The sequence below is a fragment of the Rhinichthys klamathensis genome, unplaced genomic scaffold, assembly GCF_029890125.1.
Source record: "Rhinichthys klamathensis goyatoka isolate OS25496 unplaced genomic scaffold, OSU_Roscu_1.1 h1tg000571l_1, whole genome shotgun sequence".
NCBI lineage: Eukaryota > Metazoa > Chordata > Actinopteri > Cypriniformes > Leuciscidae > Rhinichthys > Rhinichthys klamathensis.
The window spans coordinates 2,510,393-2,573,887 of record NW_026607037.1 but is presented as its reverse complement, the minus strand read 5'-3'; the positions used below and the strand labels follow the sequence as shown (position 1 = coordinate 2,573,887).

General features: G+C 38.3%; 4 protein-coding genes across 7 annotated transcripts; 3 read left to right on the top strand and 1 right to left on the bottom strand.

The window, feature by feature from the left end:
* Nucleotides 1-13,794: 13,794 nt before the first annotated feature.
* Nucleotides 13,795-27,399, top strand: eps8l1a (eps8 like 1a). Of its 4 annotated transcripts, XM_056239895.1 has the most exons (16): nt 13,795-13,950; nt 14,279-14,326; nt 15,704-15,791; nt 15,914-15,966; nt 16,572-16,713; nt 16,802-16,890; nt 17,047-17,121; nt 17,292-17,437; nt 17,759-17,903; nt 18,230-18,273; nt 18,356-18,464; nt 19,519-19,656; nt 19,748-19,874; nt 20,911-21,076; nt 21,176-21,308; nt 27,067-27,399. In XM_056239895.1, exons 3-16 carry the CDS (start codon nt 15,704-15,706, stop codon nt 27,151-27,153), a joined length of 1,542 nt encoding a protein of 513 aa, XP_056095870.1. In that variant the 5' UTR covers nt 13,795-13,950; nt 14,279-14,326; the 3' UTR covers nt 27,154-27,399. The 4 variants fall into 4 exon arrangements, with proteins under 4 accessions (XP_056095870.1, XP_056095871.1, XP_056095869.1 ...); XM_056239896.1 differs by lacking the exon at nt 13,795-13,950 and having other exon boundaries at nt 14,175-14,326; nt 18,242-18,273; XM_056239894.1 differs by lacking the exon at nt 13,795-13,950 and having other exon boundaries at nt 14,175-14,326.
* Nucleotides 27,400-28,407: 1,008 nt separating this feature from the next.
* LOC130075289 (myosin phosphatase Rho-interacting protein-like) lies at nt 28,408-30,652 on the top strand. The gene is made up of 4 exons (XM_056239874.1): nt 28,408-28,537; nt 28,649-28,726; nt 28,840-28,905; nt 30,384-30,652. Exons 1-4 carry the CDS (start codon nt 28,415-28,417, stop codon nt 30,543-30,545), a joined length of 429 nt encoding a protein of 142 aa, XP_056095849.1. The 5' UTR covers nt 28,408-28,414; the 3' UTR covers nt 30,546-30,652.
* A 269-nt stretch (nt 30,653-30,921) lies between these two features.
* Nucleotides 30,922-44,573, top strand: LOC130075264 (cingulin). The gene is made up of 22 exons (XM_056239841.1): nt 30,922-31,029; nt 31,142-31,226; nt 32,649-33,069; nt 33,625-33,854; nt 33,888-34,006; nt 34,626-34,746; nt 36,295-36,399; nt 36,569-36,625; nt 36,744-36,812; nt 36,904-36,993; nt 37,074-37,183; nt 37,355-37,378; nt 37,491-37,998; nt 38,793-41,204; nt 41,286-41,433; nt 42,544-42,649; nt 42,820-42,979; nt 43,060-43,167; nt 43,443-43,529; nt 43,819-43,924; nt 44,021-44,094; nt 44,176-44,573. Exons 1-22 carry the CDS (start codon nt 31,013-31,015, stop codon nt 44,245-44,247), a joined length of 5,229 nt encoding a protein of 1,742 aa, XP_056095816.1. The 5' UTR covers nt 30,922-31,012; the 3' UTR covers nt 44,248-44,573.
* Nucleotides 44,574-51,734: 7,161 nt separating this feature from the next.
* kcnj12b (potassium inwardly rectifying channel subfamily J member 12b) lies at nt 51,735-59,964 on the bottom strand. Its single transcript, XM_056239881.1, has 2 exons — nt 59,499-59,964; nt 51,735-53,517 (listed from the first exon to the last, which is right to left on the bottom strand). Exon 2 carries the CDS (start codon nt 53,441-53,443, stop codon nt 52,175-52,177), a length of 1,269 nt encoding a protein of 422 aa, XP_056095856.1. The 5' UTR covers nt 53,444-53,517; nt 59,499-59,964; the 3' UTR covers nt 51,735-52,174.
* Between the last annotated feature and the right edge of the window lie 3,531 nt (nt 59,965-63,495).

Here is a 63,495-nt window from a genome sequence, read left to right as displayed (position 1 = left end):
TTACATAACTAATAATTGCACAAAAAAAAAGAAATACAACCTTACAGGTCCGAGGTTCACCACGGAGAAGTGATCACAAAGCTAGTTAGTCAAAAGCACACTTGCACACACACACCACCGTGCACTCAGATCACGCAACCAAAACACTTCAAAAGTGTTGCACGGCAACCGTAGGAGGAGCACCACCACCACAAGAGACGCTTCACCCGTGGGACCCCGGCGACTGAAAGAAAACAAACTTAGAATAAACTTCAAAACAGTTACAATAAATCACAATTTGATTACATCACTGTATGATCAAAAGAACAGGCAGTGATAAAGTCATATCAAATCACAAATAATATACAATTTTTAGTACAATAGAAAAAGAAAAGAAACAAATTAACTCAATTCAAATAATAGGGTAGACAGGCTGGAAGGAATCAACCGCGGGGTGATTCCTTCCGTATTTCACAAATAGTGCACGTCAACCCCAAAATACACTAAACTGTAATATAACGAAACCAAACAGCGACAATCCCCCTGAACAGCTGGACGATACGGCGTTCTCGCAGTATGACAGCAGAGAAGCGAACGGGACTTCAACTATGGCAGAAACAAATTGCCCACGAGCGAGAGAGAGAATCCTGAGACAAATACACAGGAAACAATTACTCAAATGCATACATCAGCTGCTAAAATTCTCAGCATATAACTACGTGCATGACAACACTTACCGAAAAATGGAGATAAGCTCTATTATCCCTTTACAGGCACGGGTATATGGAATTCATATGACTGCCGTTCAGCGGAGACACAGGAAATACTGCACACAACGCGAAACATCAACTAATCCCCAAACCTCACAAGGCTAACCAATCTGCTTTCCATAAAATAGCTTGCACATACCTGAGAGGTTAGCGGTCTTAACATCCACTTAAAACAAGCCGAGGGAACCAGGGAGGAGAAAAGACAGGCTAGGATACACCATGAATCATTACTGCCATGCACACAGCAAACAACAGAACTTGCTACATGCTAATGAAACATACCTGTGTCCACTGTCAACAACAGAGAACGGGGAGGAGCCGGACGTGACGCATCCCAGGCCATAACCAGCCAGCTCTTAAATAGTGGATACTCCCTGCTGATTGGTGCTCACAACCGTCAATCAACACCACTCATCTCATTCATTCGGTTACACTAGGTTCGGTCAACTTAGTGAAGTTTATGTTAAATTGTGCTTTACTAATTTTAGCTGTGTTAGCGTTATTGTCTTAAACTAGCCTACTTAAACCTGTTGTGGGGGAGGGAGTGAATCTCCACTTGCTAGCGTTAGCTAGACATTGGCCATAGTTAGCCTACTTTTGAAAACAAGTAGCAGCTAACATCATTCCGCTACATGTTTTGTACATTTGCTGGGGTTTTATTTTGGCCGTCGTTGGTTGCCCAATGATCTGGCCATGATTGCACTTTAAAAATCCCACATTCCAAGGCCACTATGGCTTGGTTCTCTGTATGGCAATACTTTAAACTGACTAATGCCGTGTTTTTTGTGGTCTGCCACTGCCTTTGTCATAAAGAAAACTAAAATATGATAACATAACAATAACATAACAGAATGTTTGCAAACCCTTGCTTGCAACTGTTTTATGCCAGTGACCCACTAACATCACAAAACATAATGTTGGTCATAAAAATGCAAACTGTATAGGTACAACTCAAGGCTAAAATAAACACTAGTCATGCAGCACTATTTAATGTTCTAACAATCAACCTAAAAGTAAACATGTGGGCAACGAGAACCACCTGTCAGTCACATGTTCCCATACAAGGGGTAATATATGTTGTTTAACAGATCAAGATGTACTGTAAATACCAGGAATTGAAAGCTGGCATTCTGATCTTTAGTCTCACATTCGTATTTTTATATCTTAAACCCAAATGTCTTCAATGTACAACAAAAATAAAGAAATTTGCCTTGTTGTTCCCATAACTTTGGAGATGACTGATTGTGATCTTCACCAGAAAAAAGTCCTAGACATACTCGCTGACATAAGAACTTGCTTAAAGCAAAGCCAACCTGCCAGTTCACCAGTAAACATCGAAAAGATGGAGACTAGGACTTTGACCGTGAAGAGGAATGTCTCCACTCTCCATGATGCGGAGGCCTAGGATGCTTTGGTAGTTGTATAAGTATGGAAGTAAAAGATAGCTTTATACAATACTTTGCACTCACTCATTGTTAGTTTATTTTGGGGAGGGCCAGTCAACCTTACTGACTAATGAAGTTATTCTAACAGGTGCTGCAAATATCAAAAGTTGGTGAAAAGACCACCAAGGACTGTGTCCACAAAGCCCTTGACAGGTACGTTAATACATACAGTATGGATTTTGTGTAATGTCCAGGTGCTTTGTTTTTTTCAATGTCTGAATCACAATCAGTTTCATTGGCCATCCATGCATTGATGCATGCATTGATGGAGCACCTTATAGGCTACCGAGACAGATGATAGGAAATTACTTTTGACCCCGGAATTAAGCCCACAAATATCCATCATGGTGGCGGCCAATTTCAGCCCGTTTAGGCTGAGTTTGCTAGAAATGCATAGAAATGGATGGAGGGGGAGGAGCTTCTCACTGTCTCCAGTTATATTAATACCTCCATGGCGTAAACCCCCCTGACTGACATGACTGTGTGTATACAGAATATTATTTGTGTATGTGTTTGTGGCCACAGAACATACTTTCTTCTATTGATTTCTAAATGTAAATTATTTTCCTTTAGACTCTTCTCTAATGCCGTAATGGCATCTTTTAATATGAAGGGGAGGGGGCAAAACGGCAAGAGGCCTTTCGGAAACACAAAAATATACAGAGCACTACAAGGTAAGGCCAGATAAAAAAGAATGAGGGACTTGATGTATGACTGCAGAGTGCCTTTGATAGTAATTATGTGTGTTTTTGTACTTGTGCAGATGGAGTTATGAAGTTCGACCAAACTGCTACAGAGGACTCCATTAGAACTTTCACCTCAGAACACCTTAAACACGCACCACAAAGAAGTGGAAAGTTCACTACTCCACATAGTCACTGATCATGTACACACGCGCATATATATATATATATATATATATATATATATATATATATATATATATATATATATGAAGACAAGAACCATTTGAAATTTTCTTGTAGAATGATAATTTTTATCAAGCTTGTATATTTTCAGTAATTGTATATTTTCAGTATTATCAAGTTCAGTAATTTCACTTAAATGGCAATGAAGATTACCTTGTCATTTAAGTAAAATTACTGAACTTAAATATAAAAGCTTGATCAAAATTATCATTCTAGAAGAACATTTCAAATGGCACTTAGAGGCTTTTGCATCTGAACTCTTGTCTTCATATATACACACACACATATATATATATATATATATAATGACACACACACACACACAAACACACACACAGCAGTCAGTAACTCAGTCACGCAACATTTGCGTCTTGTTTAGCAGTTGTGTGATAGTTGTGTTTAACTGAAATTGTACAGATCATACAGTGATTTACAAAAAAATAAAAAATAAAAATGAGTGGGGATTGAATTGATTTCTTAAACCTCTGTGCACAACTGTATGCCTATCCCTTTCCAGAGGGTGGAGGGCCTGTTTTCTGTACCAGTTAATTTTCCTGTAGCATTTGGCTCAGAGGCAGGTTTGAACTGGAAATGGATGGATTATGCTACATTGGAATGTGTTTCCAGTTATGTGGTGGAAAGGAAAGCAATCAAATGAAGCTACAGAAAAATGAGCTGGAACAGTTAAAATTAGACAAATGTTATGAACAGTGCAGTATAAAAGCACTGTCTGCACCTCCTGAGGTCCTCTGGACGTTAATACAGGACGTTTGTTGGACGACTAAATAAGACGTTGTTTGGCGTCACAGTCTACACCTTTAAGGTATAAAAATGTGACGTCCACAATGACCACATTTGGAGTATAATTAGCCCTTATACAGAAATTCTATGGACGTTAATACAGGACGTTTGTTGGACGACTAAATAAGACGTCGTTTGGCGTCAGTCTTCACCTTTAAGGTATCAAAATGTGACGTCCAAAATGACCACATTTGGAGTATAATTAGCCCTTATAAATTCTACGGACGTTAATACAGGACGTTTGTTGGACGACTAAATAAGACATCATTTGGCGTCACAGTGTTCACCTTTAAAGTATCAACATGGGACGTCCACAATGACCACATTTGGAGTACAATTAGCCCTTACACAGAGGTCCTCTGGTCGTTAATAAGGACGATCATTAGACGACAAAAAAAGACGTTGTCTGGCATTACAGTCTGCACCCAGGGGACCAAAATGAGACGTCCACAACGACCATATCTGGACTACATTTAGCCCTTAAACAGAAGTCCTGTGGAAGTCCATACAGGAAGTTCGGTAGACGTCGGAAAAATACGTTGATTGGCGTCACAGTCTGCACCCTCCTGATACCGACATAGGACGGACAAGCACACCGTTGAAACTACGTCATGTGGAGGTAACTTTGCGCAGTGGGAAGGTTGTGCGTGTTGTGGCTTCACAAATGCTTTGCTGCATACCTCGGTTGTAACGAGTGGTTATTTCAGTCAAAGTTGCTCTTCTATCAGCTTGAATCAGTCGGCCCATTCTCCTCTGACCTCTAGCATCAACAAGGCTTTTTCGCCATCAGGACTGCCGCATACTGGGTGTTTTTCCCTTTTCACACCATTCTTTGTAAACCCTAGAAATGGTTGTGCGTGAAAATCCCAGTAACTGAGCAGATTGTGAAATACTCAGACCGGCCTGTCTGGCACCAACAACCATGCCATGCTTAAAATTGCTTAAATCTCCTTTCTTTCCCATTCTGACATTCAGGCTACGTTTACACATAGCCGGGTATTTAGAGAAACGAATATTTTCCCCCTCTCCGTTTTCAAAAATAACATCGTGCACACACCCGCATAAATACACCGTTGAGCGCCATCATAACTATGCCAAACCTATGGGCGGCAGTGTAGGGAGAAGGATAAAGCCATGCAAGCCAATCAAAATCCTCAGAATCGACAAGAGAGAACCTAAAACCCCGTTTCTCCCAGTTTACACGGCTACACATAACTGGCGTTTTCAGAAATCTCCACTTTGCCCGGAGTTTTTAGAAATAATCGTTTTCTGTGATAAAAACGGCGTTTTCGTGTAAATGAGAGGGCAAAACGCAGAGAAATATCTGCGTTTTCCCATCGTGTAAACGGGGCCTCAGTTTGGAGTTCGGGAGATTGTCTTGACCAGGACCACACCCCTAAATGCATTGAAGCAACTGCCATGTGATTGGTTGATTAGATAATTGCATTAATGAGAAATTGAACAGGTGTTCCTAATAATCCTTTAGGTGAGTGTATATATACAAAAACATTGTCTTGCCAAATTAATTAACAAAATTGTACATTAAACGTCAATAAATAATATTAAGTTATAATCCAAATTAAATACTCTCTATAACCACTCTGATAGTGAACAAAATTTGTTACCTGAATAAAATGTTGGAAGCAAAACTGGATGAGAGATTTATCAATGAAAGTGTCAACAAAGTGTCCGTCTTATTTTAGTTGTTCAAAATGATCCATCCAAAACTGTACGCACTGGCTTCTCAAAGTGGACAACCAACATATCTGGTGCATCCACCGACAGCCATGTTGCCGTCCCGATTGTCCTATATTTTGTATAGCTATGCTATACCCGTACCTGGGTGACGTTATGTTCAGTTCAGTTCAGTAAAACAATGGAGACCCTACTGTGAAAGTCACCTCGTGTCTGTTTCGTCTTATTCTTCACTTACAGTACATAACATGGTGTCAGAAGATGGATAAAAAAATATATAAAAAAACAAGAAAGAAAAGAACAACTGAACAGATGTCGCTACTGCAGCCACCATCAGCTTTGTCTCTTCATGGCAATCTGGCGGAGAATTGGAAGGTATGGCTTCAGAAATTCGAGTTGTACCTCATTGCGAGTGGCGTGGCAGAGAAATCAGAGAAATCAAAGTGTGCTACCTTTCTTCATATTGTGGGTGAAGAAGCCATTAAAGTGTTCAACACATTCCAGTTCGTGGAGGGAGAGGTGAATAAAATAAATGAATTAAAAAGGAAATTCAAAGAATATTGTGAGCCCAGAAAGAATCTGCCATACATTCGCCATATGTTTTCTACGAGATCGCAAAGTTCTGAAGAAACAATTGATGCATACGTCACAGATCTTAAACACAAGGCGAAAGACTGTGAATTTGGCGATCTGACTGATTCACTTGTCAGGGATAGAATCGTATGTGGGATAAGAGACGACAATGTGCGTGCAAGATTGTTGCGTGAGGCAGACCTCACGTTGGAAAAAGCGATCGACACCTGCCGGGCCAACAAGCTAACGTCAAATCAAATGAAAATGCTAGCTGAAGAAATAGACGTGAATAAAATAAGCAGTGTAAAAAACAAAGAAAAAAGGAGAAAAAACTGTGCAAAGTGAACAGAGAAGTAAACAACATGCAATGGAAAGTCACCACAAAGCAAACGTGAAATGTTTAAGATGTGGTTACCAACATGAATACAAAAAATGCCCAGCTTATAGACAAATTTGCAAAGCATGCAACAAAAGAAACCACTTTGCGAAAATGTGCAGAATGCAAGTCTTCACTAGAAAAATACAGACTGTAGAACAAGGTGAACAAAGTGATGAGCAAGATGATTCCTTTGTTGGAACCATTGATGTGCAAACAACACAAACAATGAAAAATGTGCACACAGTTACCACTGAAACACAAAATGAAAAAGACAAATGGACTGAAAGCCTGAAAATAAACAACAATAACCTTACATTTAAATTAGACACAGGGGCTGCATGTAATTTAATACCCAACAATGTGCTCAAGTCACTGGAAACTCAAAGAAAACTACAAAAATCCACCTGTCACCTAATTACAAATTCTGGCCACAAGATGTCACCTGTGGGACAAGTTCAACTTACCTTCACCTACAGAAACCAAAAGCATAATATTCAATTTCAAGTGGTCGATGGAAACGCACCTGCACTTCTTGGACGCACAACCTGTAAAAAGTTAGGAATGGTGAGAAGAATATATGAAGTAAAGATCAAAGATGACCCTTTGAAAAACTTTGACGACCTGTTTTCTGGCCTTGGGTGTTTACCAATTGAGCATCACATCAAAACAGACCCCAATGTCTCACCAGTGATTCATCCACCAAGAAAGGTTCCTGTAGCACTCAAGGACAAGATAGTTGAAGAGCTACACAAGATGGAAAGCATGGGAGTAATTGAAAAGCAAACCGAACCGACTGAGTGGGTGACTAGCATGGTTACAGTGGTGAAACCAAACAAGATACGCATATGCATAGATCCACAAGACCTTAATAAAGCGATAAAACGTGAACATTACCCTCTACTGACAGTGGATGATGTTAGAAGGTCTTGAAGGTGTGGTCAACGTCATTGATGACATCCTAGTATGGGGAGAGACAACACAAGAACATGATCAAAGACTCATCAAGCTGCTGGAAAGAGCAAGAGAATGGAATCTAAAACTAAACAAAAGCAAGTGCCAGATAAGAACATCAAAAATAAATATCTTGGACACATCATCTCAGAAGAAGGTCTTAAGCCAGATGATGAAAAGGTGAGAGCCATCGTGCAAATGCCACCTCCTGAAAACAATCAAGCACTCATGAGATTCATGGGTATTTTCAAGAAATCACTGCACCAAGCTCCATCCAGATTACAGCGCATGCTTCTCAGACTTCAGAGGTACAGCCTAAAGGTAGCCTACAAACCAGGTAAAGAAATGCACATTGCTGATGCACTAAGTCGTGCATATCTGAATGAGCATACAGAAGACTTGCTTGGTCAAGAGCTAGAGCTTTGCTGGGTAACAACATATCTGCATGTGTCTGAAGAAAAACTAAGGGTGCTTTCACACCTGGATCGATTGGAGACGTTGTTCCGAAACAAAGGGGCGTTTCCCTTTTGGCCCGGTTCGTTTGGTCATATGTGAACATAACAATCGCACTCTGAATCGGAACAAAACAACCGAGCCGAGACCTCCTAGAAGAGGTGGTCTCGGCTCGATTCCATACGAACCCTGGAGCGGTTCGTTTGTAGTGAGAACACAACCGACCCACGAACCGGAACAAATCAATAGGCAAGGTGGTCTCGTACCTTTAACGTTATGTAACGTTACTGCTGTCGGAGTTTTTTTCGCCTTTGCGCGGCACTGCTCGACGGACCGTTCATAACCCCTCTCTTTCATTTTATAGCTGATCTTCTTGTACACTTCGGTGTTCTTGTGTGTAGTGTCCAACATCCGGGAGATATGTTCTTCCGACCAATTATCTATATGAGGCATTTCACCTCTTCGGTAGCACCAAGTCAACCCGCGATTCATTTTGTGTTAGGCTACTGTTGTCATGGTGATGTCCCACAAAGGAATGCGCGGCCTGCACGCATGAGGTAGTGACGTAATGGCGTAAGGAAAGCCCTGGAAGGGTGCGCGATTTGGACCGCTTTACAACAGTGTGGTGTGAACAGAGTGACGTATTAAATTGATTCGGAACAAAGTATTCTGTTTCGGATCTGTTCCGGAACAAAACAAATCGATCCAGGTGTGAAAGCACCCTAAGTGTTTTCCGCACTACAACGGCTGCTGATCAAGAAATGCAACTACTGCGCAAACTGACCATGGATGGATGGCCCAAGGAAAGAAGTGATGTTCCGGAACTGATTCAAGCGTATTGGACATTCAAAGAAGAAATAAGCTTCACATCAGGACTTCTTTTTAAATCTGCAAACCTCATAGTTCCAAACAAAATTAGACAAGAAATGCTGAAGAAAATTAACGAATCACACCTTGGAGTTGTAAAACGCAAAGAAAGAGCCAGGGATGTTCTGTATTGGCGGAACATGTCAACGCAGATTGAAGAGTTTGTCTCCCAATGTCCAGTGTGCAACACACACAAGAACAGTAATCTAAGAGAACCATTGATATCACATCCAATACCAGGAAGACCTTGGTCAAAAATGGGCACAGATCTATTCCATTACAATGGTTCAGATTACTTACTGTCTGTTGATTACTACTCTAAATTCCCAGAAATCAGCAAACTGTCTGACACAACAGCTCAGAGTGTAATCGTGGCCATGAAATCGATGTTCGCGAGGCATGGTATACCAGTGTACTGTAGTCTCGGACAATGGTCCACAGCAGGGACGGATTATAACTAGTAAAGGCCCTGCATGGGGCCATGTATCTCCAAATCCCTCCCAGTGCGATTATAAAATCTCGCAAGGGCTGCAATTTTTTTTCGGTTTTTAATAAATATAATCCACAGTGTTGACGCTGCCAAATCTGTGCATGTGACATCCAGCCCAGGACACGCACAGTCGAATGGACAAGCTGAACGAGCAGTTCAAACCATAAAAAGCTGGTTAAAGAAAGCTCAGAGTGGCAAAAGTGACCCCTACATTGCTCTGTTGGAATACAGAAACACGCCATTGGATGGTATTGGGTACTCACCAGTACAGTTACTAATGGGACGTCGGTTGAAATCCAAAATACTTACCTCAGTCACCTTGTTGTCACCCGAGAGCAACATACAGATCCAAGACAACCTGAAACTAAGATAAGACAAGCAAAAAGCCTATTTTGACAGACAAACGAGACTGCTTCCAGATGTCCACGAGAAAGAGTGAGAGTGCAACGAGGAGATGTCTGGAAACCTGCAGTAATCATAAAAAGACATGAGCAACCAATATCCTTCATCATACAAACTCCATATGGGAAAACATACAGGAGAAACAGAAAACATCTTCTAAAGACTGGAGAAAAAAGTCTCACAACAACAGCAACAAACACAGTCAACGACACTTATAGTGATATGGACAGGTCACTGACACTCAGTCATCTACAATTGACAAGGACACACAAAACACAGAATTGCCTGAGTCTCAGCCACATGAATACATTACCAGGTCTGGTAGACAAGTGAAAATACCCTCAAGGTACAAGGACTGAACAGTGGTTTGTACTATACAAATACGCTGCAGTAACCTGAGTTTTGTTTTTGTTTGAATAACTTGTGCAGTTAAAGAATGAGTTCAAATGTTCATAAGATTGCTCATAAACAAAGATATTATATTTTGGTTGTATAACTGTTTAATTCAGATATGTAATAATGGTTACAAGCTGAATAGTTCTAAACTTAAAAAGGGGGATGTCATGTATTTTTTTTGTATAGCTATGCTACCTGTACCTGGGTGACGTTATGTTCAGTTCAGTTCAGTAAAACAATGGAGACCCTACTGTGAAAGTCACCTCGTGTCTGTGTCGTCTTATTCTTCACTTTAAGTACATAACACCGATGTCTGAAGCTGCTGGTGTATTAAAATTGTGCCACTTCAGCTTCGTCCGTTTTATTGCGTCTCCGCCACAACACTGATTCCTGCATAACGTTCTCTCAAGAGTCCGGAGACTAAGCTTAATGTTGTGTGATTCCTCCAATAAAATCAAGATTTCTCTATTTGTGAAACCGAGCCGAAAATAATCCTCTATAATCTTTTCCATTCTAAATGCTATAAAATGCAATCCAAGTTCCAACCATCCGTTGACACGTCTTTGACCAGAGTGGTGATGGCAATGACAGGGAATGCGAGCAAAGTCAGAATTACGAGTTTATATCTCACAATTCTGACTTTTTATCTCACAATTCTGACTTTTTATCTCACAATTCTGACTTTTTATCTCATAATTCTGACTTTTTTTCTCACAATTCTGAATTCATATCTCGCAATTGTGAGAAAACAAGTCAGAATTGCGAGATGTAAACTCGCAATTGTGAGGAAAAAAATCAGAATTGTGAGATAAAAAGTCAGAATTGTGAGATAAAAAGTCGCAATTCTGTCTTTTTTTCTCGCAATTGCGACTTTATTTCTCATAATTGCGACTTTATATCTCAGAATTGCGACTTTATATCTCGCAATTGCGACTTTATTTCTCAGAATTGCGACTTTATATCTCGCAATTGCGCCTTTATTTCTCACAATTCTGACTTCATATCTCGCAATTGTGAGATAAAAAGTCGCAATTATTATTATTATTATTTTATTCAGTGGCGGAAACAAGCTTCCATAATAGACAGAATCCTTATCAAAATAACACAATCACTGCAAGTGAGAAGTTATAAGTGTGGGAAGTGTATGAAATTCTTCCCAACTAATGATTGCTGTTTCCTGATTATGTTTAACTGAAATAATAAATTGATAGTTTTGCACAATTTACAACAACTGAACAAGCTATATTTACAGAATTTCAGAACAAATATTTCATAAAAAAGAAAGTTTCTTTTTTTGAAAAGCAAAACAACAACACCATTACATTAGTAATACAAACTGTGCAACAAGTACTTTGTTGTAAGATATTATCACTAATTGTATTGGGTGATGACAGCACACACTGCATAAACTGATAAAGACAGACAAAAGTATATGGCAAACACTGAGGTAACAGCATTTTTACCAGAAAAACTCGGAAGGCGAGATGATATCACAATGACATTTATTAATTACAGTTTTTTACAATCACTTTGCTACTATTTTCAGAACCTTGATGTCATTTTTCAAAACTCTAGACACAAAACTCAAAACGATAATCACTTGTAACACAGGCTGTCTAATGTTCAAAACATTGAAATTGTGCATTCACATCTTTAAAGAAATCTTGCACTTGCACAATCATTGGTTCAAAAAACAAATTAACTGTGAAATACCATTGAAACATAACTATAGATCACCCACACACAAGCAACCGATAGTTTCACTGTGTCATTGTTCGTACAATCATTAAATATTGTAGAGCAAAATAGGTGATACAGGTTTCATTATGGTACTACATGTACAGTAAATACATCTCTGTAAAAGTACTGCAGTAGTAGAGAGAATATTACAGACACAGTGGAATCATTGTGAACAAAGTTTGTAATATATTGATGCAAAACACTACAGTACAATCACAACATGGTTTTTTGAATCAAAGCAAAAATAATTAGCTATGAAATAGAAAAGAAAAGACAGTACTGTAAAACATCAAATGCAGTGTTCCTCAACTTGCTGTAAGAAACTAAACAGGAGTGATTACTGTACTTCTACACTGTCATCAACTCTGTGTTGTGGATTTGGCCACAGGTTCTCATCTACATCACAATGGATGTTGGAAAATGACATCTTGGAAAAAACCTTTGGCATGGCGAGTCCAGGCCTGACACTGCTCTGCTGTGATTGGCAGAATTGGACACGCAGTTACAAGGGCCTGCATCTATACAGTACTGTACTGTCAATACTGTACATAGTCTGAAAAGGTGGTACAGTATTTGGCACCATAGACACAGTGTCTGATGAAGCATTACAGTATGATAAAATATTAGGCTACATCCATGGATATTGTAGTCTTATTGGTTCATGCCATGCTAATTGGTGACAATGAATCTCATTATCTTGAAACTTTCATGATTTACTGTAAACATGGAAGATTGTGTGTCTGTTTCCATACAACTATGCATTAAGAGTAATGCAACAGTTACTTATCATTTTGAGCAGTTGTATCAATTGATAGTTAGATCATTGTAAGGAAATGAATAGACACTCATTTGAAATGTAATGTGTGAATTGCCTTTTGAAATAGTAGTACTTTGATGTTAAGTTGTGTCATATTGAACAGGTGATCTTTGTTGAATGAACAAATGATCTAAGTTTTATGTGTATTGTATCCAAGCAATTGAGAAAAGGGTTAGAGTTTTGAAAAATGTGCTTTTTGATCATTGGTTGTGAGTTTTGTGTCTAGAGTTGTGAAAAATGACATCAAGGTTCTGAAAATAGTAACAAAGTGATTGTAAAAAACTGCAAAATATTAGGCTACATCCATGGATATTGTAGTCTAATTGGTTCATGCTCCACGCCAATTGGTGACAATGAATCTCGTTATCTTGAAACTTTCATGATTTACTGTAAACATGGAAGATTGTGTGTCTGTTTCCATACAACTATGCATTAAGAGTAATGCAACAGTTACTTATCATTTTGAGCAGTTGTATCAATTGATAGTTAGATCATTGTAAGGAAATGAATAGACACTCATTTGAAATGTAATGTGTGAATTGCCTTTTGAAATAGTAGTACTTTGATGTTAAGTTGTGTCATATTGAGCAGGTGATTTTTGTTGAATGAACAAATGATCTAAGTTTTATGTGTATTGTATCCAAGCAATTGAGAAAAGGGTTAGAGTTTTGAAAAATGTGCATTTTGATCATTGGTTGTGAGTTTTGTGTCTAGAGTTGTGAAAAATGACATCAAGGTTCTGAAAATAGTAACAAAGTGATTGTAAAAAACTGTAATAGAGCAGAAAATGAAAATATTGGATGGTAAAGTTCTTTGGCGCAGGCCCCGTCCGTAGTTCACATTCGGAGGGTAGCGGACTCTGCATATCGTGCCTGAAGATGAAGGCAGGGGCGCAGCCGACCCCCGGGAGGTATGGACAGGGACCATCCTGGTGGGGGTGGGGAGGATGGAGGTGAATGTTTGCAACATCATCTGCAAACTCAAACATGTGTAAGTAACAATCTTTTATACTCCAAGTATTAGAAAGTGATTGGATAGGCCAGAAAGTAAAGAGTGACGTAACATTGAGTCTTCCTGGCAGAACTTACACTAAAGCTTTCATTTATTAACACCTGTAAGTGACAGAGGAACAGTGGACTAAAAAAATAAAGAGATAGGGAGGGTGAGAGGAGAATGACAGATCTAGACAAACAAGCCTAGCCTGAACACTCTGAACTGAAGCAGCAACAACGCAGTTCTTCACCAAAGACAGTTTGTGGCACTGTGAGTATTAACTAATATTTTTCACTTGTCTTTATGTGTGAATACATGTGTTACTTTTAATAATTTCCTATTTTATAATCTATTTTGGGCCCATCAAAGTTTCTTATTAAACTCTCATAAAAATCTATCTGAAGATCTATTGCGTTTACTGCCTCTCAGAGGAATGCAGTCACCGGAATGTACTAACACACTTCCACCTAGGTTTCTATGCTCTTCATATCCTGAAACTCAGGCGAGAGAAAGAGCGAAAGAGAGAGAGAGGAAGTCCAGGTTTTCTTCAAGTTAAACAGATCAACTAGTTTTTCTTGTTCTTGCATTTCTCTATTAGGTGTAAACAGAATATGTGACAGAAGGAGGTGTACACATCTAACACACGGTAAGACTATTTTAAACCAAACATTTAAAGAAATTGAGAATTTACATTAATAATAGCAATTAGGCAACTGATATATTGCTTTTATTGTCACATGCAGAGGCTAATCGTGATGCACATTTGTAATAAATCAATGCTTTCCCTCAAGGATTAAAAATGATTCGCTGAACTACAGCAATGTTCAGTGCGCTGTAATCTCCTATCTTCTCGTATTTTGTGTCTGGTTCCTATTATTTGGCGAAACAATGACATGACAGTGTGAATGCAAAAAAATCGTTGAATAGATCTCTGCTAACAATAGCAGCTGTGTTAGAAATCCTGAGCATAGATGCTGCCACACCTCTAAACAGCAGAAGAGTGCTCAGTCAATGCAGTGATTTTAAAAGTGATTGTGTTGGGCTTTTAATTTGATTTCTTCCCAATCATCATACATTTTTCAAACTGCTGTCCTAGGGCTGCGGGGATGCTGAAGGAAACAGCAAAATACACAAGACAACAACATTTTTACGAGTGGCCTCAGACATTCGAATCCAGCTGTAAAATTTATAATGAAAAACGTTTTGGAAATCGTTCCTTGTAAACTGTGATAATGTATTTTTTAACAGTTTCCTCAAAAAAGAACATATGTTTTACTTTATTACATTACTTGCAGGACTAAACATGATATTTTATCCTAAAAAGAAATGTCCAGTGACTCTGTAACAGCCCACGACCAAGAAGCTCATTGATCACAAAGATCTGACAATCTTTTATGGCTTTGTTAGTCAGAGGCCACAGATGTGATTGTGTTGATTATGTGTGGAATGTCAACCCTCTTTATCCCAGAGTCTTAAACAATGAATGAGTGAAATCAAGCAATCTTGCCAAGACTAGATTTACAAAAAAACATTCATTCTGTTTGTTAGGCAAAAAAAGAAAAAAAATCTGAACAGACATGTCTTAATTATAGGTAGTTGTGGTAGTCCAAGTCTTGAGGATTATTTTATTAAACCATATAATGAGATTCTCTCAAGTTTCTTGGCACTTCTTCTCACTTTTTGTCTACTTGCCAGCTCAACTGAATGAAATTCTGTCTACAGCGTCTATTGTTTTCTTCCCAATAGTCCATTGCCTAAAAATCCTCTTTGATATGGGCTGTGGTAGCCTAATGCTGTTTAACTAAAAGGTTGAAAGTTTTGTCTCACATAAAATGGTGACCAAAGAACTGGAGATATCCTTTAATTAGATACAAAAATAATTTGTTCTCATTCGTGTGAGCAGGTGACTAGACAAAGTTTTGAATTGGATGACATACAGTACTTTAAATACTTTATATATAAACTTCGTTTATCTTTTTCTTGTTTTGTTTTTTTTACGTTTCCCATTCTTTCAATCTCTAAGATGGCTGCTCCTCAAGTTATTCCCAGGAGATTGTCAAAGTCGATCAAAGTACCTCCAAACGACGCAGCTTCTAACCCCGGTCCCACAGGTATATATGCTGGTGTGTATATGTTTATGCATTTCTGTATTTCTGTTTGATTAAAAATATACAGCAATATATACTTTTGACAATATATGTACATTTTATATATATTTCATTGCTCATCTTAGTAAATGGAGGAGTGAAAACGGATATACATCTGATCCACGCACAGAGAGAAGTTGTAAGTTTGACTGTTACATAAAACATTGCCTGTTTGATAGAATACAGACCCCAAAAATCCATCAGTATTTTAGTTTTGTTTAGCAGAGACCGTAGTTGTCACACTTTTTACTGAATATTTCTAAGGATTATTTATTTATTCATTCAGTCATTTATTTAAAAAGAGTTTCTGTATAAACTCAAGTAATTTGCAATTATTTTCACCATTATTGCCCAGAAAAAAGTACAGTTCATTTGTTACAAGTGAACGCACGTTGTAACAAACCCCGTTATTTTTGGTAGATGGGGTAAGCATAAAAAAACATAAAAAGATAAGACAATTCAGGAAAATATGTAAAAGATATCATACAAAAATGTGATACTATTTTGAACAGCAAAATTATGGTTAATAAACTGTATGAAATCACAATCTGTAAAACACATGACAACTTCCCTCAATAAAAATTGTGACAAGTTGCCCCCTGAAAAATATGATGTTACTTGGATTTTAGTTTTAGAATGAAGAGTAATGAAAGTGCTTAAAAGCAACATGGAAAGCCACTGCATTTGTGTATTTATCGCTTAAAACCTTACAGCTTACTCCTTTTTTATATCTCCCTCTGTTAGGAGTTGGTGAATCACTGTTTTGCTGATGTGGAGCGTTTCATGGCCCGTCTGCAGGTGACAGCAGTGGCTAAGAATGATCTGGAGCAACGGAGCATGAAAAAGAGTCGCAAAAAGAACAGCAAGAAGAATAAAAAGCAGGATGGTGAGAGAGATGACCTCATAATTCACAAGCCTTATCAAGACCTTCAGAAACATCATAAATCGTAAATTTTAAACATCCATGTTTTTAGATGGCCTTCTCACGCAAACAGCGACACCGCCATCAGAACAGGAGTTTGTGGATATTTTTCAGAAGATTAAATATTCTTTCTGTCTATTGGTAAGATAACATATTGATAAATCGTTTTAAATCCTGCATTTTTTGTGTGTGTGTGCAATGTGGGGTGGTTCGGCTTGTTGTGCAGAAATCACAGCTTTAAGAACTTCATAAAACTGCTATGCTTGCCTAATGCGTATGTCTGTGTGTTTGTTGTAGGACCGCCTAAAGACGAAAATCTCAGAGCCAAACTCAGAAGAACTCTTGCACCACGTCTTCATCCCTTTGCACTTGGTAATAGAATTACACACACAGACATAGAGACACACCTAACCACTAAAATTCACATGCTTAATTCAAAAACTACAGCTAACATATGAAGTTTTTCCACAAAATAAGGAAAGGATTTGTAATCGCCATATTATATGGTATTAGTATATGGTTTGTTGTTATATGTTCACCAGATGGTGAAGACCACAGGTGGTCCAATGGCAGCAAAGGTCTCCAGCCCCGCTCTGACCAGTGGAGCGATCTCTCTACTACAGCAGAATCTAAATGAGCAAGAGAAACAACTGTGGATGTCTCTCGGGCCAAACTGGACCCTGCCATTGTCAGTAACAAAATTGTTGTATATAATACTACTAGAATATCTGCTTTGAGTTTGAACCCCGCTTAAATGGATAGTTCACCCCAAAATGTTAATTCTTTCATTATTTACTCACCCTCATGTTGTTCCACCTGTATAACTTTCTTTCTTCTGTGGAACATAAAAGAACAAAAAATAAGTGCTAGTTGCTACATTGAAGATATTACATTCAATGAATGGGGATGGTAGTGTTTGAGCTTCAAAAAAGGCACAAAAGCACATCATAAAAGGGTAAATTCTCCCTTAGTTAAGATTGGTTGACCATCTCCAATGTGTGTTTGTCAGCTCTCAACTCAGTGAGACTGTGTCTCCATACAAACCTGTCTTTCTGGATGGTTGGCAGCCTATGGTCATAGACGCGCATGGACAACCAATTGAGGACCCCATAGAGTCCCAGCACAAACATGAAGCTCTTATACAGACTCAGCAGGTATGAGACCTTACACTCACTGATATAAGCACAACCACAATAAAACCTGAACTGTATATCATATCAGAACTGCCCCAACTTGATGTCTACTCTTTCCACCTATTTTACAGCTTGTGTTTTATTGTTTAAAAAAAGTCAAAGTCAAAGTCATACATGTTTCTTCTCTCTTTCTTGTACAGCACTTTGGTCAACTCCGGTTGTTTTTTAATTAAATAAACATTGTATTGTATTGTATTGTATTGTATTGTATTGTATTCTATTGTATTCTATTGTATTCTATTGTATTGTATAAACCACATTCATCACCTTCCTTTCTCTTTCCACAGGTACTTAATCAGGCACGTCTAACTGTACACCAGGAACATGATGGGTTAGTATGGACCAGTCAGCTGTGTGTGTGCGGTGTCTTTGTGATGGCACTTTGTCTTATTGTGTGTGTGATTATGGTCTAGGATGGAAGACTCTCTGCCTCCTAATGAAGAAAGGATGTATCGCTGCAGTTATGACTTTGTGGCACGAAACAGTAGTGAACTCTCAGTCTTACAGGGAGATACTCTGGAGGTACGTTGCATAGCAACAGAAATACTTACAACTTCCATTTCCATTTATATTTTTTGACAATTTATATTCCTATATATTGCACTACCGTTCAAAAGTTTGGGGTCAGTACGATTTTCTTTTAAAGAAATTAATGCTTTTATTAAGCAAGGATGCATTAAATTGATCAAAAGTGACAGTAAAGACTTTTACAAAAAAAGATGTCTATTTCAAATAAATGCTGTTCTTTCGAACTTTCTGTTCATCAAAGAATCCTGAAAAAAAACCATGTAACGGTTTCACAACTATTTTCAGCAGCACAACTATTTTCAACATTGGTAATGTAAGGAATGTTTTTTGAACAGCAAATCATCATAATGATTTCTAAAGGATCATGTGACACCAAAGACTGGTAGCCTGGATGCCAGTCGAATTTAGCCCCGCCCACAAAATTTGAGGTCAGGAAGATTCTGACTAGAATCTGAGTATGACGACATCAGGCTAAAAGACTGGAGTAATGGTGCTGAAATTTCAGCTTCACCAATTAAAGAATGAATTACATTTAGAAATAGAAAACAAAATAATCTTACCCAAACTTTGGGTAAAAACTGTATTTTTTTTATTACATATATCTTATAACATAAAATTATTATTATTATATATTATATAAAATATAACAGTTAAAGTATATCATATATAAAAAGAAAAGTTTCAAACAACATGATGGTGGGGTTTTATCCACCTAACATATTATTTTATTATATACAATTTTGTATATAGGCTATATGTAAAATATCAATTTATCTCTTGCATATCGTTTCCCTACTTGCATTCAAAAGTTCTGAGTTTGGTTAATTATTTCCAATAATATATTGGCTATATTGCTGACCAAAAATATTATTATTATTATTATTATTTTAAAAGAGTTCTTAGCACACATTATACTGTAGTCTAGATGATCTGTAGTAATCTGTGCTTCCTCTTGAAAAATACCACTGACACATGCTCCCAGTTCACTCCATTTCCCCTCATTTTCAATCACTTTGTCTCTCTGTCTCTCTTATCTTCTCTGTCTCAGGTGTTAGAGTCATCAAAGCGATGGTGGAAATGTAAGAATGATTACGGTCAGATTGGCTTTGTTCCACACAATATCCTTGAACCGATCAATCACGCAGAAGTTGACACTTCCAACATAGTAATGCGCAACCAGTCCATGGTAAAGGAATCATGCACGCACACATGCAATCAGCAACACATAACACCCTCACATGCTCAGTCACAAACTAATTCCTATCATATTTTTATAGAAAGCTCCTATCTCTCCACCGAGAGCAATGTCTTTTTATGCTGCACCCAATTCCTCAGGCGAAAAAGCAGTCCGCCCTGATCCACGCCCCCAAAGTATGCCACCAATTGGTGGCGAAGGAGAGAAAGGTAATGTCTCTTACCGCAGTACTTGTAAATTAGTCACTTCTAACCACTCACTTCAGTCTCACGAATGCCTTTTTCTCAAAGTATGGTTAAAAAGTGAAATACTTTGAGGTTATAGAGGATGTCATTATTTCTCAGTATTGCATACAAGAAAATGAACAAACCTGCTTTGTGTCATTCAGAATTCATTTTATTCATAAAATTATACACAACTCTCAGGAATACTAAGATTCTGATAAGTCAGTCGTTACATTCTTCAATCAAATGTTTGTGGCCGCTATAAACTGTTTGGTCATTTTCTTTGGCAGCAGTGTTTAAACACTGTCCTTGTTTTATGTAGCATTCTGGGGTTTCTTTTTTCCTCACATAATAATAATAATTCAATTCAAATCAGTGTTGATTATATTAATTATTATATTATAATCATTTATTTGGTTAGTTGTTTAACAAGCTGGATAAGTAGAGTAAAATGGTCAGTATCACAAAATAAACCCCCTTTAGAATAATACCAGTGTTATTTTAGTATAATTTATATTTAGTTGTTAGTTATATCTTAAATTATCTTTTATTTGAATACTATTAGTATTAATAATATTATTACATTTTAGTTTCATCTAATTTTATATTTAATTTTATGTACTTCTGTTATTTGTATTAGTTTTTTTTAAGTATTTATATAGGCCTATCTTTAATTCTTTTTTTATTTCAGTTAGTCATTTTAGTACTTCAACATTAACTTATTTATTTCAGTTAGGTAACTTTATAAAATCAAGTTTAAGTTTCATCTAATAAATGATTTATTTATTTCAGCTTTATCTCAATTAATTTATTTTTAATAGCTTTAGTTTTAGTTAACAATAACAACACACTGAATGATACAAGGTTTCTCCTGATTGTACTCTCTGCGATTTCTTTATATTGACCGACTGACTTTACATTGTCCCTTACGTTATGTTCATCAGAGAATTATCATAAATCTCCAAATATCACAAATGTATATTTTATTTTATTTCTTACTGTAATATTTATGTGTTAACAGCTATGTTGATGAATGATGAGCTCTTGCAGCGACTGGCCAATGGTAGAGCAGCATCAGTACGGCCAGTGGTAATTAATAAAGCGAATGACACAACGGCACCGCTGGACTATCACTCTCCCACAGCTGAGGTTCAGGAGTGGCTCAAGGCCAAAGGCTTCAAAGATTAGTGAGTAAAACACACACATCTGGACATGATGATCTGGAGCTAACACTGATCTAAGACCTCTGAAATTTGCTCATGTTGTGATCTCTATCTCTGTCTCAGCACTGTACGGAGTCTGGGTGTCCTAACGGGAGCTCAGCTCTTCTCTCTGAATAAGGAGGAGCTGCGTCACGTTTGTCCAGAAGAGGGCATCAGAGTCTACAGCCAGATCATGGTGCAGAAAGCACTGCTGGAGGTAGGCCTACATCGCTCACTCCCAGAAGCATTCTCACAGAATACCTCTCATACCTTATAATGTTTCCCTTTGACAGTTTAAAAAAAAAAAAAACACTTCCCATCCCTCTTACAACAACTTCTTTTTTCTGAAGATGTGTTGTTCATTCGTGCAAGAGCAAGACAACTTGTCACCTACATGAGATCACCAGAGGTGTCAAAAGTATTCACATTTAGCCGCGTTTCCACCGCAGGAACTTTACCCAGGAACTAGGAACTTTGGCCTGGTACTCGGTGTGTTTACACCGCAGGAACCAGGGTCTAAATGAAGTTCCGGGTAGATATTTCCCCCTCCGAAAGTCCCTGCTCGCGAGGTAGTACTTTTTCAAAGTTCAGGAACTTTCGCGGGTGGGGCTTGTGCGCTGAACATGCTGATTGGTTGTGTTCACGCCGCATTATGATTGGATAACTCCGCGCAGCATTTTATTTTAACCGGAATTTTTAGAATCTATTGCAGTTCGTGGCTTCATGCAGTAATGAAGTTCCATGCAGTAAGAGTTGTCTGTCTGCAAATATGGAATTTAATAAAAATAAAAAAGGCAGCTGGACCGACGACGAGATTCAGGCTTTATTAAGCGTATTTGCGGAAGAGAAATTTTCTGCGCGTTCGTCCCAGCCTTCTCACGGTCAATGTCCGCAATAGCTGATAACATACGCTGTCTAATTTTAGATCTAACGTTAGCATTACGAGCTTTCTGAACACGCTTTAGTATCAGTGCTCGTCTCTTTTCTGCCGTTTTGTTAATTACCTGGTTAGTAAACCAATACATCTCAAACAACTGCAGCACAGTGTGAATCTCTTCCATATTTATTATAAATGTGGCGCTCAAAACTGATTACTGTCTTTTACAGTCTACTGTCCGTCACAAGCAAGCAATGAGCAGTCGCGCGCAGTTTACCCGGTACTTTAGACCGCGATGTAAACGCAGAAAGCTACCGGTCTGGGGCAAAAAAAGTTCCTGGGAAAAAAGTTCCTGGGACAAATTGTTCCGGGCAATTGCGGTGGAAACGCGGCTTTTGTTACTCAAGTAGAAGTATAGATACTAGGGTTTAAATAGACTTCTGTAGAAGTTGAAGTATCAACTCAAACTTTTTACTCAAGTAAAAGTGTAAAAGTAACTGGTTTCAAAACTACTTAAAGTATAAAAGTAAAAGTAATGCAAGAAAAAAATGCCATTAAGGACAAAAGCTTAGGCCGCGCCACAGGGGCCTATAGTGCACTACCACCTCCTTAAAAAACATTTTTCTAAAGGCCATCACTATAACGTTATATTAAAATGTTAATGTTGAAAAATTTGGGATGCCCTGCCTGTTTCAGCCGCATATATGCCCATAGAAAATGAATTTCAATCCAATTTCCGTTTTAGTAAAATGCAAATACATTAAAGAACCATATGTGTGTACTACTGAGCATTAACATGTGTTTCATGGAGCGTAAGATATGATGACTAGTTGCCTATAAGTATTGTAATGGTGCAAAAAGTCAAACTTCAGAGGCATGTTATCTCGGAATGGTATATGTTTATACTTCTCTTTAAAGGCGTAGGTTTGATTTTGAGATTGGTGGGGACTGAGGACATTCACAGAAGCGGAGGAATCAGGAAATTAATAGGATAATGTATTAAGGTTTTTAGTCTATTTTGACCTTAACAATACGTTAATTCATTAATTCTGTAATGTTACACGTAACTAATAAAGACAAGGAGGCGGTTTAACAGAGACTTAACCTTACTCCGTTCATAGTGCAATGCAATAGTGCAATACTGTCTTGTTCCTTGCTTTTTGAAGAAGCCAAACACGTCTGCATCTTTCATTAAAAGGATATACACTCACCTAAAGGATTATTAGGAACACCATACTAATACTGTGTTTGACCCCCTTTCGCCTTCAGAACTGCTTTAATTCTACGTGGCATTGATTCAACAAGGTGCTGAAAGCATTCTTTAGAAATGTTGGCCCATATTGACAGGATAGCATCTTGCAGTTGATGGAGATTGGTGGGATGCACATCCAGGGCACGAATCTCCCGTTTCACCACATCCCAAAGATGCTCTATTGGGTTGAGATCTGGTGACTGTGGGGGCCATTTTAGTACAGTGAACTCATTGTCATGTTCAAGAAACTGATTTGAAATGATTCGAGCTTTGTGACATGGTGCATTATCCTGCTGGAAGTAGCCATCAGAGGATGGGTACATGGTGGCCATAAAGGGATGGACATGGTCAGAAACAATGCTCAGGTAGGCCGTGGCATTTAAACGATGCCCAATTGGCACTAAGGGGCCTAAAGTGTGCCAAGAAAACATCCCCCACACCATTACACCGCCACCACCATCCTGCACAGTGGTAACAAGGCATGATGGATCCATGTTCTCATTCTGTTTATGCCAAAGTCTGACTCTACCATCTGAATGTCTCAACAGAAATCGAGACTCATCAGACCAGGCAACATTTTTCCAGTCTTCAACTGTCCAATTTTGGTGAGCTCTTGCAAATTGTAGCCTATTTTTCCTATTTGTAGTGGAGATGAGTGGTACCCGGTGGGGTCTTCTGCTGTTGTAGCCCATCCGCCTCAAGGTTGTGCGTGTTGTGGCTTCACAAATGCTTTGCTGCATACCTCGGTTGTAACGAGTGGGTATTTCAGTCAAAGTTGCTCTTCTATCAGCTTGAATCAGTCGGCCCATTCTCCTCTGACCTCTAGCACCAACAAGACATATTCGCCCACAGGACTGCCGCATACTGGATGTTTTTCCCTTTTCACACCATTCTTTGTAAACCCTAGAAATGGTTGTGCGTGAAAATCCCAGTAACTGAGCAGAATACTCAGTGAAATACTCAGACCGGCCCGTCTGGCACCAACAACCATGCCACGCTCAAAATTGCTTAAATCACCTTTCTTTCGCATTCTGACATTCAGTTTGGAGTTCAGGAGATTGTCTTGACCAGGACCACACCCCTAAATGCATTGAAGCAACTGCCATGTGATTGGTTGATTAGATAATTGCATTAATGAGAAATTGAACAGGTGTTCCTAATAATCCTTTAGGTGAGTGTAGTTCACCCAAAAACGAAAATCATTTAAATCAAACCAGTTTCTTTCTTCTGCTGAACACAAAAGATGATATTTTGAAGAATGTCGATAACCAAACAGCTGATTGTAGCCATTGACTTCCATTGTAGGAAAAAAAAAAAATACTATGGAAGTCAATGGCTTCCATCAACTGTTTGGTTATCGACATTCTTCAAAATATCTTCTTTTGTGTTCAGCAGAAGAAAGAAATTGGTTTGAAACAACTTGAGAGTGAGTAAATGATGACAGAATTTTCATTTTTAAATAAGTGAATGAACTATCCCTTTAACAGAAATTAACTGTTGGCATATATGTTTTGCATCAAAACTGTCAAGTTTGGACACAACACACAGCAATACTGTCAAGTGTCACTTGTGGCCATTGCTCTGAGACATGTTTTCAGGGTCCTAAGTGCTGAAATTTCTTTCAGTCCAGCTGATGAGACTGGGATGACACGGTTTCAACTTGATCAAACAGACCTCTCATTTCAACAGACCAAGCAATGTTATTTTTTTCATGTTTTATGGGGACTTTCCATAGACACAATGATTTTTATACTGTACAAACTGTGTATTCTACCCCCCTACACTAACCCTATCACAGATAACTCTCTGCATTTTCAAAAAACATCACTTAGTCTGATTTATAAGCTGTTTTAATATATATATATATATATATATATATATATATATATATATATATATATATATATATATATATATATCCCAACAAGGATTTCGGATATTGCCATCTTTATGGGGATATTTTGATCCTATAATGTAGGGTTACACACACACACACACACACACACACACTCTCTCTCGCTCTCTCTCTCACACACACACACACACACACACACACACAGACACACTCTCTCTCTCTCTCTCTCTCTCTCTCTCTCTCTCTCTCTCTCTCTCTCTCTCTCTCTCTCTCTCTCTCTCTCTCTCTCTCTTTTACACACACACACACTCTCGATTATGTTTGCCACTTATCCCGCGATTATCTTACAGTAGGCCCACTATATTGTAAAAACGGCTGTCCCCAATTCAATATTTGACGCGATTTGCCCCGTATTCTTGAGCAGAAAACTGTTGATTTCTCCCTCACTTACCGCATCTAGCTTTCCTAATTCCTTCGGATGAGTTTTGCCGCTTCGCACAACCAAAACAGCCTCTCACAAGTTAGAAAGAAAACACAAAGCCAATCAGTTTAGCGATGTTCAGGAGGCGGGACTCAGATCTATTAAACGTTTGTGTAATTGGTCATTTTTTGAAGGATGACAAGCCGAAATGAAGTAGGAGTAACGAGGCTATTTTTAAAATCTAAGGAGTAGAAAGTACAGATAATTGCGTGAAAATGTAAGGAGTAGAAGTAAAAAGTCGGCTGAAAAATAATTACTCAAGTAAAGTATAGATACCCAAAATTTGTACTTAAGTAATGTAACGAAATATTTGTACTTCGTTACTTGACACCTCTGGAGATCACAGCAATAGCAAATTACAACCATCCAATTCTTTCCAGATGGACAAAATCAAGTCCCACCCTACACTCCTGGGCAAAATAAAATGGGCCAAGCCCAAAAGGGCCAAACACTAAGCTTTTAATTGACTTAACCACAAATGAATGATCTGGAAATTAGCCAAATTTAAGCAAAGGCACTACTTAAAAAGCCATCGCTGTCTCAGAAAAACATAAGAGACAGAATGAAGTTTTTGGCAGAATATGGGAAGTTGTGTGGGGAGTGATGAATCACAATGAAACACCAGTTGCACGGTGATGCTCTAGAGCGGTGTCTTCAAAAATCTGTTGAGAAATATAATGAAAACTGCATCTCGACCTCAGTGAAGTATGGAGGAAGAGACTGTGTCATTGTGTGGGGAGCCTTTTTAGCTGCTGGTATTGGTGAGCTACTTCACTGTGAAAAGTAATTTAATGCTTTGGAGTACAGGAGAATATCGGCTTGCTTCCCACCAATGAAAAGTTGTTATCTAAAGAGGAATGATCAGATGGTATTTTTCAACAAGACAATGCTCGAACGAACTGGGAGACATTTTTCAACTATGAACTGTTCCATCAACATTGAGTGGAACAACTATTCTTCCTGTAAAAAGCTTTCTGCAAGTTTAAAGAAAACAAAGGGGAAGGCTATTTCGTGCTGAGTTACTTTTTTCTACAGTAATTTCCTGACCAGAGATTTGTGATTAAAATGGTTAAGATCATTAAAAGACCACTAAATATTGTGCCATTTTTGGCTTGGCCCATTTTTTTGCCCAGGAGTGTGCACTTCTTCTTGTTCGAGAAGCTGTTTCACTCGGATATGTCACAATAGGGGAGATAGACTATCACAACTTTCGTTTCATGCTGACTTTAAACAAAAAAACATTAAACAAAGTAAAAAAAATATTCAATTTAAATTAAATATTTAACTGGGTAATTCGACCAAAAGCAAAATGTAGTGAAATAGCATTTTCACTTACAGTATAAAAGTTGAATAGTCTTTAGTATAAAGTAATTTGTCAGAACTTCTCAAACTTGATTTCTCTCAGTGAATGATTAAAGTGTCTGGAAATAAACAGAACAAACCGAAAAAGAGAGAGAATTGATAAGAATTGAAAGATGATTATCTTCATATCTGTATCACTCGTTTGCAGGATGTGCGGAAGGCCACTGAGTTGGAGGCCATAATGAAGAAACAGAAGATGAAAGTTGATCTGAAAGCAGAGGGTGGAGAATTTTAATGGATATCACTTTCACTCATACATTCAGACAAGTATTTATACCAATGCTTTAACAGACAAATGTGGCATGAATCAAGATCTAGGCTATTTAATAATGATATCTGTTGTTTTTATGTTATTGATAATATATATATATATATATATATATTCACCATTACCACTTAACTCAACATATATAAATTCAACCCTATATATTCCTTTAAATATTGTATTTTAATGATAAATAAAATGAATGAAAAAAAGAAAGTATTCTTCTTCTTTTCTTTTTTCTTTTCTTTTTTAAATCATTTTTGACAACAATGTGCAGTATACAACCAGAGCACACTGCACTGGGTATGTATGCCAGAATGCAATGTACCCAACTTGACCTTTCCATCTCTAGTTTAATGAATTGAAAGATATGTACAATTATTTTAATTTGAAAAAAGATAGCTTTTCACATAGATGTCACTTGCTGGATTAAATATAAAATGTAGTGACGTCATGTGCACACATAGCAGCAGTATTCTACACTGTAAAATTTTAAACTTTAAACTATTAAAAACTTTCCCCTAAATCTGGCTTGAACCAAGCTAAAAAAAATAAGTAGGCCATAAGTAGGCCTATATTATTTTGACATAAAAGTATGTGTTTCTTATAGCCTACACACAATTTAGAATTACAGTTTTTACAATCTGCAGACATGGTCAGTATGGGGCTTCCATAGGTCCGTGAATGAATGTAAATGAATCTTTCTGGTGAACGAAGTCAACAGATTCGAATCATTGGGATGAATCAAAATACCCGACTCTGAATCTTAAGAAAAAAGCTGCGTTCACACACACACACTACAACCGACTGTCGCTGCATGTTGCTGTCTCGGTCGCGAGCGACATTATCAGCAACCCGTCCTTGTGTTGTGGTTTGTTTGAGCTTCTAATGTAAGTTCTGTGGATCAAAACGTTTCTAGAAGAGTTGAACTCTGCACCCAATGTTTTGCGTTTACATCGGTGTATCACTCAGGTATTAATCCACAAATTATCAGTTAAGTCACAAGTGACTGAAAGGCCTTTTGCTCGCGGGGTAGGAACTGTCTATGGGTAGGAAGATAAAACATTAACGACACCGACACCATTAATAAATGAAGACAACGTGAACCCCTTACTTGTTTTAAAGAAACTAAAATCCACTATCGTCACTTATTTAATAACCTCATTAGGATTTTTCCCGCTGTGATTTTACTTTTATAAAAAGTACATTTTATGGTCACTTGCAAAACGCGATGTTTTCCTCACGCGAGAATCGGTGTCATCGCTTTCAGGCCAACATCTTTAATAAAAGTAAATGTCAAAACTGCTTTAAAACCGTGGATTCACACAAACGCAGCGAAGCAGATCTGTATCAGGTGAGTATATACTTTCTTTACTTTTTTTTTTAAATGCTGGAGAAATGAAACTATCCTTTTTATGTTATATTATTCAAAGAATAAATAATAGAGTCTCTCTCTGTGTCCCAGACTAAGCCTGTTCATGTGGGGTGGCTCCTCTTGGCCCCAGAGGACACTGACTTCAGCAGTTCTGGCCACAGGAAACAGGTGATGGCACTGGCAGTTCTAGAGATGATTTCCATCAGATACAGGGCCTTTATATTTATACATCGTTATGTTGTAAGTGTAGCATTGATCTTTCTTGCCCGTTTCTGTTATAGAAATGGCAGAGGAGATATTTTGTGCTTTACGAGCATGGGCTTCTATGCTACTCTCTGGATGAGATGGTGAGGTTTAACTTGTTTTTCATCCAGTGTTTTCAAACTGTTTGTCTTATTTTCCCACTATATCAAGCTTATGAAACCCCATCACTGCTACTAGACCAGAAATGTTCATTTTGATGTTATACATACTGAATGCCATTTAGCATTATCTTTAATAGAGAACGGTGATGTATTTTTGTAGGCCAACCTGGAAGTTAGCATCACCCTGGTTCCCTCGACAAAAACCCAACAGGCTTTTTTCCTCTGGCTTTTGGCTTATTGCAGAAAATAGGTTCTGACTCTGCCCTCAACATATGGTGGGGTGTAACAATATATCGTGTCACAATATATCGCAATACAAAAATGCAACAATATCGTGGATAGTGACAGTATATATTGTGTATAGTTCACCCAAAATGAAAATAACTGTGAGAGAAAAAGTTTACAGAGTTTTAGTGTCAGTACTACATTAAACTACTATAGATAATGTTGAATATAATGGATAATAATGCAATGGGGGGAATATTTGTGGGTCCTTCTGATAATGCCAAATGTCTTATGTTACCAGTAAAAAGTGGCCTATATTATTTTAAATATATCTAGTCAGTGACAGAGTGCAAGGATATTAGTTTAAAATAATTCTGTATTTTAAGCTTGAGTATCATGAATATATTTTATTATGGTGTCACCATTGTCCGGTGCATTGGGTTACGAGCACAAAGTCCAAGCCCATTCATTTATTACACCCCCAATGTAATATCATATTTAGCATTTTAATCAACAGTACATTTTTTGTTAACCTTTTACCATGTCTTGGATGGAGTATCGCAATAATATCGTATCGTGAGTTCAGTATCGTGATATATATCGAATCGGGACTTGAGGGTATCGTTACACCCCTAACTTTTATGAATTTTGAAGCCTAAATGCAATCACCAGAAGTAAAAAGCTATTTATCACATTAGTATAAATAAAAGCTCAACATTTATGAAAATCACCTTCTAGCAAATAACACAGTCATTGTCTTTAACAAGAAGGTAAGGCTTACAATTATCCCCCCAAAAAAATGTTTTAAATTAGCATGAAACTGATGAAGCGATAGTCTTTTCTACTCTATTGTGATGTATATCAAAGTGTAATGGTTTCTCATACAAGAAAAAATGCAGGGTGGGACTTGATTTTGCCCATTGGGAATTGATTGGATAGTTGTGGTTTGCTATTGCTGTGATCTCATGTGAGTGACAGGTTGTGCTGCCCTCGTGCCAGTAAGCACTTCATCAGAGAAGAGAAGGGATGTCTCTCCAAGAGGGAGGGAAAGTTATTTTGAGTAAATATTATAAGGGTGCATGAAAAAAGAACGATGTGCACAGATAAATCATTTATAATAAATACAGTAATATTCCATAAAAAGCAAGAATTGTCCAATTTTTTTCAATTTTCCAAATTGTCCATTTTCATGGTGACTTTAAAATGTTTCCTGCTCTATGCAATGTTTTATCTAGCCAGGTACATTGCCTCAAGGAAGTGTGAATATGATCCAGTGTTGTGAGATTCTTGACGCTTCATCTCAAACTGGCTTCCAGAACTGTCTGAGGTTGTGTTTCACTGACACAGACTACTACATCCGAACAGAGAACACAGACAGCTTGAGCATTAGTAGGTAATACACTCACTGACCTGTAGTGTGAACTTAGCCGCACATAACAGTTACTTTGTCATTAGTTAATTTTGATCCCACTTGATATATACATCCATTAACATTTATGGTATGCAATCATATATGTTGTGATGTAATGGAACAAAAGAGGCTAAGTCAGACTGTTAAATGTCCTGTTTTTGTGTCATGATCTCAGCTCTGTTCACTAGTTCAATTGAAAGCATCTCTCTCTTTCTGTCTGATCCCTCTGTTTCTGCTTAAGTGTTATAAGTCAGTAAATCTCAGCCAGGCTGACCTAATCCCTTAAGAGTGTAATAGAAGGTGTCAAGGAGTCTCGGATTACTGTGTGCATGTGTTTCTGTTTTGAGAACACCAGCTTTAGAACTGTTTCTTTTGGGGTTGTTCAGGCTTGTTCTTTTATTGCTCGTAATTCTCTACTTCTTTGCAACCGGAGGTTTTTAGTCTAGAAGAGTGATGTCCAAAAAGCAGAAGTAAGAGAAATCGGAATGCTTGTTTGAGTTTGCATATTAGTGTGATTTCCAGCCTGGGTCCTTTTTTGGGGTCTGTCCTATTTATGAATTTGACAGTATTTGTTTTATTTAGGTGGCAGGAAAATCTGTTTGTTTACCCCAAAGCTGCTAAATCAAATCAGAGGAAGAAGGGGAAGGATAAAGTCCACCCACCACAAGTGAGTCTTGTTCATATTTTATAAAAACATGTTATGTGACATGCAATGCATGTATCCTATCTAATATCTTTTCAATATACCATCTAGTTATTTGCTTCGGTAAAATATGAATATGAACAGAAACATTCAATGCAGTATCATTAAAAAAAAAAAAATTTGCACTGAAATTTATTTGACTGTGTTTTTAGATGTTTTAGTTTTGTCAACAAATTTCCAGTTATGTTGTTGTTGTTTTCTATACCTTGTCAGCATTTCATTTGAGATCTACAAGGTGTAGCTGCACTAAACATGTAGCAGGATTTAGTACTATTTCTCAGCGTTTTTATAAATATTCAGAAAGTAATTACGAACCAAACTCTTCTTAAACTAGAGGTGGATTAGATATCCAGATGATTATAATATCTGAAATTAAAAGTCATCGTAATTGACATAGTTCTATAAAAATGGACTTTAAAATATTTTTAAACAGATCAAGAGATGACACAGATTCCATGTTTTGTATACCTTGAAGCTCATTCCATGCATACGGAGCATGATTGGAAAAGGCAGATCTGCCAAGCTCTTGTGCGGGAAAATGGTATCTTGAGTAAATGTTTTTCTGTTGATCCTGGTACAATATATGCTAGAGCAATATATCAGCAAACTAGTTATATACTGAGGTAACTTACCCAGTAAAGCTTTTAGAATAAAAATTAACATATGTTTTTTCCTTCTTAAGCACAGTAAAGTCCACTCTATTTCATATAGATTATAAGTGTGTATGGACACATGCACCATTATTTGTTACACCAGATTAGTACACTTCAATAAGTGTAAAAGCCAAGGGATATTCAAGTGCTCCTGGAACAGGTTTGTTTTTAGATGATCACAGTAATGTTGATAGAATAATGCTGTTTTGGAGTACTGCTCCTTTAAATGCCCTCCTCCTCTGTTCTTTACTTTAATTACATTTCTAAGTGCTGTGCCCGTCTTTCTGTCCAGTTGATTTACTAATCCCTCTCTACCTTCTGCATATTCTTTCTGCTGACAGCAGACCAAATTGATCTAGTGTGTGAAAGTGCCATTCTACTGCAACAATTAACAGCATGTAGATGAAATGCTGTGTTCCTGTATTTTGTGTGTGTGCGCTTTTTGTTTTTGTGTAATTTGAAGCGCTAGTCAGATGGAAGTTTAATAGAATTAACTTAAGTGATCTGGACAGGATTATTGAGCATCCCCTCGGGGAGGGTAAAGATTTTGCAAAGTGGGAGCAGAGAGCAAAAGACTTGTGTGCTTGTTTGTCTAGCAGGTTGTATATAGAAAGAGAGAGGCTTTTCCTTCACCGTCCATGCCAATTGGATTTTGCTGGCCGAGCGCTTGTGTGCAACCTGTCAGTCTCTGATTTACTCACCTATATTCTTTGTCTCTGTCTTTCTCTCTCAGCAGACAGCAGAAAACCAAACCTCTAGCAGCAGCAGCAGTTGCAGTGGTGGTGCTAAAAAAACTTGCACTTCTGGAAGTAGTTTCACCAGCAGCATTAACAGACGAGGCAGCATCACTTCTAGTAATAATAGTAACAATAAAGTTTCCATCAGCGACAATGCTAGTACGAGCAGTGCCACTGATGGCAGCAGCAGAAATGGCAGTACTAAACGGGCCACCAAAAAAGACAGAACAACTAGCATGTTGAGCACGGTGGAGGAGGTCTCATTGCTTTCATCGGAGAAAGAGCTGGAGGAGGAGTCACTCAATGGTGGAGTTGGGGTTCCTTCCAGCAGTGGTAATGCTTCTTCACTCAATACCAGTCTTGGCTCCTGTCTCACTTCGTCACTCGATCAGCTCTCGAGCTGCTCCGGCATAGACGGTACGACCTCAGAGTGTCCTTTGTGTGTGGGCTTATGACATTAACTGGATGTACTTGTTTATGGTTTTAGTGCTTACTGATTTGTCAGCTTAAGAAATAAAGGTGGGTAGTAGCTAAAACCATTGTTAATTATTCTAGTTAAGAATTCGAATAGTTTACACAAAAATTCAACTTTGGTTTGGACCACTTTTATGATAACTTTGTGGTACTTTTCTGAAGGCTCCAGTATTTATTATTTATTGTAATTGCATACATCTTTATCTGAATCGGCTATTCTTTAGAAACTCTCCTTTTGTGTTCCATGGAAGAAAGAAAGCCATACAGGTTTGGAAAGACATGAGGGTGAATGATTTATGGCAGATTTTTATTTTTGGGTGAACTATGAAACTGTTTCTTTTTCAAATGGCACTTTTATCTGCCATGACACAAATATGTTAGTAGTTTTTATTAAGTTTTTATTCCTTGTAAACTAATGCCAGTGCACTGGCTAAGTAAGAATTGGAAATACAGATTAGTTCTGGACTGAGTTTGCTTTGCTTTCATTTGCTCTCTCAGGTACTAAGAGTCGATTGGGCACTGAAAGCGGCTATTCCTCTCTGGAGAAGACAAGTCCTCGTGTTGCAGATGAACAAGCACACACTGACTCCAGGTGTGACTGTGATTCTGTTTGTTCACCTGCCTCACATCCTTGTATGATTCCTACCTTAAAGTCCCTTAGCCCCTGCCCCTTTCCTCCACCAACCAATCACAGTTCACAGGGGGCATGTGAGGGTGATCCTAAAGATGTGGTTGGTTGCTCTTGGGAGAAAAGTTTGGAGTCCAATGGGAAGAGACAATCTCACACATCCATGACACAGACACACACACTCAGACATGAAACACATCAAGCACTCAGCCCAAGAAGAAAAGTACACCGGCTGTTTGGAAGTCGGAAGAGGTAAGAATGTGCATTTCACTCTTGATTTCCTCATTACACCAACTGTACAGAGTTGGTTTTCATGTATAATGCTTGTGGCTCCCTCTAGTGTTCATCATTTTATTGCAATTCCATCAAAAGCATTTTTCTGTTTATCTTTCAGGTGACTTCATCCCATCTCCATCAGTCAAATCAAACCAGACCTGCTTGCTTTCCCATTTGCCATTTTACTACAAACATATTCTACAAGCCACAATTCTCAATGGGTTTAAATGTTAAATCGCTTTGTAGCACTGCATTGCTGTTCCTCAAACTGCTTTTGCTTTTTGGTTTCCTCAACAAATGTCTGCAATTTGTTCAAATTGTTTTCATTTCAGTTTTTAGATGTTCATTGTATTTTCTATGTATATCTTAACTTTAATGTTACCATTATAAAATGTACATACTGAATTCCAGTTGATCTATACTACAAATTACAATCCATCTCTGTTTTGTCTTCTCAATGTTTATCTTTTTCTTGTATATTAGGCTCAGAACTTTAGATTTTTTTTTTTGAGAATTTGTATAGCTTAAAGTTGAATATGAAATTGATATCCACTGTTTTAGAATATCTTTTATATGTTTGCATGTTTGTTTCTAGGAGATCTCAGGATGCTGATCAACAGGAGGGTTCATTTCTAGATAACGAGCTTCCCCCATCAACCTTCACTTCCTCGTCTTCTGCACAAAATGACCATAAGACAACTGTCAGTACATCTCAGGTGAAAACTCATTCTTGATTAATTGAACCAAGTACACTAAAAGTTTGAGGTTTGTAGGAATTTTTAAGTCACTTGCTGCATCCAGTGCACTTAGTAGTGGGCTTTTAATATTTGGTGCTCAAGAAACATTTCTTATTGTTATCAATGTTGAAAACAGTTGTGCTGCTTAATATTTTTGTGGAAAACCTTGATTATATTCATCAAAGAATCCTGAAAATATAGAAATACCTAAATAGAAATAATTATTAATTAAATAGAAATATGTTGTAAGTTAACATCATGCCTTTACTGTGACACTTAAAGGTGCTTTAAGCGATGTTGGGGTGATGTCATTTCTTGTTGACGTTTGAAGTATTGTCAAACAAAACGGAGGCTAGCTAGACCCTCCCTCCTCCTCATCTCGTCCCCCTCCCCCTGTAGTTTTACTGATACTTCATTCAAGGTGTAATGCCGCCAAGTTAGATAAATGCTTTCATATAATGCAGAAAAAGAGAAACATTACCAGAAAAACACGATAAAACGTTTCCCCACCTGAGGTTATAACTTTAGCTCCCATACAAAGACACAATAATAGCAAGATAACGTTAGCTTTGCGTTTCCCAGTGAGCATAAACAACGACTCCGTCGTAAACAAATTTAGTCAAAGTTGTCAATAGGCTATGAATGAACATTCAAATTCATAACAAACAGTTCACAATCATTCACACAAACTGTCGCCCTACTGTTAGTTTGCTTGATCATTTACAATAGAGATCGATAGCTAGCTGCTAGAAACCTATATGTTGTATTCACCAAAGTTAGCGCTGACTGCATTGTTCTAGTTAATTATATCCTTGTGTATGTTAGGCGAACATGAAAGTATGTTAGAAAAATGAAACTGGATTTACCCACCTGTCCACCTGAGCTACCTGAATGTCGGATTGGAAGCCCCTCTGCCGGAGTTCTCGCCACCTTTCAAAGGCTTTTCCAATGTAAATTCGGGACTTCGCGCGTTCCTTCTTCTTTTACCTTCAATCTTTTCATCGGAATGTCGTCTCTTTGGTCATTTGTCAGCTATATCAAACTTAAAGAGTTATAATTCTAACTTCCTTCTTCATGCTTCTCTCTCCTCCACACCCCCCTTCATGCGTACGTGCACTAACCCCACCCCCAAATCATTTTTGTCAGTTATTGGCTGGAACACTGTTTGTTATGTTTCATGGAGCAGGTTGCCGCAGTTTGTTTTTGTTGCCGTTTGTGGAGCCTGGGCTGTCTACAGAGACCGCGTTTTTTTACAGTGTGTTCAGGGGACAGGCAACTAGCGGATAGTGAGGAGATGTTTGCTGAATGTGACAAAATGTTTTGGCCTAAAAAACGTGTGACATCGCTTAGAGCACCTTTAATCAATTTAATGTATCCTTGTTGAATAAAAGTAAAATTACTGTCCCCAAACTTTTGAATGGTAGTGTAAATGGATCATTATTGAAATAAGGTAAAATTACCTTTAATAGTTTTATGTAATACTCTTTAATGTGAATTATTTTCTCATTCTGTTTTTGCTCTAAGTAGGATTCCTCTCCTAATGATGACATTCCTGATCACTCGCGACCCTTCACGTCATGCAGCCTCCGTTCCAAATCGCTGGAAAGCAGACATCTTGATCCCACACCCACAGTAAGTACAACCAATACAGATCAGAATGACCCTAATGTGTATTTTTTTTATTATGCCAGTAACTAAATGTAATCAAATTACTTACGGGATGTCGCGACTAATTTATCTAGTTAATCATGATTAACCATGCATATCACATATGACATTGCTAATGCTCTTTTCCTCTCAGCCTGACCTCCTTAATTTCAAAAAGGGATGGATGTCTAGATTGGGAGAAGACGGAAAGGTGATTTTGAAGTTTTGAGTGTCTCAGGGGCGTCAGGGCACATATATTTGAATGATGTCAATCTATTTGTAAATGTTTTTTTACTATGTAAATTGGTCTGATGTTCTCTTTTCTCTAGTGGAGGAAAAATTGGTTTGTTCTTACTGACCAGACTCTGAGATTCTACCGTGACTCTATAGCAGAAGAGGTAAATTGATTTATAAAGAATCATCATAATAACTGATTTGCCTTTTGCAATCAAGAGAAATGAACTGGTCTTTCTCTGTTTTGTCACCTAGGCAGCTGATGTGGATGGTGAGATCAATTTGTCTACTTGTTACGATGTTACAGATTACCCTGTACAAAGAAACTATGGCTTTCAGATTCACGTGAGTATATATTAGCTATATTTAAGCTTATGTGTTTGTGTCTATTTCATTAAATTTTTTTCATCCCTCTTTTCATACAGACAAAGGATGGGGTCTTCACCCTCTGTGCAATGACTTATGGGATACGACGGAACTGGGTCCAGGCAGTAATGAAAAATGTTCATCTCAGCACTGCTCCTGATGTCACATGGTAACAGCTTTAAAGCTAGCTGCAATTCTCAGAAGTGCATTGATCCAGTTGTTACAAATATTTTGTCAAACCCTGAAACATTTATTGCTCTATTTTGCTCACAAAACAATCCCATGTTAGGTGATTGACTTTTCAATCTGCTGTTTTTCTTTTTCTCCAATGCTATACAAGGAAAAATCCTACTATCAAATCCAGGTTTGAATGTGTTTTTGCTGTAACCATAAGTGTTTTTTCATTTAAATAAAGTTATGGTAAACGCATAAAAAAATAACTAAATCATAGTTTGCTACATCTTTTCTTTCCTCAGTTCTATTCCTCAAAAGGTGCCATTGACTAGTGCACATGCTCGTACAGGCTCCTCCCAATACAATACAGTTCCGCAGGAAGAGGAGAAAAGGAGTCGCATCCTTGAGCGCCGGAGAGAGGGACGTTACAGAACCTTTGATTGGGCAGAATTAAGTTGTAAACCGCACAAGGAGGAGTTGTCAAATGATCTGTCAGGAAGACAATGGAACTATAAAAGTGAGCGCTCAGTGCCTCCTGCCCCTGCATCATCCCCTGAAGAGCCGATCATACGTTCTGTCTCTGAGGCATCAGAGAGCGAATATCTTCAGAAGACTATACTCTCTCAGGGGCGAAGCTTGAACATCATGTCCGCTGATATACCATCACACTTATCACTTATGACAGTGTCAGGTCGCACCTCCCCAGAATCAATCAGCCCAGACAGCTTAGAAGTTGATGCAGGGACAGTACGTGTCCACTGTGACAGCCCTGGTGAACTACTCAAAGCTAAACCCAAAGAAGAAAAGCAGGTAACGTAACAAGCAAATATGATTGTATCCAGGGTTTGAAATTAACACCCACCAACCCGGCAAATTCAGGTGAAAATCCACTGTGGCGGGTAACGCTTATCAACACTAGCCAATTTGGCGGGTTATGATTCACAAATTATGTTCTATCACTTTGCATGGTATCACTATTAGAGCTCCTGCCCTAAAAGGAGCCTCAAACATTAGCAAAACAACACGTGAAGAGAGAAATTATTTTAAAATTCGAACATACTGTTTTCTATGACCGTACGCACACCTGCGACGCCCAACTAGGACTTCAGCTGTTCAAAATCACTCACATTAAAAATACATCGATTTAGGACAAATATATGTACGTACAATTAAGAGGCCACTTTTTCCAACCCCTTCTCATAAATCCTGCATGTCTAAGACTTTTGGGCAAAAAGTGCTCAAGCGTCTATATTGCTATGTTCAGGTAAACTCATGGTTATTTATAATTTTGTTTTTATTTACATTTTATTTTATTTTAATGGTAGGCTTTTCTGAAAACAGTGGATGAATGTCGTAAAGCTGAAAGCAATACAGTAATTCAGAATCAGATTTAATAATAATTATATTTAAAGCTAAGATGTGACTTTTCATATTCTGGTTTATTTCTGATATTTTAGTTTTGGCTAGTTGAAGTTCTGAATGGCTGGTAACTTAAAAATTTAGTTGCCAAATTGCTGATGAGTGAAAAGGTTCATTTCAAACCCTGGTTGTATCATTACATATCATTTGTCATAGTTGAAATAAAGTCTTGCAATTCATTGCAGGTTGATCGCTCCACTTCTCCATTGCCAGTCACCTTTTCTTCATCCTCAACCCAGACAGAATGGCAGTGGGATGTGGAGCTTCAGAGCCTGCGCAGAGAGTTGAAGGCTGAGCATGAGAGGAATCAGTCTCAAGAAAGGGAGTTACGACATAGTGAGGCCCAACTACAAGCTGAGCTTAACGATAGCCAGGGATTTCTTCAGAGGGCAGAATTAAGGATTCAAGAGGCAGAAACTTTTCTGAAGGAGCGCGAGGAGGTGCTGGAGAGTCTGCATGGACGGTTAGAGGAGGTAACGGGCCGTCTAAAAGCAACCGAAGAAGCGCAAGCCTTAAAGGAGGTCCGGCTACAGAGGCACCTGCGCCTCCTGCAAGAGAGCCAGGAACGAGAAAGGAGGAGCTTCAGTGACAGCCTCGATCAATCGGAACAGCGATCGAAGGAACTAGAGGAGCGTTTAAGGCAGAAAGATGCTGAGCTGCAGAAGAAGCAAACAGGTGAAGTTAATGATGACCTTGTACGAAGGTGCCAGGAGCTACAAAACCAGCTGGAGGAGTCCGACAGTGAGGTCGGTCGTCTGCAGGCACGCCTCCAAACTGAAGAGACTCTTTATTACGACATGGAGCATGATTATGAAAGAGCTTGTGAGGAAATTCAGAGTTTGCGAGGTGCTCTGCTGGACTGTGAGAGAGTAAGTGAGGAGCGCTTCCAAACCCAGCTGGTGCAGCAACAGCAAGAGCTGCTCAGGAAGGAACGTGAACTCCAGGAAATGCTTGTTAAGATGGCAGTCTTGGGCAGTAGTCTAGAGGAGACTGAATTAAGGCTCAAGGAAGCCCAAACCCATCCTTATGAAACTAGTGTTCCATGTGAGACACTGATTGAGCCACAACAACACAGACAGAAAGGGAAAAAAGATTTGGAAAAACAACCTCCTACTCAGGGAGATGAGTCACACAGAGTGATCTCTGTGATCCAGGCACTAGAGCGCAAGTTGTGTGACACCGAAGAGCGTCTCCGGGAGCTTACCGTGCATCTTCAACAACAACAACTTAACACTGGACCACACGCACTCAGTGATTCTTGGTGCTCCCACAGATCCCTCTATAATCCAGAAGGTCGACTCTCCATGGATGCTCTGCCGAGTTTTACTGGAGCTTTGCATAGCCTGCAGGGAACCACTTTAGACAGAACTTCGGACCAAGCTAATATCTCCCTTTATGATGATGGAAGTCCAGGGAGAAGTCAAGCTCTGGACATGGCCAGCAGAGTGTTGTCGCTGGAGGCACTGGTTGTCCAAAGGATTGCCTCTGCACTTGAGAATCCCAGTACAAAGTTGCTTAATAGATTGTCAGAGGTGCATATCCAAGTACTTAGGATGGCTAAAGGAGGCAGTCATAATGGGGCTGTGAAACCTAGTTACCCTCAGATCTTCTTGGATCCTCTCGAGCAAGATCTGTTAGAAAATACGCTGAGTGAAAATGTGATCCATAGACTGTGTGTAAGAGCAGAGATGGCATACCTCCTACATAGTCTGTGTACTCATCCCTCAAAGGAACAACAGGGATTTAAGCCCTTTTATGTGTTGCCTTGGCCAGTATCAGACAGTTCCTCGTCTGGAACCAAAATGGAAAATGGTTCCAAGCAGGGGTCCAAACTTGCTGACATTAGCCCACCAGAACTTGCACCTTACAGTGAACAGATGGAGGACGAGCTGGCGACCGATCTACTCCTTGAGGACTCTGAGGTATTGCTTGCTTGCAGAAAGAGTCTGGTGGTAGAGCTCCGAGCTCAGGCCAAGTCACTGCACAACCTCTCAACACAGCTACAGTCTGAGGATAGAGAGGCTGACCTTCCTGGTGAAACTCCTACAGCCATCCTAAGGGCTGCAATGTGTCAGGCCACTTTGGCATACATGGCTTGTCGTCTGCGTTCGGCCCTGCAGCAAGAGATGAAAACCCTACGCAAGCAGAGAGAGCAGACTCAGTGTGAGTGTCGTGCCATGTGTCGTAGTATGGAGACTCTTTTCCAGGAACAGACAGAGTGTTATGAAGAGAGGCTGCGTGAGGAGCATATTGTTGTCAAAAAGGCAGAACAGGAACGTGTTTCAGCTGAGACCAATGCTCAATTGAGGACGGAAGAAGCAGAAAGATTGCAGGTGGAGTTTGATGAGAAGCTGCATGTGCTCCAGAAAATCCATGAGGAGGAGATGAGCCGTCTTCATGAATACTACATTCAGAACTTGTCAAAGCCAAAAGCTGCAACCCCTTCAGAACTAGACGACAGTGACAATACTGATCAGGTTTCTGTGTCTTCTCTGCAAGACCGAATCAGAGAGCTTGAGACTGAGGTCACTTGTTTAAGGGCAGACCTCAGCAACCAGGATGTCAAAGCCTTCCAGCTTGACCTGGAAACCATCAAGGTGCCCACAGCCTTCTTGTTACAGCATGAGATTAACATGTAATCATACCTAAAATTAAGGTACTCCATATTTTTTTCTTAGGCCACATATGAGCATGGTTTCAGCATTATGGAAGACAGCCATCAGCGAGTGATTGAGGAGATGCAGAGGCAGCATCAGAGAGAGGTGGAAAGGCTGACAGAGGAAAGAGAAAGAGTTCTGCAGGAAGAGACGAACGCCACCATTGCAGGTGCCCCTCTCAGCATTAGCTCCTATTCATTCAGCTTAACACAGGGGTGTCCAGTCCTGCTCCTGGAGGGCCACTGTCCTGCAGAGTTTAGCCCACACCCAATTAAACACACCTGAATCTGCTAATGAAGGTCTTACAAGGCATACTAGAAACTTCAAGGCAGATATGTTAAAGCAAGTTGGAGCCAAACTCTGCAGAACAGTGGCCCTCCAGTAGCAGGTTTGGACTCGCCTGTCTAAACACAACAGACCAGGCAAGTACTTTTGGCTTACAGCAAAGACTACAATACAGTACATAGCACTATGCACTAAGCTGAACAGAGTTAAAGACATAGTTTACCTAAAAATTGAATGTCTGTCATTTACTACTCCTCATTTCATTGCAAACCTTCATAATGTTCACTCTGCTGGGAAACAGGGACAGCTGTGGTCACCATTGACTTTTATTGTGAGAAAAAGAGCAACTTGGACATTCTGCTAAATAACTCTTTTTGTGTTTCTTGTAAGAACATCAAAACAAATTTGAAACATCGCAATTTTGAATTAATGACCATTTTCATTTTTGGGTGAACTGTCCCTTTTAACACTCATGCACAATACAAAAAAAAAGAGCAGAAACATGTATAAGGAAACTACAGAGCTAAATACATGGGGTTTGTTCTAAATTTGTAGTACTCACTTGTATTTAAAGCTGCAGTCCATAAATTTTGATGCTCTAGTGGTTAATAAACAGAACTGCATGTGTCTTGCGGAAGAACATTGTAGCTGGAGTTACTTCTCTCTATGGCCATGACAAGTCACACAGGTACTGGACTACTCTGCAGTGGTACGACTCATACCAGTCTAAAATAGTCTGAACATAAACACGTATTATAGGTGTACCGTAGTGATTCAGGATAAGACAAAAACACGGTTTGGAAAATGGATTTTTGATGTACTCGCTTATGTACATTTTGAACACAAAAAAAGTTACGGACTGCAGCTTTAACTGGATAAAAGCATCTGTTAAATGAATAAATGTAAATTTGTGCTCTGCATGCTTAGAAATACAGAGTGTGATCTAGCATCTGTCTTCTGTTGTTTTTTTTAAATAATATTTGTTATTGTTCAGCCATTGAGGCCATGAGGAAAGCTCATAAAGAGGAAATGGACAAGACTCAGAAAGCCCTGCAAAATGGAGCCAATGTGGACATCCGCCAGCTTCGTGCACAATATAAGTGCGTGTGTGATGTCTATTATTAATCTGAGAACTATGTCAGCCACACCATCAAACGTTAATTTAGGGTTGCAGAACTATATACCTTATGCCTCATCCACTCATTATTGGCATAATTGCATTTTTTTCTGTCCACTGAGAAATGCATGTGTCTTGGTGCATTTTCTGCAGTGAGGAGCTAGAAACGTTGCACAGGGAGCTGGAGGTGTTGTCAGAGCAGTATTCTCAGAAATGTTTGGAAAATACTAATTTGACCCGGACTATAGAAACAGAAAGAGAGGCATTGAGTTCAACACACAGAGAGAACCAGGAGCTTCGCACTCACAACCAGGTAAATGCTCACGCACACAAAAAATATGCATATTTATACAGTCATTACTTTTCTGCTTGCCTCACATGTTTTTTTTAAAGGAATTAAATGAGTGTTTGGCTGCTGAATTATCCCTGATGCATTCACGCATGAATGGGGAGGTGAAGCACTCCCAGTCTTCTCAGGAGAAAGACATGTATCAGTTGGAGGTACAATTTGACACCCTTCACGTGGCGAAGTGCCCAAATTTCACAGATATGCAGTGACTTGTACTACTAAAATTAGCAGGGGATGGTTGACTGAACACAGATTAAAATTTTCTGCACTCTGAGTTCACTACATTTAATCGGCTTCCATAAAATAATCCTTCATGGGTTATATTACCACTCAGATGAGATTATGTTAGAGAATATTCCATCAAAGGTGCTATAAAGTCTATATGTGTAAAAACAGATGTGCTCCGTCTCGTTCTTTGATGCTGTAGGTAAATCTCAGAGTGAAGGAATCAGAGATTAAGTGTCTGAAACAGGAGATCAACTCACTTAAATTGGAACTGCTGGCAGGAAATATGGTAACACCTCTTTAATTTAAAACAAATAAATAGTTTTGGGTTATTATACTATATAATACTATACTAGGACATTATATTGGGGATGAGAATATTAGTAATATTAGAGTATTTTCTTAGTCAAGCAACACAAACACATTATGAGTATGACACATTTTTGAAAGTTATTTTGTTTTGTTTGCAGTTTACCCATAACAGTTTCCTAATAGGATAACTTTTATATAGGAAAACAAATTTTAAAAACAGTTTTCTCTGTTTTTATTTACTCTGTGTTTCTGTTTTGTTTTTTAAGCATTTTAAAGAGCTAGACTCTGAGTTGAGCCATTTAGAAGTCAAAACTCAAAGTGACTTCACTGAACTGAGAATGGTGCCAGCTAGACAGCAGTGTTTAAAATATGGTAAGCAAATCTACAATAACAGACATGTTACTGTGAAGGCAAACAGATAAGTGCATAAACATGCACTTATTCACAATTTGTAAATGCTTGTTGCAGATCTGATGAAATCCAGAAGCAACCCAGACTTCGTGAAGGACTGTTCAACACTCACACAGAAGGCAAGATCCAAGGTGGGATTATCTGTGCAGTTACATGGTACAAAATACTGATGTTCCCTAAAAATTAAACATTCTCTCTTATTTTCTTCTCAGAGTATTAAGGATGGACTCACTGTTCTGGAGAGGATGAAGCTCTTTGAATTAACTAGCACGCAAAAGATCTGAGAGAGAGAAGGAGTGTGTGTGTGTGTGTGTGTGTGTGAGAGAGAGAGAGAGAGGGGCATTTTAGTGTATTATGTGGGTTAAATTATTAAATTGTATATCTTTATTACACAATGAATTATAACTATACCTTTAGTCACGGGTGCGTGTGTACATCAGTCATTTTAATTTTTGTTTTGTTACTACTTTAGACATAACAAATTTTTGATATGAGGATGTCTCTCTAAATCTTAAACTGTTTGTTTATATTTACATGTTTATGCCCGATTGAGCATCGGTTTGATTTTCTTTCTCTAATTATAAATAAAGTCAAGTTTTCCTGTCTTGAACTTCTTGTTTGTTTAGTATAGTCAACTTTTCGTCCCATAGGTGCAGATATTGTGTAAAAAATACTGCAAATTATAAGCTATTTTAGTATTTTATCATTATTATTGTTGTTAATCTTTAAGCCTTCTGATAAACAATCCTCATACTGTAAATATACATACATACATACATACATAACTTTTGCCAAGCTTTTACAGATGTTTTTAGCGAAAGTGAAGGTTAACTATTCATGGCATATGTACGTTTTTTTTTTTTTTTTTTTTTTTTTTAGTCTGATTTAAAACAACTCTCTGTAGTGTATTTTAACCACTAGATGTCGTGCTTTGCCTGGATTCTGGAAAACTTTAGCACAAGTCAGTGCAAAGATCCTTTACTTGCCAACTAAATTAATGTTAGCCTAATAGTCAAATCCCATTGTTTGTATTTTAGCATGTGTTGTCGGAGATGTCAAAAGTAACATGTGACCCAGGTATTTGATGAGTTTCATAATGGGCAACTGAGTGTGAGCATGAAAGCATTTAGCCAAAAAAACAATTATAGTAGCCTATCTGAACATGCGGTCGGGGCGTCGGGCAGCTCTATTTCCCTCATTTAGTACGGGCTCGATATCGTTTCACATCACTTATGGGTCTTAATTTTATGCTTGCTTATAAGTCTCAGCAAAGCTGTGTTTTCATGTCTGGCCCGGGTCCGTGTAAAGCTGTACAGAGAGGGAGAGAGGAGCGCGGCAGGTGTTTGCGCTTTCTAATTAAATTTCTGACTGCTTCTTTGTCAGTAATTACTTATGAATAATGCATGTTGCTTTGAAACGATGATCTCTTCATTATGTTACATTTTCACAACACTGATTCATTTTAAAATGGCAATCCCTTAATTCTCTCTAACGAAAAGTGTGTACAAAATGTCCATGATCCTATTCAGCTCGTTTCAGAGTGTTCGTGTTACCTAGGTAACGTGTTTAAGTTGCATCATGTCCCTCACTAACTGCCTCTTCAAGTTTCTCTATCTCAGCACCTCCACCTAAAACATGTTTTTATAGTTTTACAGGAATGGTAAGCAAAGTTCAGTTTTTATAACAGGTAAATTGACATTTTAATTCATAAACAAACAAAATCGTATATTAAGCTCATGTTATGGATGCAAAGCTTAGCCTAATGTTACCTTTGAGGCTTAACATTATATTCTGTGCATTTTTGTTTGTGAAACCATTTCATTTTTGTCTAGACCAGATCTTGGGTTAAAGAAATAAAGAAAACAGGTTTAAAACTGACTGACAGCTTCTCAGCATAGAGAGGCCAGCGCTTTAAAAGTAGTTAGTGGGGAATTCTCTTATTATTGTCTGGCTATTAGAAAATATATGGTTGGCCATTACAAACATAATGTGCATTAAACTTTGTAGACAATGAGTATGCAGTATAATAGTGTATCTGGTTATAGAATATCACTATCAGAATATATCCACCAGCCTAGAGGAAACCCAAACAAGTGTTTCTCAATCAGGGGCTCATGGCCCTCTTGGCCTCAGCAATCTCTTAAATTATTGAATTTAATTATTATTATAAATATTATTTAAAACTATTTGATTTTAGTTTATCAATATAAACTATATTAGTTTATATTTATATAGTTTATCAAGTATTAATATTAGCAAATATTATCAGCTTTATCAGAGGAAATATATTATTGCTTATATGTGGGCCCTTTGAATATTGTGTTGGACATTGGGGGGCCTTCAAGTCAAAAAGGTTGAGAACCACTAAATCATGTCTTTAATGTAAATGTAAAAAAAAAAATTAGGAGGGAGAATCGTACAGTTAAGAATTAGGTTTTTCTATCAGTAACGCTGCATTAAACACGTCACATGACATGCGTACACACAGAAAGAGAGAGAGTACTGGAATCACATAATTTAATACTTCATAATTTAAGACTTCATGCAGTTGAAAGTGAGATTTGATACAGATTTCATGGACCCGTTTTCCTAGTATCGTCATCTTTTGCACTCTTTTACATCCAGCTACACAGTGACATCACTACTCAGGTTTAATATTTCTTCCTCTTTAATTGTAGAATATAAACTCCCTGATTGTGCAGTTCCGATTCATTAAGGTACACTTCTGGATCCTATTGCTGAGATGAAATCTTGTCAATGTCATGGCGTGCTGTTTTGCTAGCATTGATTGATTGTTTTGTCTTTCCAAAAGTCTTGAGCTCAATATCAAAACGTAATGTTCACATTAAATTGTTTTAAAATGTTAATGTTGAGCCTTCAGTACTCTGATCTATATTTTAAATCCTATAGCATCATTGCAATTTTTATGAATTATGTAAGGATTGCTCACGTAGACGTGCGGTTCCTCTCCTGGTTTTGTGTTATATTTGGCCTTAATTACCCGCCTTCTCAGAAGGCAAATGTACATGATCTCTTTGACCTTTGTATGTGACAAGTATTCTCAAAGCTTTTAGGCTTGAACCTATAGGGCACGTATGCTTCTAGTTCCCATAGTTATTATGTACTGAATGAGAGATGGCAATTAGAGACATTCCCCATGGAGTGGAACACAAAGCACAGAAGTTGACCAGAATTAACTCTCCTTCCCAATGGCCATAGGAACAGAGTGTAGCCCATATGTTGGCTTAATTAATTTTCAGATTTTAAAGTTACAATCCATTCTTATTTTGTTATGCCTAAAATTAGAATAATTACAGATTTTAAAAACTTTGATTGTCAAGTGGCAATGGAAGTTTTTAAATCTGTAATCTGAACGTTGCATTATTATTAATAAACGGTGGATTTGTAAGGTGCGTGGTGGTGCAACAGTGGAACAAGAAAGAAACAAATCTATAGATAGGCCTATACATCCAATAATTTTAGATAGACTGTTACCATGGTTACATTTGTCACCATGGCTATGTGTGTTATGATTCTCTTCTGATGACAGACAGTGGGATATACTCGTATAGCTCTTAGATTTGTTTGGCTATATAACAGCATTTGAATAATTTACAATAGTTGCAAAGTGATAGATGAACTTCTCCTATTAAAGGTGGCGAAAAATCCTAAATATTGTACCTTTAAATAAGTTACATTAGAGTGCCGAATGTGGATAGATAATAATCAGTGAATCCACAATTCACTCCCTTGTATTGCAATGACATTTGTTTCATGCTAGATTGCACTGCTTCTGACAGAAAATGATTCACCTATATGTTATGTACTTAATCAGTTTAAGTAAGGGTTAATGCCCTTCGAGGCCTCGCCATCGTCCATTAATACCTGACAATGGACACCTCGAAGGGCATTAACCCGCTTATACCATGGTCACTCACTCACACCAAATAACACATTTAACAATAACTTGGTTTCCCTGGTTACACCTGACGGTTTGTTTAGCAACCGGAGATATTTATAGTCCGCTTAGCTCGGATAACCCTTCAGTTTAGCTAACTTACGAGCCAGAAAGTTAACGTTTTTATGTCAAATTCTCCAAAAAGGTTAAAAGAAATAACGAAGTCGCTCATTGTTGTATTAGCCTAGGCTATGTATGTATAACGGCTAACTAGATGTTTGTTTTAATACAATAAATTGTAAACGGATACTTTGACTGCCTGTTGCTATGGTTACTCACAGCTGATGTAGCCAGCGCATTTATTTATTCATTAATTCGAACGGTAAACAGTCAGTTTCACCAGAACTCCTTTATTAGGTGTCCTCTATCACTTTTTAATGGACACCCTGCAGCCAATCAGAATCGAGTATTCACCCAGACCATGGTATAATCAGTTATATCCTCATGTCATGGTGGTGTTGAATCTGTTTGAATGATGTCATTTAATAACTTCATGCAGCTGAAGGTGACATTTGATACAGATTTAATGGGAATAAAATGCATCTTTTTAGGAACTCATTGGTGTAAATATCCTCTGCTTTCTTTCAATCTCAGGCCCAGACTGCGTTTTCGTTTAAAAACGGAGAATTAAAACGAATACAATCTCCGTCCACACCAGCGTTTTATCTGCATATTAGAATTGATCTCCGTCCACATTAAAACCATAGACAGTAAAAGAAAAGGACACAGCGACCCCATAGATTTCAACGGAGAAAGTTGAAGCCCATAAAAGCACTCACTTCCTGATAGCCAAGCGCACTGCGCAGGCTCAAACTGAGCTTGACAACGTAGAGGTCACGTGAGCAACCGTTCTGACCTTCTAGTAGCTGTGCCGGGACAAATCTGAATTGAAATCTGAAACAAATCTGTTGTTGAAATATTTTGTCCCGTTGCTTTTATGAACTCTCTATCTATGGGCTTCTCCCTTGACTTTATGCCTCCATGTCCACTCGATTGCCTCATAGACAGTAAACGATTGCCTACGAGCTTCTACTTCTGTCTATACGGTAATTTCTCTACTGTGCGACAGAGCGTCCCGTGGTTATGACGCAATCGTTAGCCTATTTTTACAAAAACGGCTTCTACGGGACCATAACGTAAGATACAAAGTAATGGAGCCTTTTATCCATTGTCCCGTTTCTTAAGAAATAAATAATGGACAAATTAAGTCTTTGGACGCCTCAGATGTAAAGTTATTCGCTGTCAAAGTGACGCCAAAATGAATGGGAGTCAATGGGATGCTAACAGCAAGTGATAGCCAGCTACAATGGCGGCCCCCGGAGGCAGCTTCAACTTCCGGCTGATGGATTAAAACGCCTGAAAACGCGGATCACGTGACCATTCACCAACACTGGGCATGCGCGTGCCGGTGTAAACAGGAAACGGATTAACATGTGATGGGTGGCTGACGAATCAGGGAAGGATACGTCATGACTGATGACACCCATAGAGCCGAGCGTGAGCCTCTGCGTCATCGTTTCTAAAGTCCTCCGTTTTGTCCCGTCTTCACTAAAACGCCCTCCGGAGATTCAAAACGCAAAACGGAGCTGCAGCGTTTCTAAACTTCTTCGTTTTTTCCTTTTTAGTCTTGACGGGAGGTGCAAACGTAGCAAAAGTTCTCCGTTTTTAAATGAAAACGCAGTAGTGTGGACGGGGCCTCATGTCACCTCCAGCTGCCCAAAGTTACACATCATCACTCAGGCTATACTTACGGTATTTCTGTTTAATATTATAATGCAAATCCTGTATTTTATGCAGGTAGTTCTGATTCATTAAGGGATCTTATTGTGGAGAAGACATTTTTATTGCGTTTCAGAAAAAAGGTTGATACTGTTTTGTATTTCTGAGTTGTCTTTGTATCCCTGCTTATTTTCTCTCTCTCTGCTGGAAAATCCATATATGGTCAGAGATGGTTTTACATGGTTGTGGGTTCAAGGTGATCATTAATGGTCTTTAAGCTGGTTGGTTGATCAGCTGGAAAACCTGCTGGTAGACTTGGTTTTGACCTGTAGACCAAATTGGTTAAGCAGGAGGGTTTTTTTTTTACCTTTTTGGACCAGACAAAAAAAAGCAGCTTGAGCTGGTATGACCTGGTTTTTCCTTGCTAAGTACATCACTATTTTATATCTATCTTGCCTTCATTTCTGAAGAGCTGATATCAGCATGAGCTGACTCACTTTCACTCTCAGAAAGCTAACTGAAGAGGTTATGAGGACGTGACCTGAAATCAGCCAAGCTGCTGGATAACATAGTGTGAATAATGACATTTTCCTTTTATGACCAGCATTTTAAAAACAATCAACTTTGAGGGTTTGGGTTATATGATGGTTTCATGACGAAGTATAGTGTAGGCATGTATTTTTGGAGAGTGGATTTTGTTGAGGGGATCATCTCTTTTTCCTCTCTTCCTCTGGGAGAGTGGATGACTTTGGCTATAATCTAACTTGATGAAACGTTTAATTTATTTAAATCATCTTATTTTATGCCTTCTTTATTTAATCAGGCACTCTTATTTGCCCCCACAGAGCAAAGTGATGGATGAGGTGAGTGGGTGAACTTTTTGCGTACGTGTGGCTCTCTCTTTTGTTCCTTTTTTTGTCTCTGGCTCTCGTTCTCACCTCTCCAATTCTCTTTGCTCTGATTTTGAAAAGGAGGGAGAATGTCGTAATCTCTAATTATCATGTAAGATATACCAAAGGTGGGTGGTTAGTGTTCGTCTGTTGTTAGTTGCTTGTTGTAATTAATTTCAAGCTCTTAGATTAGTTTGTGAGTTGAAATCTACTTTAAATGGACTTGTTGTATTATGCTGAATGTTGACAATTTAGTTTCACCCTGAAATATTGCATGGAATTGCAACCTAAATTGCACTGCAAAAAAAAAATCATTTTATTAATCAGTATTTTTGTTTCTTTATCTATATTTATTATTAAGCAAAATTGTACAAGATATAAGGTCTTTTAGATATAAAAATGATTTATCTTATACTTAAATCAACAGAAGACAATTCACCAATTGGGTAAGCTAAATAGACTTTGGTATTGTTTTAAGAGTAATTAACAAGTTTTTTTCTGGAAAGCAAGTTTTTTTTTTCAGTGTGCCCTTAATCCGATACTGACATTTTATTCTTTAGCATCTACCATAGAAGTATCTTTTAGTATTGATCATTTCCTTTCACATTTGCAAATGGGCAGCTGTATTGATACTGAGGACAAAAACTCAATAAAAAAAGGTCATATTGAAGGTCATAGCTCATAAAACACACACTAGCTAAATGTAGCCGTTGCTATAGCAAAACATGTAATGTTGTAAATATACTGTTTTATAGCTTCAAAATTTGTGAAAGGCTACAACACAAAACCAGGACTTGTAGGTTTAATATATCACTAAACATTAAACCTGTTGTTCCTCTGGCTGTTATTGTGAGTAAACGGTTTTATACAAGGGTGTTTGTCCTGAGCATGAATGTAAATGGTGGTATGTTGTGAAAAAAAAAAAAGTTTAACTGTATCTTTCACTCTTCCGCTCACATAGGCTACTTGTATATTTATCTACTCACTTTCTAATACTGAATAAATATAGTTTTGTGTCTTTGCTGTTTGCTAGCCTGGGAGCCATCATGCTCATTGTCAGTTAGCAGTGTCTATTTAGGTGTTAATTATCTTCCACACACCTCTAGTAGTACCTCATTACATGGTAAAAATAAAGCTATCAGACAATACAGTCTTTGCTCTAACGTAGTGTGAAAAAAAATCAGTAGAATATGGAGAGCATGGATAAAGTCTTCAAGTCACTTTATTGCTGTAAATCACACCAAACAAGAGTTTATCATGTTCTACTCAATATCCAAGCAAACACACTAGTGGTTAACATCCTATTTTGTGCAAATTGTGTGTACAAGAGAAAGATTTAGTCAAAATGGCACCCAGGCTAGCTTAGTATTGCATAATGATACTACTTAAAGCTATCACTTCAAACTACAGTATGAAACAGATAATCAGATTTCAAGTTTTCCTATAGGAAGGCCTCACATTTCCGACAACTACAAAAAGCACTTTCTTTTCCTGACCTGCCCTCGACTACAGCATGGCTCTAGGACAATGGGTCAAAGTTTCATATGGCACTTGCATTGCTCTGTATCTGTTCGTTACAACCGACCCTAAAATAATAGGCTGATTCTACAATAAAGCAAAGTCTTTGAAGGTGACAATCAGTGGTCATATTTCAGATTCTTTGTGATACGACCTCTGATCAAAGTTTAGATTGGCTGAAAGGGTCTCTAGCTCAGTCCCCCTCTCACCCCTGTCCTCCTCCTGCTCCTCTTCATCCCTACTAATGAAGGCTAACTCATTTTCATAGCAGAAGTTGGCACCAGATTCCAAGGATTTGTTCTCCTCCATGTCTTTGGCGCTGCAACGAGGCGTTGAGGGAACCTCATAGGTCTTATGAAAGTGCGAGTAGTCCACCTTATACTGGTTGCGTTCCTCAAACACCACAGGCTCAAAGCGATGGCCCCATAAGATCTCGCTGGCCAGGTATGAGCTGCGCACTTGAGCCGTCATTGCAGTCGCCTCGACCATCCCTTCCAGTATGACCACTATCTCAAAATCTGATGTTTCCAGCTCCTGCTTGCTGATTCCAAACAAGGGACTCTCCTCGCTTATCTCATGTAGGATGGTGAGGGGAGCAACCAGGAAGATGCGGTCAAGACCTTGGTCGTAGCCCACATTGATGTCGATCTGATCGAGAGGTATGTACTCCCCCTCCTCTGTGATTCGGGGCTTAATTAGCTGCGCCCGTACGTGAGCCTCAACAATGTGACTTTTCCTCAAGTTCCCGACCCGCCACATGAGGCACAGCTTCCCGTCACGCATAGCGATGACAGCATTTTGCGAGAACAGTATCGTTTCTGCCCGTTTCTTAGGCCGTGCCATTTTGGCCATGATGGCACCGATCATGAAAGAGTCAATGATGCAGCCCACAATGGACTGGAAAACGACCATGAATACTGCTAAAGGACACTCCTCAGTCACGCAGCGGAATCCGTAGCCAATCGTCGTTTGCGTCTCAACCGAGAACAAGAATGCTGCGACAAAGCTGTTCACCTGCATGACGCACGGTGTGAAGTCATCTTGAGAGGGCCGGTCTAAGTCACCATGGACAAGAGCAATAAGCCAGAAGGCGAACCCGAATGCGAGCCAGGACAGGACAAATGCAAGGGAGAAAAGGACGAACATCCACCGCCAGCGAATGTCCACACAGGTGGTAAAGATGTCGGCGAGGTAGCGCTGGGATTGCTCGTCCATATGAGAGAAACTGACGTTGCACTGGCCTGTCTTGTTAACAAAGCGACTTCGCACCTTCCGGCGCGTCTGGATCTTGCCATTACCAAAGCCATTGCCGAGGGCAGGCATGTTGCCGTGGCGGAACACGTCCTCCTCCTCCGATGACACAATGTTGTAGCGGTGGGGCTTGCCCACACTCATGCCACTCTGCCTGGCCAGAACCAATCCGTAAGTGGGAGAGAGTACCAAAGCAGTTCTGGATCAGTTTGTGTTGCCTGAAGATGAAGCAAAAAAATGATATCAGTTATGTAGTCTTTGTTCATTGTACATTGTTTGTCATACAGTTGTGCTCATACATTAACAAACTCCTTGTAAAATGTTTAGCATTTTTAAAAAGATTGCCCTGAAAAGGCTGCATAACACACAATTAAGTATATACCATAAGATCAAATAAATGTACACAAATACATTTTATTTTCACAAATTATCCTGTTCAAAAGTTTCCACACCATTTGTTCTCAATATTGTGTGTGTGATTGTAACCTTTTGTGTTTGAAAGTGACAAACCTGTATCTCAAGAACATAAAGCCACTGTGAAGAAGTATTCAGATGTGCAGGGCATCCTGGGATTCTGAAGAACTTACCTGGAGGAAATTTGTCAAGAACAGTCACAAAGGCGAACCGTCAATGATTCTCAGGGAGGCAACACGCAATATTGAACCAAAGGTATGTAAACTTTTAAACAGTATAACTTGTGTAAATTGAGTTATTTTGTCTTGTAAATAGGCCTATATTGTAGATATGCACTACCATTCAAACATTTGGGATCAGTACTTTTTATAATAGTACAGTACAGTTATAATACATTATAATTTGTATCTATTCACTGTTACACCTTTATAATGTATTATGCATTAAAATACATGGCACACAACCAATTTCAGACGTAACGGGGAATCTGCAAATATTATAATGCATTTTAACTTTGGTTACAATAATTTATTAAAAGATATAAGGAATTATAACTTACATTAAATGGTTTTATAATGCATTATACATAAAGGCTTTAAGTAAAGTGTTACCCAACAAACTTTTTTCAACATTGATGATAAGAAATGTTTCTTGATTTCTGAAGATCATGTGACACTGAAGACTGCTAAAATATACTAAAATAGAAAACCATTATTAGGGGCCAAGCACCGAAGGTGCGGAGGCACCTTTTGTAATCGTTGGCGTTCTTATTCTTATTCTTCATCCGCTCTGGGAGTCTATTAAGCCCATAGAACCGCTTGCGGGAAAATTATGAAATTTGGCATACTGATAGAGGACAGTCTGAACTGTCACCATGGCAAATTTGGAGTCTCTTACTCAATCCCTCTAGTGTCACCAACTGTCCAAAGTTTCACTCATGTTTATGCTATAATAATTTTTTAACCATAAGGGCTAGAAACAAAATTATTTTTTCCTTTGATTCCTTAGCTCAAGCCGATTCGATTGCATTTTCAAATTTGTACGCCATTTTGAATTCTCAGAAAAACCTACTTTTACAAGCTCGTCCTAGACGATTACTCTGATTTTCACGAAAATTTAACCAGATCATCTTCAGACCATGCCGACAAAAAGTTATGGAATTCATGTCGATTCGTCAAACCGTTCTTGAATACCGCACAAACTAGTTTTACGTAGCACTTGTGAAAACAGACGTAAGGCTGTATCTCTGCAACGCTTTATCGTATTCAGAGCAAACTTGGTAGATGTCATCACAAGCATGACCTGAGGCTACATGCTGCATTTCGGGGCAACGCCACCTGCTGGTCTGGAGATACGAAAAATGGCTATTTTTGCTTGTAAGTTCTGAACGGTTTGTCCAAAAATCATAAAAGTCTCGTTAGATTCAGGGCGTCATGCCGAGTCGACTGATATCCAATTTTTCCATATCGACCATTTTAGGTGTTGGCCATTTTGAATTTTGTACCAAAATGCTGTATTTTATGAACGTATCGTTACGAAACTCTGTATGGGTCATCAGTACAATGCCCTGAAGGAGCCTGAAAATTTTTGAACCAGCGCCACCTAGTGGTAAAATTAAATTTTCAAATGTTATAACTCTGGGTGTGGTTGACTTATTTTCACGGGAGTCATCTACTAGATTCCTGAATCCTTGCCCAGTCCAACGATAGCAAACATGCTTGGTTTCGCCTTACGGTTTGTGTAGCGTTGTGATTTAGTGCTTAAAAGACATTTGCCAATATCTTCGAAACCGGTCGAGACGAAACCACCGTAGGAAGTTCGGAAACATAGGTCGTTGCCTAAATGCTAATGCCCAAATGTCAAACTATAAATAATAAGTGGCAAAAAAATGCAAACAAAGTCAGGTGTGGGTAATTTTTTATGTGTTTATACATATAAATGTATATAACTCCAAACCGAAATGAGATATTTTCACCAAATTTTACAAACACATGTATGGGCTCACTCTGAGGACACATTAAAAAAAGAGTGGGATTGTGCCTCTTTTTGGCGCTATAATAGAACAAAACATGAAATTGCCATTGACTTCAATACAGTATTGTGATATAAAATGCTATACTTTATGAACGCATTAGCTTATCCTTACGAAACTCGGTATGAGTCACCGGTACCATGCCTTGAAGCTGCTCAAAAAGTTTTGGGGCAGCGCCACCTTGTGGTAAAAAAGTTATAACAAGATTTCCAAAAATGCTAATAACTTATGAATAAATTTGCCTATTGTAATGACACTGGTCTTAATAGATTTCTTGGGTTATGCCGAAATGGGGGCATAAGTCAGGACACCCCTATGTTAAATTCCCATAGAAGATTTTTATTTTTAAAGGCCAGTTATATTATTTCATGGATCCAGGATACTATGCATCCTGATAAAGTTCCCTTGGCCTTTGTAATTAAAATAGCCCCACATCATCATACCCTTCACCATACCTAGAGATTGGCATGGTTTTCAGTTTAGCCTAATAGCTGGTTTGATTTGCATTGAGAGATGATCTTGTGGAAAGCACCCCATGCCAATCTCTAGGTATGGTGAAGGGTATGTGAGGATGTGGGGCTATTTTAATTACAAAGGCCAAGGGAACTTTATCAGGATGTATCATGGATCCATGAAATAACTGGCCCTTAAAAATAAAAATATGCCTGCCTCTATGGGAATTTAACCACTGACAAACCATTCAATCATATTATTAGTGACTGTATATATGATTTTTTTTTCACCCATTTTGCGTGAAATCATCTTATAATGTCTGTAATTGCTCTTTGTTGCAGTTGGTCTGACTGATACTCCCAGACATGTTGGCATGGTTTGTTGTCTTCTTTCCGCTTGTCCCCGATAATGGCTGCTTGCAGCTATATAAATCGTAATACTATTTTACAATATTACTGTTTTACTGTATTTTTTGATAAATGCACCCTTGGTGAGCATAATAAACTTATTTTTCAAAAACATAAAAAAAATGTACATACTGCAATATGTATGAGCATAACCATGCAATTATTTAATAAATTATTTAATAAACTAAAGCAATTTGACAGGCAGTTAGACGCAAAGCCACTTAAACATGGTAAAATCACAGTAACACACAGCCTCTATTGGCTTAATATATATATTAGTATTAGAATACTGAAAATGTCAATGAAAGGTAAACCTGTGTGATGCAGGCTAAAGTAGTCCCAAAATGAATCTTATGAATCTTCATTGGAGCTAAAAAAAAAGTGTGTTACTCCTCTGTGAGAGTGTGTGTGTGTAAAAGTGCTGTTCTGTGAGTGTGAGTAAGAGAGCAGATGAGCAGAACTGTCGTCTGGTTGTTTCACAGCAGATGTAGCTAATTAAAGTAATTTCGCACTTTTCCTGTGAAACTCCGCACATTCGTACAGTGAAGTGCTGAAGTGCGCACACCTCAGAGCCTGAGAGAGGAGCTGGAGTGCGGTCCTTATTCTTATCGTTATCATCATTATCATTATTCAGATTTTCTCACTACTGTTTTTTTTTTACAGAGCTCTGAGCCGGGAGCTGCTGGTGGGGTCCAGATTTAGGCGTCTAGCCAGTGCCTGAGTCAAGTGATCTGTCTTTCTAATAATAGATGCCTGTCTCAGTGAGGCTACTGCACGCACGCACACACTTGCAAGAATCTGCGCTCCAAGACATACTGTACTGACAGAGAGACATCAAAACACACAGACTCTACATGTGTGCACACACACACACACACACACACACACACTCACACACTGGGGGCTGGGTGGTGTCAGGTGCTATATTGGTGAGTGCGAATAGCTAAGAAGCCTCAGATTCGGCAAGAGTGATAATGAGAAAAACATATCATTTCCTTCATGTGTACCCATGAAAGCAAAGAAATGCAGCATAGTTCTTACAATTCTCAAAAATAAAAGAATCGCAAGAAAATTAGAGGGATATAGAGGTTTCCATGGAAACCTGTCTGGTAGAAATTTTGTGTGTGTGTGTGTAGGTGTGTGTGTTTGTTTGTGGGGCGACTGTCGGCTTCATGCGGTGTTATTTTAGTCATCATCCAGGTGGCCAATCACTCAAAACTGAGAGAAGAGACTTGAAACGAGAGAGACAGTTGAGCACTTAATACGTTTTTCAATGATAGCCGTGAGAATACAAAGTAGATTTCCAGTTGAGGGGAGGCAGTGGGGTCAGTATCTTCACTGCGTCCTGATGTGATGTCAGATAATTCCATTCTAAATGTCAGCAGATCCTCTGATCATGTAGTGGTTCGATAGTGACGCTATGATGAGTAAAGATAAGCTAATCAATGTTCTGTGATAGCTAAATTTATATATAATATAAAATATAAAATAAATATAAATGCATTTCTTTGCGTTTTAAAAACAAAACTTTTTTTTTCCTTGAGGTTTTCAATATGATATATATATATATATATATATATATAGTGTGTGTGTATATATATATATATATATAGTTTTATATAGCAAATATATATAATGGAATAATCAAAATCATATAAAATATTAAAATATACCATACTAATATTTTATAAATGAAATAAAATATTTTATTAATTTTGCAGGATTTGCTTTATTTATATAAGTGTTTTGCAGTCAAATAAAATCAATAAAAAAATGATCTCTGCTTTGATCTCTCAAATATGCACTGCATATTTTGCACTAAAATAAGATCAAATAAAACTATAAATTAGGTTTCTTTAAACTAAGAAACATATATGATTGGGAAAAGGTTTGTACTGTGGCAGTTCTTAGTAACATTAAGAAAGAATTGTGGGAAAAGATAATCTTGGTTATGAGAGTCTGACGCAAATACCTGAACCCTATGGTGGTGGTCGATGAAAACTTAATCTGAAGAGAACATTCTGTGTCCTTTTTGCTTTTCATGCACACTTAGAATCAAACGAGACAGCTGTCATTTTAATTCTCAGACATAATTAACATTCTACCCATCCAACAGCTCCTCCAGTTCCAAAATGACAAATATGATGAGAAATTAAAGTGATGGCAGTTTGTGAGAACTTTGACAGACAATTGACAGACTTCAGATATTACTCCACACTGCTCCTCCCAACAAACATTTCCAAAACAGCCCAGAGCTGCATCGGTCTCCTTTAACAAACTTTATGAACTTAGACTTGTATCACCCTCGCCATTTGCGCAGTGCTGAATGATCCGCAGAGTTGCATCTGGTGACTTTTCTTTTGCCAATGACATTCAGCGTGGTTTTCAAAAACCATAACATTTTTATGATTTTATATTTTTGTCATGCTATATTCATCCAAACAGGTGTCTAAGTGTTGAAAGTACAGCGTTTACACAATCCCGATTTGGATTACATCTGACCGAATCTAAATTTAGACTTCATTTGAATTATTATTTTTTTAGATGATGCTCATAGATTTTTAAAAACAAAGATATTCTCAACATATTCCAGCATTCAGGGGACATCCGTCATTGTGGGAATGCTGTATTGGGTGTGACAGCCCCCTCATTGATTTGATAACACACAGTGAAGGTACAGGACATGCAGTGTTGATGACCATCATCTACTCTATATGACTCTATTCATGTGCGGCACATTAAAGGCACCAAAACACTCAAAAACGCAAACCGCCTACAGGTTGCAGAAAATACCTGTAGACTGTCCATGTGAGTAAGACAGAGCCGATAGAAGCTGAAGAAATATATATAGTCAACAGGCACTTAAGATAATAAAAAAACATATTCTGCTTACCTTTTTTCTTCCCTTTGTGTGCATGGAAATATGTAAGAGAGAGATCTGAAGTTGAGCTAAAGCATGATTCCATTGAATTTCTTATAGTTCCCCTACAGGAAAAAAACTCCCTTTAAAAGAAAAAAATGGATCCTGACTGTTCAACGAGGTCCTCATCTTTAGTGTCACATACTCAGAAGGAAACTCGCACACATGTACGCATGTATTCGATGGAGGTTCTTATCTAAAGCCTGCAGATTATATGCTAACAACCTCAGAATGTTCCATCAACGAGTGTTGTTCTGACGTTTCAGTAATCTTCAGCACTGCCGTGGTTATCCTCGTGTGTCCAGAGATTCCCTAATGTTCCGGTGCGCCACCTCGTCTGTTTGAACATTTAAAAAACTGCTCTCTCTTTCTCTCTCCTTTTTTCTCTCTCTCTCTCTCACCCTTGTCTGCTATCTGATCTTTGCTGCAGTTTTTCACACCCCTCTCTCTCTCTCATTTGCTCCCTCTCTCTCTGAAGTTGGCATTTGCAGGGACCACAGTCTCACCGATGCTCTTGAAAAGCAGCCTGGTGGTCATGCACAAAACCAAAATAAGAACATTTTACTGCCCTCTACGTTGGCTGAATAGACTACAGACTGACAAATGTGTTCTCGTGAGTCTGTGAAATTAGCAAATCCTAGAGATCTTTTGGTTTGAATGGATTTGTGCTGTTTTCTCTTAGTTGTGAACTGGGATTTGTGGACACTGTTTTTCATAGTGTTTGCATAAGGTTTGTGTGTGTGTCTTTGTCTGTGTCTGTGTGCGCACGTGTGTGTATGTGTGAGTGTAAGAACATGTTCTCAGATGAATAATCGTTCTAAAGAGGCTGGCTCTTTGGTTTGGGTTGCACACACACACAAGGATGCTGACAGAACCAGGACATTTGCCTCTACAAATAAGCACAAACTAACACATGTATATGCTCATCTGTCATGCATGGTCATGCTGGCTAATTAATCTGACTCCTACGTGTGTGTGTGTGTGTGTGTGTGTTCATGTTTATATTACATTGTGGGGACCAAATGACCCCACAAGTATAGTAAAACCTGAAATCACCTACATTGTGGGGACAACCCAGTCTCACGGCAATTCGTGATATGGTCACGTAATTTAATCTATTGATTCGTGACACGGGCACGTTTATTTCGTTATTTTCGTGACATCCGCACGTTTTTTTAAACTAATGTATTTCAATGGGAAACATCTTTCGTGATCACAGCACGATTCTTTCTGCCTGTCAGGCTGCAGGAGAGATGCTGTTTAATCAACATTTATTCACGAGATCTTATCATGGTTTATGTATTTCTTTTAATGTTATTGTTTCGATCTTATTGCCAGGGAAGCTGGATTGCTTTGCTGTTTATTGATATTTTTAAAATTATATTTTATCAGTAGGAAATCGCGCTGAAGCAGGCTCATTCCGAACACATCGCGATATTTGGCATTAGTTCCGATTAGTTCACGTGTGCCGGATGTTGGTAAGTAGTCGTAAATACGCTGTCCTAATAATGTTTGATATAGGCTAATGTATTTTCTGTTTGTCGATATTAATCAGATTAGATCACGTTCAGTCACTGCATTATATCTGTCATCTCCACGGAGGCTTTGCGTTTCATTGCTTTCTAATTCAAAACAGGGTGATTAAACACTGTCTGTCACGTGACGTTATAGGCCTAGAACTTCAATCAGTTAATCATCATATCAGGTTTAAAGTAGTACATAATAGTACATATCATTTGTATAAATATAAATATACTTGACTTGATATAATTTGTAGTAGAAGCACAGTAAAAACAACACTTACCATGCTTTTACCATAGTAACATTAGTTTTACTGTGATACAGTAGGCTACTTATTGTAAATGCACAGTAACCACAACACTTACCATGCTTTTAATGCTTAATAATGTAACATCCTATATTTGTAAGTTAAATCAGTACTTTTTCCTTGAAATAATCCTATATATTATAAATAATGATATTTTCTTTTCTCTTTCTTCAGCTGAAAAGACCAAAAGGGCCTTTCGGACTCAGTCAGCTCATTATTGTTTGAGGACAAGTAAACCGAGGAGATGGACAGCTGCAAAGGCAAATATTCGCAATGGTATGTGTTGGTTTTAACCCTAAATCAAACATTTTATAAAAGCATTTGTTGTTTCTTAAACCTTTTCTTACAAGTCTTAATAATTCACAAGATTTAACAAGTTGTCAAATTCGTACGATACTCGTACATATTTGTATAGTATACTCGTACAAAAACCTGCAGCTTTTACTTCTTGTGCTGTCATTGGCCACTTCCTATTCCTGTACATTTATGGCGATATTTGTAATTCAGTTGCGCCCCTTCTGGAAAATTAGTCGGATGTCCCACACACTGTCAGAAAGTTTATATTAATTGCATTGTATTCATTCAAACTATTACAAATTGGTCCCTGTCTGTTCATGTTCCAATGATACATGATTTCTCTTCACACCTCATGACCTTCCTCTGTTTGCAAGAGTGGAAAAGCTCATTTGACTTGTCACATGACATCATATATTCGATTATTTTGTCATAATCAGATCAGTTACACTGCTGATAACTGTCCCGTTTGCATGTAAATCATGTTATTTTTAAAAGAGTTCATATGATTATTGCTTGCTATTAAAGACATACTTTTTTATTCATAGAAATGCCCACATATCAGTAAATTTATTACATAAAAATGCTTTTACCATTTAATTATGCAACTCTCTTTAAAGAAATAAATCCTACAGTTATATATAAACTGACTACTTGCTTGTAATGTATTAATTACATTCCTTTCTGTTTTGCAGGATTACTTAGTCCTTTTTTTAAAGCTCTACAATATCAAACTCAGCAGCGCTTTTAAGAGCCAACCCTCACAAGAGCCACTAGTGAGTCACAGCGAATCATGCCGTGATCAGCCCTTCCCAGGTACAGTTTCTAGAAGATTTCAATCAGTATTTACTCATCAAATGTTCTCTCCTGAATCGTATGGTAGATTAACTTATTCTTAATTTATGTTTCAAGAACAATAGTAATTGCACATAGAGTAAGTAGACTTTCTTGTTTTACAGCAGAGAATGAAGACCTGTCCTTATATCGTGACAAGCTAATCGAATAAGTCCTTTGTTTCGGGTGAAGAAGGAACATCTGGTGCCCAAAGAAGAGAGAAAAGGTGCGCAAGTCCATTGGTATGTCTTGTATTGAAACATTGCTGTAATATGTAGTACATAATTTGATGTTGACAATTTTACATTGTACAGGTTATCACTTGGTTTTTGACCAAGTGAAGCTCTTGAAACAAGTTGACAGAAGACTATGTTGTTTTGAAAGAAATCAAGCATCACTTGCAAAGGGTCAAAAGAGACCATGCCTTTCTAAAAGATCTTTTAAAATAGGTTGCTGTTGATATGGGTAAAACTGTTTTTATTCAGTACTTAGCTTATATTATGTGCTGATATATATATATATATATATATATATATATATATATATATATATATAATACTGCAATGTGTATATTATATAATGTACTGACTGCTGCGTCGTAAATTTAAATAAGGAACAGGCAACTCTGGCCCTCTTGCATTCTCCTTTTTGAGGTGGAGAGTTTATCTCCAACCCTAATTGAGTACACCTGAACATTTTTAACCAAAGTCTTCAGGTTTACTTGTAGACAATAGGCAAGTGGGTTAAAGGTTGGAGCTAAATCTGCAGGACAGTGGACGCTGAGGGCCAGAGTAGCCCATCACTGCTGTGAATAACACAGAAAATAAGCTGACCTGACTGTCCATTAAACAACTTCATTTGAATTGTTTGTTTTACTTTCAGACCAGGACTGGAGAACGCCTGACAATGGGATGTTGAGACTTCTTCCTCTGGTTGAGAAAGATTTACACCACATCAGTGATCACATCTTCTGTTCATCTGTTGTACTGTAGGGTACAACTGAACAAACTGTTT

Bases quoted from the DNA above. Each gene is read 5' to 3' on its own strand.
- eps8l1a (XM_056239895.1), top strand. From the start codon at position 15,704: ATGGCTGCTCCTCAAGTTATTCCCAGGAGATTGTCAAAGTCGATCAAA. The intron at 16,891-17,046 runs GTAAGATAACAT...TGTTTGTTGTAG, and splicing joins AATATTCTTTCTGTCTATTG to GACCGCCTAAAGACGAAAAT. The intron at 18,465-19,518 runs GTACGTTGCATA...TCTCTGTCTCAG, and splicing joins TACAGGGAGATACTCTGGAG to GTGTTAGAGTCATCAAAGCG.
- LOC130075289 (XM_056239874.1), top strand. From the start codon at position 28,415: ATGTTTTCCTCACGCGAGAATCGGTGTCATCGCTTTCAGGCCAACATC. The intron at 28,727-28,839 runs GTGATGGCACTG...TTTCTGTTATAG, and splicing joins GTTCTGGCCACAGGAAACAG to AAATGGCAGAGGAGATATTT. The intron at 28,906-30,383 runs GTGAGGTTTAAC...TGTTTTATCTAG, and splicing joins GCTACTCTCTGGATGAGATG to CCAGGTACATTGCCTCAAGG.
- LOC130075264 (XM_056239841.1), top strand. The intron at 31,227-32,648 runs GTGAGTCTTGTT...TTTCTCTCTCAG, and splicing joins ATAAAGTCCACCCACCACAA to CAGACAGCAGAAAACCAAAC. The intron at 36,626-36,743 runs GTGATTTTGAAG...TCTTTTCTCTAG, and splicing joins GATTGGGAGAAGACGGAAAG to TGGAGGAAAAATTGGTTTGT.
- kcnj12b (XM_056239881.1), bottom strand. From the start codon at position 53,443: ATGAGTGTGGGCAAGCCCCACCGCTACAACATTGTGTCATCGGAGGAG.